The sequence below is a fragment of the Ostrinia furnacalis genome, unplaced genomic scaffold (assembly GCF_004193835.3).
Source record: "Ostrinia furnacalis isolate ACB-3 unplaced genomic scaffold, ASM419383v2 OfSCF4882, whole genome shotgun sequence".
Taxonomy (NCBI): domain Eukaryota; kingdom Metazoa; phylum Arthropoda; class Insecta; order Lepidoptera; family Crambidae; genus Ostrinia; species Ostrinia furnacalis.
Genome location: NW_021135121.1, coordinates 41,150 through 113,238, shown reverse-complemented (window position 1 = coordinate 113,238; position 72,089 = coordinate 41,150). Strand labels below are relative to the sequence as shown.

General features: G+C 37.3%; 5 protein-coding genes across 6 annotated transcripts; 3 read left to right on the top strand and 2 right to left on the bottom strand.

Moving 5' to 3' along the window:
- Nucleotides 1-15,102: 15,102 nt before the first annotated feature.
- LOC114360084 (pre-mRNA processing factor 31) lies at nucleotides 15,103-19,175 on the bottom strand (the record flags this gene model as incomplete). The annotated part of the gene is made up of 7 exons (XM_028314648.1): nucleotides 18,857-19,175; nucleotides 18,557-18,692; nucleotides 16,811-17,015; nucleotides 16,514-16,656; nucleotides 16,099-16,283; nucleotides 15,645-15,785; nucleotides 15,103-15,252 (listed from the first exon to the last, which is right to left on the bottom strand). Coding segments are annotated over exons 1-7 (1,161 nt in total), but the record flags the coding sequence as incomplete, so codon positions are not given.
- A 1,687-nt stretch (nucleotides 19,176-20,862) lies between these two features.
- Ntf-2 (nuclear transport factor-2) lies at nucleotides 20,863-25,022 on the top strand. Of its 2 annotated transcripts, XM_028314647.1 has the most exons (5): nucleotides 20,863-21,107; nucleotides 21,637-21,708; nucleotides 21,817-21,915; nucleotides 22,002-22,144; nucleotides 24,588-24,712. In XM_028314647.1, exons 1-4 carry the CDS (start codon nucleotides 21,000-21,002, stop codon nucleotides 22,110-22,112), a joined length of 390 nt encoding a protein of 129 aa, XP_028170448.1. In that variant the 5' UTR covers nucleotides 20,863-20,999; the 3' UTR covers nucleotides 22,113-22,144; nucleotides 24,588-24,712. The 2 variants fall into 2 exon arrangements, with proteins under 2 accessions (XP_028170448.1, XP_028170446.1); XM_028314645.1 differs by lacking the exon at nucleotides 22,002-22,144 and having other exon boundaries at nucleotides 20,866-21,107; nucleotides 24,588-25,022.
- Nucleotides 25,023-25,067: 45 nt separating this feature from the next.
- Nucleotides 25,068-33,367, bottom strand: LOC114360082 (uncharacterized). The gene is made up of 7 exons (XM_028314644.1): nucleotides 33,145-33,367; nucleotides 32,787-32,926; nucleotides 32,322-32,481; nucleotides 31,647-31,865; nucleotides 30,662-30,820; nucleotides 28,497-28,631; nucleotides 25,068-28,023 (listed from the first exon to the last, which is right to left on the bottom strand). Exons 1-7 carry the CDS (start codon nucleotides 33,283-33,285, stop codon nucleotides 27,865-27,867), a joined length of 1,113 nt encoding a protein of 370 aa, XP_028170445.1. The 5' UTR covers nucleotides 33,286-33,367; the 3' UTR covers nucleotides 25,068-27,864.
- Nucleotides 33,368-34,809: 1,442 nt separating this feature from the next.
- Nucleotides 34,810-52,919, top strand: Taf2 (TATA-box binding protein associated factor 2). Its single transcript, XM_028314643.1, is given in 17 exon segments — nucleotides 34,810-35,051; nucleotides 35,129-35,183; nucleotides 35,259-35,422; nucleotides 35,743-35,959; nucleotides 37,612-37,752; nucleotides 38,236-38,516; nucleotides 38,886-39,125; nucleotides 40,514-40,763; nucleotides 41,549-41,711; nucleotides 42,079-42,248; nucleotides 42,671-42,884; nucleotides 43,250-43,457; nucleotides 43,459-43,623; nucleotides 44,531-44,786; nucleotides 46,078-46,242; nucleotides 50,321-50,449; nucleotides 52,600-52,919. Coding segments are annotated over 17 exon segments (3,108 nt in total). The 5' UTR covers nucleotides 34,810-35,007; the 3' UTR covers nucleotides 52,846-52,919.
- A 2,295-nt stretch (nucleotides 52,920-55,214) lies between these two features.
- Nucleotides 55,215-66,593, top strand: LOC114360085 (kynurenine 3-monooxygenase-like). The gene is made up of 7 exons (XM_028314649.1): nucleotides 55,215-55,428; nucleotides 61,127-61,196; nucleotides 62,856-63,049; nucleotides 63,783-63,831; nucleotides 64,165-64,252; nucleotides 64,379-64,550; nucleotides 66,430-66,593. Exons 1-7 carry the CDS (start codon nucleotides 55,363-55,365, stop codon nucleotides 66,433-66,435), a joined length of 645 nt encoding a protein of 214 aa, XP_028170450.1. The 5' UTR covers nucleotides 55,215-55,362; the 3' UTR covers nucleotides 66,436-66,593.
- The last annotated feature ends 5,496 nt before the right edge of the window (nucleotides 66,594-72,089 follow it).

The following is a 72,089-nucleotide window of genomic DNA, read 5'->3' as shown; positions in this document are numbered from 1 at the left end:
GTATGTAATTTGTGCCCATTTAAGAGCGTCAAGAAGGTAAAGCTTTTGATATCCAGGTATGGTGGGCGCTTATGTACGTTACTTGGTCTAATCACCATTTGACAGTATGTCTCATATAACCTGCTGCAGCAGGTAGGTGTAGGTACCTGAGGCAAAGACTGCCTGAAAATAGAGCGTTTGTTGCAAACCATAAAGTGAGCCCCTGCGTAGATTGAGATAGGTACCTACCTACACAGATAATATAATACTAGTCTACCTATAAGAAAAGGCCGAAGGGAATTCTTGGACTTATAAACCCACAACATAATCTTCTTTGCAATGTTGCTTCTAAATTGCAGTAGCTGACCTCTAATAATGGTGAAGTTATAAAAAGCAAACCCATTTAAAAGTTATTTAAATTACGTCATGTTCAGCCTATCATAAAGCCTAACCACAAAGCTGTTCAGAGTTTAAGCTCATCTGAAAAATTTCACCATTTTTAACACAAAGCAATACAATATTTTAGATATTTATGTACTTTAATATTCAATAATGATTTCATCCACCGCATTTAGAGACCACTCGAATCGAAAATAAATGAGTTTCAAGAGACTGCGCGGCGGCAGTCATTCTATGGAGATTAAGTCTCTGACGCACAAGCTTGAGTGCTGCAGACATGTGGTTTAAATATCACAAGGACTTTCAGTTTTAAGTTCTTCATCATCTGTGAGTTTGATTTTGTTGAAGTTTGCTTGTTCTTGATAAAAATCTCGCCTGAAAGGTGCAGATGCGATCTTTGATAGAGCTATGCATGCCTCGAAAGCCATAATTACGTTGAACTACGTTATTCTACCACTTTGAATAAGAATATTCTGTAGCGTAGAAGGCATGCAGTACATTTAACTGAGCCATTCGGGATTGCTTAACCAAGAAACAAAAAAGTACCTAAGTACTTCCCCTGTTTGTACCAAATGACGTCCACTGCTGGACAAAGGCCTCCCCCAAGGTTTTCCACAATGAACGGTCCTGCGCTGCCCGCATCCAGGCTCTTCCCGCGACCTTTACCAGATCGTCGGTCCACCTAGTAGGAGGCCTGCCCACGCTACGTCTTCCAGCCCGCGTAACCTAAGTAAGTACTACTTACTGTTAAAATTGGGTCCAATGACAGTGGGTGAACATACAGCATACAGCAGCTATGGGATCAGAGGTGGGAATATTCCCTAAGCTGTCCTATTGATGTTACGTATCTACTATGAAATTAAACGCATTTTTTTTATGCTATAGCATAATTTTTTTTAAAACTATAGTTCTATGTAATATGTAACCAGACATTTTCGAAAAAGTTTTTTATCATTTAAGCTACAAAATAAAGAGCAAAAGGTTAAGATACCAGTTTAAGCTATCTATTAACATTAATAAAGCATAGGTTACTACCATACTATTAATATTATGATGGAGAAATGTCAGCAACTACTGACCTTTACCTAAGTCTAGTTTAGACAGTGTCTGGGTACCCAAAGGCGAATAATGTCATAGACCAAGAGCTAGTGAACGCCAGACTCACGTTATTTTATAAAGCTGAAAGTGTGTCAGCGCTTGCTCCCAATATAGGTATGAAAGTTAGTACATCATGAAGTTCGGCTCATCGAGGCTTTGGCAGCTACCCTAAAATGATAGTTAGCAGGGATTTGGAACGGTCAAAACTCTCTGGCTGATGAGGAAACTTCTAATTTATTGTCCAAAATAAAAATCTGCTTTTATGGTATAAGGAAGTAAATAGAATTACTGCTGACAACTTTCAGTTTTTATTAAGTAATGTAGGTATTCACTAGCTCTTAGTCTATCGGTTTCTTCATAGTTTATTTCATGCAAATTGATAAATAGGTACAGGTGTTTTAGAAGTGCCAAGGTGACATTTTAAAAACATGTAAATGTCTTCTTTATTTTAACACACATTAGTATTTTTTAATACTCGTAAAACGTGAGTAATATAAATGTAAATAAATACAACTTTTTTTCTACAATTCTAATTTAAATATTAAAATAATATCTCTACTTATTTAAATTAAATCGCAACCAAAAAGTTTAATCGATAGTAGGACACATTTTTTTTTTCTTAAGCTAAATGAGTGGTTTGTTGCCATCTAAGTTTGCCATTTATGTAGGCTTCCTATTATTATTTTATTTCATATTTGCAAAAATTTTCGATCAAAGTTGATCAAGTGCCTAGTTTACCTGTAAAGTAGATTCAAAAGAATTACTCTTATTGATATCTGCTTCAAATCACACACAAACAATATATTGGAACTTTAAAACCTTTACTAACTTTTTGTCCTGTTTCTTATCTGTTACACCTATCCTACCTTTGCACTTAATTAAAAATGTTTATCAAAAAGTAATTAAAACAATATGGCGCCTTGTAATCGAGCTAAACTTACTTACGCAAAGCCTTATCACTCAAAACACGCACTAAACAGCGTTATTTATTATGCATAACATGTTCCACAAAAGATAAGTGTTGAAAATATACGAACATAAAAACGAATTTTCACTTGGCAACTGGGCAGACGTGTTGTAAACATAAAACTTTATCAAATGGCAAACACTGCACGAAAATATGAATATATAAAATAGTTCAGACTGTTTTTCTGTCCCACTTCGCCCGTGTTATGAAAATTGAAGTAGACAGAGCGAGGAAAATGTGATTCAAGCCTGCCTCAGATTTATCTTTTCAGTACATTTGCAAAAAAGGTGAAAAAATGAAAATTCTGCAATTAATCCTACATAGCTCATTGAATTACTTACCCTATTAGTTATTAAAAAAAAGTTAAAAGTTACACGAATGTTGAACACCATTTTAAATTTTGAGGAAAACACGATTTCCGAACGAAGTCGCGCGTAAGGCCTCAGCCTCGAACTTAGCGGGCAGCGGGGCGGCGGCGGCGGCGGCGCGGGAGCGGCAGGATCTTATGCGTAAAATCAAATAGACCGGTTCTCGAAAACAGCGGCGCGGCAGCGGCGCTGGAGCGGGCAACGAGCGGGCAGCGGCGAGGGAGCGGGCAACGAGCGGGCAGCGCACTCCTTCTTTTGCCCACAAGCGTAAGGAATAAATTTGAATCGAAATAAAATTGTCGCCGTTGTTCAGACATTTCGTTCGCGAATAAAAACAAATATCTCGACAACACAACCCCGAACACAACACTTCGCCGCTAAAGCGCCGCGCGAGCTGCCCGCTGGTTTCGAGAACGGGTCTGCGCTGCCCGCCCCGCTCCCGCGCCGCCGCCGCCGCCGCCCCGCTGCCCGCTAAGTTCGAGGCTGAGGCCTAACGGAGAGCACAGATACAGAAAAAAATAAAAATAGGCGCCAAAATTTTTCCTCTCAAATTATGTCACATGATGCAACGCGAATCGCGGGAATTGTGTTTTTGGGTCATGTTTAACAAGTTCTTCTCCCGACGAGGAAAATGTGATGAAATCCACATACCTGGGATGATTGTAAATTAGGCACAGGGAAACAGTTAGTATCATAAAGTCCTCGATATACACTCGTGCGCAGCTGACCTCGTTTCGTTTCCATTTCATTTACGTGTCCTGTAAGGTTGGCTTGCAAAATTAAATTCTGATATTGATGAAAGTCAGTATTTATCGATATTTATTTAGATATTTGTTGATTGATGAGTTTTATGCAAAATCATGATATTGCAATATCTCCTATCAACTTTTATTCTGCACAACTTTAAAAAAATAGAGCTGGTCTGGAAATGGTATAAAATTCGAAATAGTTTAAAAATAAGAAAGTAATTTCTCTTCTCTGAACATTTCTTGAGAAAACATTGTTAACACTGTTTGTCAGTACATAAAGTACAGTCGCGGAATGAAAAGGTTCGTCACCTTAGTGTCGGTTTTCGCTTGCACTAGGTATTGTAAGAGTCAAACCTGCCAACATAACAGTGCAAGAAACAGTGCTGCTAACATTTAAATAAATATGACGTTTGCTAACGAATAAGGTTTTGCTTGTTTAATTTTCTATCCCATCAGTGCAATGCAATGATGACATTGACCAATTGACAATAGTTTTTTTTATTTAATAGAAATAATAATGGCAGGTTGAACCAACAAGAAGGTTTTAGTTTATCAATCATAATAATCTTCTTGACAAGATACATCGTCAAACAACTTTGATCTGAATAATTTTGAACTTTACTGACGAACAGTTAAAGATTATTTTCTCTAACTCGAGATTATTCTGTAACATAGTTTCAAAAGGTAATATATGCTCGCGATTCGTTGAAGGAATCAATTTGAAAACTGACGAACCTTTTCATTCCGTGACTGTACCTACTTGTTTTTTCCAATAATCGCATTGTTATTAAATTGCTTATAAGATAATCTGCCATTTACCTTGTAGTCTGTTTATTGAATGCACTGACACAATAACACAATAAACACTGTACATAAATAAAATAAAGCATTACTATATTTACGTTTAAGGAAGGAAAATCGTTTATATTGTCACTGAAACATTTCTAAGACCAGGAGGGTAAATAAACAATTAAAATAGCTACACATAATATGCTGAGTAAAAATGATCTTCGACTTCAAAAAAGGAACCCCTCCTGTTTAGAAGTCTGTTAAAAAAGATCTCAACTGTATTTTTATTTTTATTAAATACAAGTTGATTGATTTTTTTTTATTAGAGCAGGGGTCTCCAAACTACGACTGCCATCAAGCCGGCCCGCGACATCTATGTTTGCAAAGGTGAGCAGAAAAAATAAAATTATTAATAAAAAAGCCCTTGCAACATACCGAAAAAAATTATTATGGCCCCAAGGCGTCAAAGATTGGACACTCCTGGATTAGACCAATAACATTTTGTATGTAACTGGTAAAGATACTTATCAATGATTAAGCTACATTAAGTAAAGTACCTACTTATTATCAGTTCTTCCATCTAATAATAACTTTTATCAATTGTCTTCTGTTTGCAAAAACAATGATAAAAGAGAAAACGTGAACGTTTGTGTACTTAAAAAATCTGAAATGTTCTTACTTAAATTGTTTCCATTCGTGAGGATTTTCTTTTACGTAATTTACACACGTGATACTAAAATATTTTTATGGACTTTGTGTATTTTACATAACTGTAACATAAATAAAGATTTTTAATGTCATAGAGATAAAGTATTTGTGCACCTTTTATATTTGCGAAGTTTTAAACGTTTTAAATACGAGTAACTTAGAAACAACCTCTATTATCGTCTAAAAGTAAAGAATAAAAGGCCGAGACAAACTAGCTGAAGAAGGATCTTTTAACCCTGATTTAAAGACTTGCTATGGTGTCTGAAGTGGGACAGAGGATGGGATGATGGTGACACTCCTAATTCACCAGGACCTGAATCACCACATTGTCGACATTCCACCAGCTCGCACTAAGCGTTTCGACGACTCGTTTATCATGCGAACAGCTAGGGACTGGAATTTGCTGCCTGCTGCTGTATTTCCTGAACATTATAATTCAAGGCGAGAGTGAATAGGCACTTACAGGGCAGATATTATGTACCATCCTAGACTGCATCTTACTTAACACCAGGTGCGATTGCAGTCAAGTACCTGCCTTGTCTAGCATAAAAAAAATCTATAAAATCAACTGGAGGAAGGTAATGGTGGGCCCCTAAAAGACGGAGAGCTATGGCTCTCCGTTTCTCAGGCTATGGCCTGAGACGGAGCTGTGGACGAATGTCCAAGCTAGGACAATAATAACTCGCGTCTCCGTTTCATTGGGCTCCGGTGGACACCGTCGGGTTACATACATTTTCCGACATAAAAAAGGATGATGGTGACACAGAGACTCAGAAAATTAATAGAGCTATACGATTATAAGTACGGGACTATTCCCACCTCTCATTCCCACCGCTGCAACTCCTGTGTAGCCAGGATCTACAGCTTGACCGCCAATAAAAACCCAACCAGTGAAGGTCAAGTTTGTCCCGGGGGAAAGTTAAACTGTCATTGAACCCGCAACGAAAATGGTGATAAATAAACAAGTAATACATAAATAAGCAGAAAATTTATAGAGCTAATACGATTATAACTAGTTGATGCTATACAAGCGAGAATGTTGTTGCAGTATCAGATTACTTGCTGCAGTGTTTCATAACAAAGATTTTTCCCAGGGAAAACCGCACCTATCGATACGAGCCAGTAGGCATAATATTGTATTAATTAATTAATTATTATAATTACTTATAGTTCAAGCCCTCAGAATACAGAACAATGCAAGCCGTATCAAGTTATTTTCTGCGCAGTGCACGGGAAAATCAAGGTTTTATTTAATGGAATTAACCCCAGAGTATAAATAAAGCAGTTGTTAAATTATTTTTTATAAAAATAAAGCAGTTGTTAAATTAATTCTTATAAACATATTATAAATAAACAGATAAAATTATGTCAACAAAAATTTTGAATTTGTTATTTTTGCGGGATTTTTCTAAACTCTAGCATAATTTGGTCCGAACCGCAACCAGATGTTGTTTTTCCACAAAACAGTGATAAGAAGTTATCGATAAACATGCATAACTTTTATTTGTGTGTTATTTCATAACGTTACTTACTTACATAACAGTGTTTTGTATAATAAAATATTATATTTTATTGTGTATCAATACAGTTACGTCTATGACTCGGGGCATGATGGAAATGCCAGTGGAATTGAACATTGTATTCAAGTAAATAATTAAAAATTAAAACCTAAACCATAGTGTAACTACACAAAATCAATTCTTCACCACCATTGCATCAGCTCGGCCTTAGTTTGACTACAATGATTTACTTTAACTAGTATTGATTGCCTATAACCATTAACCATGTCGCCGCCGCGAGCCAATCACGATCACGCCGCGTCTGCCGAGTTGATCACAAGAATGTGATTGTAACAACGAAGCGCATGATTTCAGTTTATACAATTGGTTTGTAACCTTAATGTTGCGAGTCATTGTGAACCTACCTATGTTTTATTGGCGATCAGTCTTCTGTCTACTGATTGAGCTAGGTATGTTGTTAGATCTTGCAGTGCGTATAAGTGACAGGTATGTAGTTTACTTTTGAAAATTGTGTCTACTGCCGACATTTTCCCTAATGCTGATCTTCTTCTTCTTATTCGTTTCGCTCTTGGCAGAGCGGTCGTGGTCACGTTGAGGCATTGTTCAAATCGGTTGTAGAGGCGGATACAACTTCCGCACGATCTCCCGCCATCTCTCTCTGTTGGCAGACTGTCTGGCACAGTCACATACGCCGATAATGCTGATACTTACGTAGTAAACTGTAGACTCTGACTCTACAGGAGTTGTAGTGGTGACATTAGTTCCTTACTGTTTACGTCAAAATGAAACAAATAATGCCTGAAACTACTTGCACAGTTAAGAGAAATTAATGACTTATTATGGATGGATATGGCTGTTATCGTATAGAGTGTATGGTGCCTAATTAGTAATACCTACTCTTGAAAAACCACCCAGCACGTTTTAAGACTTGATACTGATCCCTGATCCCCGATCTACTGTGGCGTGACCTCCTGTTAAACTTGATGAGGAAAGACTCAGTCTTGAGCTTGTCCCGGAGGAAAATAAAACAATATTTACTAAGATATGAAGCATAGCAGGGGATTTAGTAGATACGTACCTTCACTGTTGAATGTGATGTTATTATTTGCAATGATACAATGAACACCACAGGGAATACCTATCCCTACCCTATTTAGAAGTCGTACAATCGTCTGTGTGACTCACATTATAATTGTCATTATGTTATTGGTTTAACACGTGACAAAGTAAATAGAAAAACCGTTATCAAAACATCATACATTAGTAACTACCACAACATTAAACTTGGTGATCTAATCATGTCATCAAGCTTTATTTAATATCTCTAAATCTCCCAGTCAATAAACACATTAATTGTGATGAATCATCACTATCATCATCACTGATGATACATTAACTTTCAACCTTTGTTTTATTAGTTACTTTTTTAATACTTAATGGAGTGACTTTCAATTCTTGATTCTCTTTTGTAGGACTTTTGTTTAAGTATGTAGTTATGTTCTTTTTATTCTTATCACGTGTTACATGGATGAGCATTACATAACAAATGTTATTATGATTATAATCTTAGCATATTATCTATTGTTCCATAATCTTATATGCTATAGGTAAATTACATAATTTATCGGACCACAAGTTAAGAAAACTTAAGATTTCACTTTTTTCGGGATTCAATTCTCTGAAACATAGTAACTACATCCATATCCATAAATCAACCAAACTCAATTAAGGAAGTGAATCTAGTTGATCTAATTAAAGCAATAAACGCGACGCAGTTGATGGGGACGAGACGTTGGATAAATATTTGAAGTCTACAGTTTTCGCGAAACTTCTGAGACGGATTTTCTTAGCAGCTCGTTATTAAAGGTAAGGTAATTATTTAAAAGGTAATTATTATTTCAGTCGTCTGTGGTAAGGCGACACCACACTAAATAGTCTGGTGTCACTTCTTCAAAGTGTGTAAACAATATCTATAGTGTCTCTATAGATGCGTGATTGTTACTATAGATTAGCAAATATCAAGAGGTTTGAACAGGCACGTGTGTACAAGTCATGGTAATTGTATGAACTGAATAATGAAAGGAATTATGAATGTCAAGGCTTGAAAAAGGGTTAAAGTTGAAATTGATGTTTTTTTATCCATTTAAGGCTACCGAAGCTGGCAAACTAACGAAAAATCTAATATTTAGTTATAATTAGACGACCAATCTGTCTTGATGAGGTATACCTTATGTTTGCTAAGGATCGCTGCCAAACGGCGTCAAAACACGCCGTGATCTTTTGACACCAGCGAAACCGCAGGCAAAATCTAGTTTTACTAACGAAAAATCTAGTAATTAGTTCTAATAAGACGGCCAATCTGTCTTGATGAGGTATACCTTATGTTTGCTAAGGATCGCTGCCAAACGGCGTCAAAACACGCCGTGATCTTTTGACACCAGCGAAACCGCAGGCAAAATCTAGTTTTACTAACGAAAAATCTAGTAATTAGTTCTAATAAGACGGCCAATTTGTCTTGATGAGGTATACCTTATGTTTGCTAAGGATCGCTGCCAAACGGCGCCGCGGCGTCAAAACACGCCGTGATCTTGCGCAGGCGCGGCCTCGCGATTGTTTGACATCCCGATTCGGAATTGTTTACTGAAACAGCAAGATACATGTTTTGTTTTATCTGTGTCAAGATCACTTTTTGTCTATGATTCGTCCGTGACCTATTTCTTATTTTGAGCAAGTAAACAGTCAGGTTTATTTGCAATTTGCAAAAAAATATACGTAGACGTAAAATGTCGGCTTTTTATTCTTCATATCTATTAGGGTTACAAGTAATTCCACCATGAATCAAATGTCAGTTGTCCACCAAAATTCTGGAACTATTGTCCGTAGTTGAGTTTGTCACTTATTTCTAATCTTGGTAAGTACCAATATTTTGATTAAGTTAGGTAGTTATTTTCACCTATTCGATGGACCGACGACTTCAAGAACATAGCTGGGAGCGGCTGGATGAGAAAAGCTGGAGATCGTGTTATGTGGTGTTCCTTGATGGCGTTCCTACGTCACAGCAGCGTGGACTGCTTATGCTGGAATGATGATGATGACGTAAACAATTTAGAAACATAAACCTTACCAGCTTTACTGACAAACAATATAATCACATCATCGTAGTTTTGACCATAAATTCACGGAACAGGCCTATTATTCGGCTAAGGATATTTTGGATCCACTCCTGCGCAATGCGCATGCCAACTACGCATCTCGTGCCATTAGCAACATGGCCAGACTTGAACCAGAGATTAATAAAGTCGATTTGTTATTGAAGATGGTTTGTTGGTGAATATTAGTAGGTACACACACATTATACTCATACAGGCACTTCAGCCTTAGAGGTAGGTAGAGTTATGAAAGTTCGGGGAAATTCATTCAATTATCTTAAAAATGAGCTTGTAATGTTACCTATGTAGGTAATTAAACTTTCCTTTGCGAGAAACTTGACCTTTACTGGTTGGGTTTTTATTGGCCGTCAAACTGTAGATCCTGGCTGCACAGGAGTTGCAGTGGTGGGAAAGAGAGGTGGGAATAGTCCCGTATGTAGGTAATTACAAGCTCATTTTTACTTGCTTTATACAAGGAATGTTCCTTGTATAATAGAAAGTCGATATTATTTTGGTAATTAGTCATAGTCATACGAGTAAATAGTAATAGGTTTTGTACAATGCCAAATCTTATACTTATTTGTTTGTATAGTCGTTTTTTTGTGCATTTTCGCCATCTTAACGCCATATTCTACCAAATCGCTGTCAATCCAAGTCCAGCCCAGTCTCCATAACTCGTGGAAGACACACCCTTGCCGGTGTGGGTCAATGCCGGCTTCCTGCGGCCAGAAATAGCGCTGTGTTCTCCCACGGGTGCGCGCGCGCAGCTATTATGGCTAGGGCTGCCACAAAAGGCCTTACCTTTTAACTGGTATTGAAACGTGGCCACTGTATGCCAAATGAAGAGATCCATGAACGAACTAATGTCGTTGATTTAGCCCGACGAATAAGAAAGTTGAAGTGACAATGTGCAGGGCATATAGCACACAGAACTAGCGGCCAATGGGCAGCAAGGTTCTGGAATGGAGGGTAGCCTCCATCCTCCTCTAGTGCAACGAGGACATCCATCTGCATAGTTATAAAGGCTAGGGGAAGGTGCTGGAAGCAATTTGCTTTCAACTAGCTTCTGTCTGAAAATCAATGCAGGAGGCATGTTCAGCAACTGGGGTCTGAACGGTGCTCTTGGCCTGCATCTCACCTGGTGGGGTTCATTTACCACAGAGGAACTGCCTATTTTTTCCCCCAACTGCACAAACGCAACCGTGCTGTATTATTGTTAGTATGGGGACAGGCTTAAGTTTATTTATGTATATGTTACGGTTAATGTGATAAATTGAAAATTATTAATAATAACCGGTTATTATGAATAATTCCCGACAGTCACGGTGAAAGTGATAAATTAATCACATTTAACAGTGATTATTTAATAATTCAACCTTAGTACTAACAAATTTCATAAAAGAGAACAACATCTTGTGTACGTGTTCGTGAACTGCCAAACTTTTGAACGTTTTGATATCATATATTAATATAATTTGGCATAATGAATTTGGAATGTTTCTTGTATTTAGTTTTATACACACATAAATGACCTCATATTAATCACATTTACCAAATCATGCGGTAATTATTCATAATAACCGGCGATTATTCATAATTTTCACATTTATCACTTTGACCGTAACATATAAAAATCCTACAAAATTTTTCTTTTACTTACCTACTTGCAAGTAAGTGGATTACCTAGGGCTCTTCTTAAAGGATTTTTTGTAGGTTTAACTAGTTATCAAATGTAAAAAAAGAAACTGGCACTAAAGTCTAAATTTAGAGTTTTGGATTCTATTAACCTACAAACACCATAAGATAAAGTTTCAAAACAACATTTCATTTGTAACCCATGATATTAAGGATGAAAGATAAAACGCTTCGACAAAGTAACATTTGTTAACCGAAATAAATGTAATCCTTTGTAACACCCAGTAACGTGAGTCAGTGTAAAGTTATACTTATTTCTCTTATTGTGAGTAGAACAACGACCCCAGAGTATTAATAGTGTTTTAGTCACCTCGTTGCACAACAAAACTAACCCATTCATTTGAATTAAACTAAATATAAACTTATCCATTTGTCGAAGATCCCACTTTTGATCCATCATTTTCGAGGGAAATCTAGCAGACGACTGAGGGCCATACGTGGGGCGTATGTGAGGAGGAAGCGGCGAACGTATGCGAACGAATGCGAATTGATGATCGGGAATTTTTACTCCTTCAATAACTCTTCAATAGTATAGTGTTTTTTAAGTAAAAAGATGGACTGTTTTGGCCCTAGGATAATATTTTCATGCAGGACATGCGACATTTAAAATATCCTACTAATATTATAAAATGCGAAAGTTTGGATGTCTGGATGCTTGTTACTCTTTCACGCAAAAACTAAACGGATTTTGTTTTTACAGTATTATTATTAACCCATATTAACATATAGGGTAGGCTATAATGTATGCCGATCTGTGACACTAAATTTCACGCGAGTGAAGCCGCGGGCAAAAGCTAGTTTTTTCCATAATTGGCAAAAATGACAGTAGGGAATTTAGTGCAAGAACCCCTCCACTTTGGTATAGAAGGCTCATTTTTGCAACAGTGGTTCTTTGGGTGCTCCTGAGTGGATTTCCGTCGGTAGACATCGGGAGCCCCCCCTGTGATAGCAGGGGGAGGGGGGGCAAGATTCCTTCCGCCGCGCTTCACTTTAAGGCCCATATCTTCAAAACTATGGGTATTAGGGCAAGTGTGGTATCATTTTCGGATAATTGAAGGATGGCGAATTCATTTCTAGAACAAACTTTTTGCCTTTTCATAAAAAAAATAGAAATATTGAGTAAAATTCACAAAAACCAAAAAGTATTTTTTTAAATAAACGTCGTTTACTTTTAAACCACTGGAGATAATCTAATTAAAAAAATATGACCTGAAAGCTACATTTATCAGGATTATAAAAATATAACATTGTATGGTACTTTTTTCGCAAAAAGTAGGTGAAAAAAATTTTTTCTTCAGGACACAGCGGGCGAATTTTATTGCGCATCGGAAAAAAATTTTTATTTTATCCATGAATTCATACTATTTGGTTCATAAGCAAGCAAGGATTATTATTTTAGAATTTATTTAGAGTTGCTGGCACATTAATCTACCATGATTTGTATTTTTTCGTCAATTGATTTTGAACTCTATGTGTAAGACATAAGGTTGAAAATAGTTTAAATACATTTTAATATTGAAAATATTATAAGAAGAAAGCACTAAATAAAGAACTTTAATTTGTGTAAACGTCTTAATGATTATTATTATTTTAATTAACACTTATTTCAACATACTTACTATCTTACCAGTGATTTAACGGAAAGGTAAGTGTGAGGAAAATGAGGTTTCACAATCATAGTACGGGAGATATTTTTAGCACAAAGGTTACGGTTGTGACCTTTTTAGTGTTTTTTTTCAGACAGCACCAGCTACTGCACTACTTCTTGCACCTACATCTCACCATTTCCAGGCAAGCCTCGGCAGCTACGGGCAAACCGGTCCATGTAGGCTCCATCTTGCTATCGGCTCTGGTCCACCCCTAACCAGTCGGGTAAAGGGAAGACTGAGTCGGTTGCTTGCAACTAATCCTATACGCGAACCCCTTGGATTGATCTAATAAGTAAGTGGATAGGTCTTGAACAAGAGACGACTAGAAAAGAGCATCTGCATAGCAAGTCTGCGGTCTATGTCATTGTCTTTCAATCTTGGAATCGGTAGGTAACCCCAAAGTTGTGGGGGTTACCAGGGGGTGCCTTAGGACTTACGCCGCCACTGCAAAGATGGCCTTGGGAACGGGAACGGGCGTCTACTGTAAACACTTCGAACATAGTGAACGCTTAAGGAGGTTTGCTACAGTGTTTCAAGCTGAATTCTACGCTATAATATGTGTGCACTAAAGAACAGGGGTGTAAAAAACGCAATATTTACATCCTGATCCACAGCACTCAAAGAAAAAGCCATCGCCTCAGTGAAGGTTGAGTCTAGAATTATTCTAGATGCAATCTTAAAGATGAACAAACTCGGAAGGCATGAAAGTGTCCCTGATGTGGGATACCTGGACATACACGGATCAAATTCAATGGGAGAGCCGACAGTCTAGCGAAACTAGGGTCAGAGGCAATACCTATTGGGTNGGACTGAACAGTTATTGCAGTCGTAAATTGCGGAATATCGCGAGTTTGTCTTACGAATGTTGCTTGTTAACGCTGATCTCTCGTACAAAACAGTCAATTACAACTATTTCAATCGCGAGCGAGCAGGAACTTTCATTAAAGAGATCCGAACATCTATAATCGAGTAGTAATTACAAGCAATAACTCGCCGAGTTAGTGGTTAAATAAACAAACGTTAATATGTAACGAATTTTTGCGCTTTTTGTTTGGATGGGAGATTATTTTGCAGTTAAGTCAGCAATGTATTTTTAATAGTTCTTTTTATGAACGGCTTAATTCAAAACCTACTTTACTTTCGTCGTTATGTAAACTGATTATATTAAGTTTTATATGAGTTAATTCTAACAATTAACAAATAAATAAAATTGAATTGATTAATTTTATGATTAAATTGAAATAAAAAAGTTATAATAATAAAAAATTATTCGATAATGGTACGTTACTACAATCCGTTCCCGTTTGTTTTTTTGCTTATTTCTAATTAAATTAAACTCCGGTTAAAATAAAACTCGTTAATTCTACGACACAGTAAAGGTTAGTTAAGATGGTCCATGGATACCATGGACGCCGTAAAAGGCGACTAAGGGAAATAGGAAAATAAGCTAATAATAAACTAAGGAAAATAAGCTAATACATAATCAAGCCTACCCCACCCATCTGGCGTGGTGAATGTAGGTCAAATCCTCAATATCAGTTCTGTTCCTGCAGCGGAGACCAAATGACCTGATCATGATGATGATGAAGTCTAAAGGCTGATTTACACGTGTTAAGTAGATAAGTAGGTAACTAAATTTTTACTTGATTTTTCTGCCATGTTGGTGGGCGGGACTTGTCACTTGACAAAATCAAAATCAAAATTATTTATTCAGTTTAGACCACAAGTGGCACTTATGAACGTCAAAATGTAAATAATAAAAAAAGAAAAGGTAGCCCTTATGGGGCATTTTACATGTCTCCTTATCTTTTAGGCCCTACCAGCGCTTCGAGACAAACATAACAGACTTCGAGACACGTTTTGACAAGCAGTTTCATAGTAAACAAGAGCTTGACGTTTGGAATTAAGTTAAAATTTAGTTACCTACTTAACTTATTAATACGTGTAAACTGTAAACCAGCCAAAAGGTAAAAGGAGCTAAGATCAAAGGTAAATAAAATATAAATATGATGGTGTTCAACGTTACACTCACGTCAGCGAAGTTCAGTCTGTTCGCGTTCTTCCTAAACTCGGTCATGGCGTATCGCTCCTTCATCTTGCGCACGCGCTTCCCGCCTCGCTTCTTGCGGCTTTGCTCGATTGGCTTCGGTAGGGGCTTGACGAATTTTACTGGCGGAGGCTCCTGTGAGGATAAGGAATTTTAGAATTAAGAGTTCGTAAGATGTCTTGATGAATTGACGGCCGATGTCAATGAGCCTCTGATGAGTCATTAACCCAACATTGGTTCTATGATCATTGTGAATCGCAAAAGAAATGTTATTGGAAGTGATTATTTTTCTAAAAAAATTGGTGGAACTTGAACCAACCTTTCACTTGCCTGCTAACTGCTGAGTATCCTGGCTTATGTACTCTAGATAGCATAAAATTCACTTATTTCGATAGCTTAAATGTCTCTCAACTCAATAACTATCACGACATGCGAACACGCACACCAATGTAGGTATGGGCGACGCATGGCGAAACTGCAATGCGCGTTTACTTGCGTCTTAACTAATAATAACAATGACAAATGACCTGCAACTTGTCCAGTTTCTTCTCAATGCCCTCTCGCAGTTGCCGGCCGATGCGTCCGTCCGTCGAGTCGTGGCACGCGTCCACCCGAGCAGCGAGAGTCAACTTGGTGGACACCAGCTTGGCGGCTTTGTAACGCAGTTCCTAAAACAGTTTGGGAGTTATTTGGTGCCTTTACATTGTGTGCGATTATGCACGCACGTAATTTATACATCATGCATGTCACAGCATCAATAGACAATGGTGACTAAGTTTCTTCAGACACTTCTTTATCACCAGCCGATATTTAGACTTGAAATAGTGGTAGGCGGGCGCCCGCGCCTGTTTTGGCGGAGGTCCTTAGAATTCTCAACTTAAAACTTTTTTTAATTGATAATTATGTTGTCTAAAACACAGAATTTTATTTATTCATGGATACTATTTCATGCAGGGTGCATAAGTTCTTCATGATACTTACTGGTGGAGTGTCCTGTACAATTTGTGAAAAGTAAATGAAGCCAGTGTGAGGCAGGGAAGCCGCTTGTGAGAACCCAGACAGTGTCTTCTTCTGCTGGCCAAGAGGCAACACATTGCATGCTGGCATTTTGGACAGCTTTGAAAGTCCACCAGCCACACCAAGGATTTTTGCAGCAGTTGAAGCCCCTGTTATAAAGGAAAAAAAAAATGAAGTTTAGATAAATTAGTTTTAGTAAGTTACATTTCTTAACCAAGCAGTGTGATACAGTGACTTTTTTTATGCTTTAATTTTTCACAGATTTTTGAGTGTATAGAGTCAAATTGAGAAAATGTACAATCATTTTGTTAATTTTTGAATAAAGGTCATTATGCTTACTTTATACAATATTTTTCTCAATATCAACAAAAATACTTACCAACAATAGCAGTTATATTTGGTGCAATAAATGTCATTCTGCTTTCAACATATTCATAGATTTTCGACTTGAAATGATTCAGCTCTGCTGCCATGTCACATGCCTCATATATTTCAGCTAATTCATGTTCTGTTAACAGTTTTCTGAAACAAAATTAAATAACAAACTATTTTTTCTCATGTGTACAAAGAGGGTTAATTGGAAGGGCTAAAGAAACTAATGCCGAAATGTCATATTAGTTTAGTTCTTCACCCAGACAAATATTTTGTATCTAATTTGGAAATAGAGGTTACTTACCCTTGAGTTGTTGATGCAGTAACTGACACAATCATAATAGTAGCTTGTGTCAAGAAGCTCTGTAATATCTCATTGTTTTTAGCCTTGTCCAAGTCGTTGCCAAGTTCTTTCACAGTACGGATGTACTCAAGTGGGGTGATGATAAGGGAATCAAGCTCTGGGAATCTCTTCTGATATTTGTCTCGAACGAATCTGTGGATAATAGCTGGAAAGTGATAATTAAAGTATATGTTTACAACTTACCTATCTGCTTGAATCTCAAACTCATAGAATAAACTTCTATAAACTATTAGGAAAACTACTAAAACATATTAGATCCCTTTCAACCAGTGACTAAAGTGATATTATGTGATAAGGAATTTAAGCTATGATCTGAAGCTTCCATGTTGTGGTCCATTATTTTAAGTTTATTACTTCAAATTTTTATACAGAGGGGTATCTCAGCTGGTTCTATATTGGCTCACATAAAATTCTAAATCCTATTCTTTGTCTTACTACCGATTTGTGTTCATAATAATCTCTCTTCATAATTTTATTTTTCATACTTTTTTTATTCATACATTTTTATTACTACCATCGGAGCTCATAACAGTTAGTAATCATAATTTTTTTATCAATACTGTTACTACCAAGAACCATTTAAAATACATAATTTTTATTTTCAGATCTTTTTTCTTCATAACATTCATTGATCATATTGTTTTAATTAATAATGTTGTTACTAAGAACATACTTCAACTCATAATGTTGTTGTTCAGAATAATTTACTTTATAACAGACATACTCGTATCTTTAAAAAAATCATATATAATTTAATAGAGTAGATAAGCATGCAGAGCATGCAGCATGAAAGCAAGCATGCAGCATGCATTGGTATCTCCTCGTCTCCGGCGCTGCGGGATGTGCAGCCCTTCCGCCCTTGCGTAACGAGGCTCAGGCACCCACGCTTGCTTCCGCAGCTTCGGCTTTTTGGATCGCCATCGGCGCCTTCGGCGCCTCGGCGACCAGCCTCAGCCGCTCCAGCTCACCCGGGCGCCTGAGCCTCGTTACAGCGGGCGAGGGCTGCCCTCCCTCCGCGCCTCCGGCTTTTAAATTACACTCTAGGGGTAGGGCAGACAAGACTACGTGGAGTCGGTTTTGCAGCGATTCGTTTCTGTCACGTTAGTTTTGTGGCACAAAATATTATTGCCTGTTGCCACAAAATATTTTGAAATGGTCCAACCATTTCAAAATAATTTAATGTTAAAATACGATTTAATACGAATATAGACATCATGATTTTCAATAATATGGATAAATACACTTATGAGTAATAAATTTATGAAAACAAATATTAGGATACATCACATTTATGAATGTTTTAGTTATTTATTCGAATGATTATGAGTTTCGATCATTAGTATAGAAAAATATATGAAAACAAATATTAGTAAAAACAAAGTGTATGATTAATGATATTATGAATATCAATGATTATGTTTTTAAATATGTAGGTTTTAAATTTTTTATGAAGAATGATCATTATGGTATTAAATTGTATGAGAAATATTTTCGGACCTCCAATGATAGGAATTGAAAAGTTATGTAAGAAAATGCGCTACCATCTCAGCTATATTTTTGACAACAATAGTTCGTAGTCTATAAGTCAATTGAGATAAGTGTTATCTTCTGCATTATTAAAACAGCCCTAACACTTATTACTTTAAAACCAGAGTTCATTTACTGAAAACAAGATCAGAAACTTACCAATTTCTCCATCGACTTCAGCAGCAATGTTGTTGGCTTCAACAATAAGTTGGTACTCAGGGTCTGACTCCATGAGTCCAGTAACTTCAATTTTCTTTCTGTTATTTCCAACATTTTGTTCCACTTCAATCATCACCTATAAAATATGTTTCATATAAAAAAATAAACAAAGTATGTAGTTTAGTTGATTAGGTTCTTAGGGTTTTATAAGCTATACAATTTTCATCACAAAATGCAATATTTTGCAAGAGATTGAAGACTAAACTTAACCTACAAATATAATTTTTCTACTTTACTTACCCGCTTCAATCGCTCAGAATCCCTTAATTTCGCTAGCTCTCGAATAGAAACGTTCTTAATTTCTTCTTCTTTAGGAATTACAGGGAATGGAACCGCAAAATCATTGGCTACATCATTCGATGTTTTACTTTCAATCGCAGCTTCAAGCTCACCATCATCGTTTTCCTCTAAATCAGCCAACAGTTCGTCGGCAAGAGACATTGTTTTGTGTAACTATTTCTACCACGCGTAATAATTTGATAAAAAATCCAGTAATTTCATCAACAAAGATCACAAAGATGGACACAGGAGAAAGAACACAAAAAATTGGGGGCCTGACAGCAGCGACAAGTGACAACAATCAATCAAATTCAATCAATCAAACGAACAAGAATCTTGTTGCATGCGAATATTTTAGAAAGAGTTATCTAGTCACAGTGACCACAAATATCACATGATTTTTGTTTAAAAAGTGGTAGCTCTAGATAAAAATACTTCATCAATTTGGCAATGAATGGCATGGCAACATTCATTTTTGTATAGTGTTGTCCGTTGAGTGACAGTTAGTTCGATCGAATAATGCAAATAATAATATCGATGTATTTGAATAGTTCACTTGTATTTGAAAGAATGCTACGACACATTTTACAGAAGAATTGGGAAAATCATGAGCTTAGTCAACCATACCAGTCTAATCCATTTTTAACGTCAGAAAATGCTCTGCGAACTCCCACTGGGCCACTGGTCAATGGGGACAGCTAGTGGGTTATGTCACATAAGTATGTAGAGGACTCTCCCCGCTTACGCACTAGGTGGGGCCTACCTTACCTACTAAAATCTGACGGTGTCCACCGGGGCCCAATAAAACAGAGCCGCGAGTTATTGTCCTAACTTGGACATTCGTCCCACGGGGGGGCGCGAAATTTTTTGTATGGTCGAAAGGGGGCGCATCTCATCGAACCAATGCCCTAGGCTATTGTTTTTATAGAATGGGCCCAGGCAAACATGCCCTACATCGCGGCCCAGGAAAATGTCACGACAACCCCCGGGCCCACTCAATTGTGGGTTACGGGTGTCGGGTTGCCCGACAGGCTTGGCGAGACTCGGTAGCCGAGTTATAGAACGCCCAGGAGTATGCCGAAGGAATTAACGAAATAAGCTAAAGTCCGAAAGACTCGGGAACCAGTTGAAGACTGAGATTATTTAGCTATTTTCTTCTTTAGTAAATGTCGGCTGTTTGGTGTAGTGGTTTAGAACGGACTACTATGCCGAGAGGCCCCGGGTTCGATTCCCGGTCGGGCAGAAATTGAAATGATGAATTTTAATTTCTGTGATGGGTCCGAGACCTGAGTGTTACTATGTGTATGTTTATATCCGTTGTCTAGTACCCATAAGTACAAGCTTTGTTTAGTTTGGGACTAGAGGCGCAGTGTAAAATGTCCAAGGATGTTTAATATTATTATTTATTTATTTATAATCTGCTTGAAGGCTCACAGAAAGTCCAATGCGCCAACAAGTTATACAATACAGATAATTTATAATATCAATGTCAATATGTAAAATTGACAAATATAATCAAAACGATAAAATTAAATAAAAGTTATTTATTAATGCAGTTTGAGTTGGGGAACAAAAGCCTGTCTTCAACAAAATTGCCTACAAAAAATGTTGAATGTTGAGATGTTTTTGTTGATTTTGTAAGGCAAAACACGCGTGGTGAGTTTTTAAATCAGTCTTTCCCAAAGTGGGCGATAACGCCCCCTTGTGGGCGCTGCAGGATTAAAGGAGGGCGGTAAGAGACCCAGAAAAAAAAAACGGGACGTTGTGTGGAGGCTTGGGAGGCGTAATCTACTAGGAGGATTCTTAGACCGACTGAGCTCGACCCTTGATTACAAAAATGGGGGGCGCTGAAAAATAATTTATTCTCAAAGTGGGCAGTAGACTAAATAAGTTTGGGAACCACTGTTTTAAATCAATAGCTCTTATATCGATCTGATTCGATTATTTGATTGCTAATTTCCTTGCTGTCATTTTAACAACGCACAACACTAGCTTGCCATTATTCACCGTGAATGGTTTTACAGGGGCCCGAAAAGGCCAAATTATTTTGTAATATCAGTGTTTTCTGGTCATTTTAGTGATATTTCAGACTTTAATTGTCTAAATGGCGCTTAATCCCCAGTACGATGCTATCGGGAAGGGTTTTGTTCAACAATATTACACATTGTTCGACGATCCGGCACAACGAGCAACACTCGCTAATATGTATAATGTGAGTGCTTTATAGTTTTTAAGTGGTTTGGGAGAACATGGGGGCCCGTAAAACTCGACCACTGTAAATTTCTTTTGACTACCGTTATATATTTTATAGGTTAGCTTTTCAGTTTCCCCCCCTTTACAAAATGTTGACCATTTCCCATCATCCATGGGCTTATGGGCCATTCATTGTCACCACATGTCTATTTCATACCTCTAGGTGCTATTCAAATGCAGGTACTTGTAAGAGTATCATAATTGGTCACATCCAGTCACATCATTAATCCTTGTAAACAATGGTTTTGTTTTATCTATTGTAGGTTGTTACTTTGCACCAAACCTAAAGTTGTAGAGACTAGAGATGCGACTATCCTTAAAGTTCATTATTATGTATGTGTATTGTGAAGAAATTCCCATCTGAAGAATAATGTGTCATATAAATCTATTACTAGTCTAGTCTACAATGTTCATATTTTATCTATCCATTCATCTATAACAATAGCATTATAACATGCTTTCAATGAAACATAACTTACTTATTCCAGGTCGAAACATCATTTATGACTTTCGAAGGAGTTCAAATCCAGGGTGCTGTTAAAATTATGGAAAAATTAAATGTAAGTCTATGCAAAAGCTTAAAATTCGGCAGTGCTGACTCAACTTTGCGATTATATGATGCAATTCATCTGTTTGTCTGGTAAAATTTTATTAATCTTTTGTTTCAGAGCTTGACATTTCAAAAAATTGGTAGACTAATAACATCAGTCGACTCACAACCAATGTTCGATGGTGGAGTTCTAATAAATGTTCTTGGAAGATTGCAGGTACGTTTTTTACTCTTCCTCACAAATTCGATAAACATTTGAGCAAATTTTACTTGATTAATTATTTATTGTTACGTTTGTAACAGACGGACGATGATCAACCACACGCATACCTCCAAACGTTTGTGTTGAAGCCAATAGGGAACTCATTCTATGTAGAACACGACATATTCAGGCTGGCACTTCATGACGTTTAAGAGTTATTTTATCTACTATCTACAAAGACAGAGTAAGAAAGCATTAGACATGTGTACTTATGCACTGTAAATAATCATGCTTTCACTTTGGGTTGCTAATATCCCTTTATTTTTGTTGGGTTTAGCATCTAATCCTTAGTTGAGAATGATTTGATAAAGCAATAGACTTAGAATGACTGTTTTTTTGTTGACTAGGAAGAAAAGTTATTAGACAACCCTTTCCTTCAAGTTTTTACAGATATTTTCTGTTCTTTTTACCCCTACACATTTCTTTAACTCAATTTCTCTATGTATTCAGGTTATGACTAATACCTTAACTTCTAATCTTACTAAACAGGCACTAGTTCATGTTGATACATGACCTCTGTTCACTGCATGAGCAAATGAATAATGTTAAACTGATATAGAAAGAAAAGTTTGTGTTTTCATAAAACCAAACAAAGTGATAGATAAGAACGTTATTGACCTGTTCATTGTCTTACATTATTATTATTTGCATCAAAAAATATATAAAATTAGTTTATCCAAGTGCATGATAGTTAGATACCCCTTTCAATGTGTTAACTGGAAATTGTATTATAGCTTTTTTGTATTCTTTTTCTTTGCCAGAATACATTATGTGTTAACTGAAGTACCAATAGTGCTTGCAAACTGAAAACCTAACTTGTAATGAATGTACATTGATATACCAATTAATTTTAATAAACTTAATAACATTTTAAAGTGGAAAGAACAATATTACTCATTTAAAAAAAATGAATAATTTCATGAATGAATGTAATATAGGGAAAAATAATAGTCAATGACATACCATGTTTTGATGACATAACAAAGCATTGCCCATGTCAGCCGAGTGATACAAAAGTTACATATTGCAACATAGCTTGTGACATTTGTAAGCGACGGACTTATCACAGGTCTTACATCTTGTATAAGTCTTTACACATCAGCCTATGGTAAATATCAATAAGCGTCACACAGCCGCAAATCGCGTCCCCCACCATAAACTCATTGGTCACCTCTTTTATTGTTCTTTACACTTATTTTAAATCAGCCTGGCTAAGATGCGCGCCGTGATATACTCTTATCGATATTAGTCACCTCTTTTATTGTTCTTTAGACTTATTTCAAATCAGCCGGACTAAGATGCGCGCCGTGATATACTGTTATCGATGATTTTAGACGTCGAAATCGTCATATAAAGTCGATAAAAAGCGCGATTGCCGTTTTTCTCGGCGTGCATCCTAGGCCTAATTGCAATAAAAATTATGTTTTCTCGAATGTATACTTAAAGGGTTATGCCCACTTAGTATGGGACCTTTGGCCTGAGGTGGACAGACATTACAGCATGTAATTTGTTATTTATTAAATAGTCTATACCAGTAAGAAACAGAATATAAATATCATTTTGTATCCAAGTCATTAAAAAAATTTTTTTTTGCTTAAGACTAGAAAGGTTAGAAGCAAAACAAAACACCATTTTTTTATTATTATTATTTTTTTTTGTATGAAAAGGCAAAAAGTTTGTTCTAGAAATGAATTCGCCATCCTTTAATTATCCGAAAATGATACCACACTTGCCATAATACTCATAGTTTTGAAGATATGGGCCTTAAAGTGAAGCGCGGCGGAAGGAAACTTGCCCCCCCTCCCCCTGCTACCACAGGGGGGGCTCCCGATGTCTACCGACGGAAATCCACTCAGGAGCACCCAAAGAACCACTGTTGTAAAAATGAGCCTTCTATACCAAAGTGGAGGGGTTCTTGCACTAAATTCCCTACTAGAGTGAGATTTGTAGTTCGAGAGTATGCCAGGGTCATCGGGAAGCGAAGCATCGAGGACCATGGTCAAAAAAATAAAGACGTCAAAAGGGAAACTTATACAACACTCTTCTGCTTTTATTTTGGCAAAGACTTGGTTTTGAGAACTAAACAACACTCACGATGAAAAATACAAAACAAAGCGAATGACAGATAACAGCTGTGACAATATTTTCAGTGTTGCCATGCTAATAATGTGGTGATGAATAAAAATAATCGATATAAAAATCGATTGTATTTTTTGATGACTCGAAATAAGATGTATAATAAGGTGTGTGTGAAATAAGGTTTCATTTAGTTATTGAAACATTTTTGGTAGTGTTATTAGAATATTTAAAAGGTTTTATATATATCATTTTAATGAATACGTATTTAAAAAAATAATAATTGTCATAGTCGAACAACAATCGATATGAATCGATTCTTACCGATAAGATTCATTTTGGCAACACTGAAATGAGTGTTAAAGACAGGAAGTTGTAATTATCACATAAAGTACTATTTAAATTGGATTTTTATAAAGGCAAATTGATACAAAGTTACACTACGTGAATACTTTAAAAATTAATTAAAAAAATTTGGCAAATTCATATTTTCATTAGCAGCTTGTCCACGCCAGGCCAGAAATGAACATTGTCCTTTTTTGTATTTCCAGTGCGACGACGACCCTCCACACCCGTACATGCAGACCTTCGTCCTGAAGCCGCTCGCAGACACATTCTTTGTTCAGCACGACATATTCCGCCTCGGTATCCATGATTCAGCTTAAATCCCAAGTAACTTAACTTCGAGACAATCGAACAAGATCATAATAATTGCTACCGCAGTCAGTTAACACACTGTATCACGTTTTGGTTATCTAGGTATAAGTTATCAATGCAATCTATTGTCTATTTGAAAATTCAAAAATAAATTAATATTAAGGAGCCTGGCACAATGAGGATAGATTAGCAGTCATAAGTTTTGCTAGATTAATTTTGAAATGAAATAATCTTTAATAATTACCTGTTAACGAACTAATATGTTGTGCTAGGGATCCAAATATTGGCATCGTGTTTGGCTTAGTCAAGTATGGAAGGCTTTAGTCAAAGTAACAGCAGACTTTTCAGTTACATGTATACATTTTATAAATAAATACATATAATTTTTTAAATACTTGTTTTGTCACTGATTTATCATCCAACCATAAACGCTAAGCTTGTATGAAAAAGGGAAAAAAATACACAAAAATAGATGCTAAGACAATCATGTATTAAGTTATAAATAGTCAAAAATTAACAAAAGAACCACTGAAAACAGGTACATTTTTTACCAATCTCGAAATTTAAGACTTGCCTCCCTTTAAATCCTTAGACGCTACGAACACTTAACAAGTTTACTGCATGCACTACAATACGAAATACACACCGGGCCTTACCGGCCCACTTGTCGAAGTGAATGACTAGGTTGCAAAAGTTACTGCGAGGCTGGCACGTAACCGACTCGAGTCTTCCCTGACAGGCTTTGTGTCCACCTCCCTTACATTTAGCAGCTTTAAGGCATGTTCAAGCTATACTGCTTCCCGGCTTGTCTTGGATAGATGTAATTAAAGTTGATTTTTGTGGAGTGAAATATGTTATTTAATATTTTAAACATTTATTAACGGTGCTCAGATAACTTGGAAACTACAGTTAATGTTCATTAGGATGTTAAAGTCATGGGACACAGCATAGCTTGAGTATACCTTACATTCCTAATCCACATTTAAAATTGTAAATTGATTCGAGCTCATTTATTCATTGACTTAACACTACCATAGTAAAATAATAATAGTAAAATGCATTTAAGTCGCGAGGTTAACTTGACTACCATCAAAAGGTGGCGTAAGAGAGAGGCCGAAGACCAGGATTAGAGTGCATTATGAGACCGCGATACAATATGTCTTTGTTTCGGTTAGTGGTGTGGCTCGAAACCTTTTTTCTCAGATAACCACTCGCACCATTATTTCGAGTCAAACGCATGGTGGTTCGGGCGGTAACTCCCGTCTCGGCCTCCTATGACTCTGGCGCGAACTGCCATTTAATGTAGCGATGTACGCAGAAGTAATATTCAATATTGATGATTTATTTGTCTCAAACGGCTTTTAGCATAGTACCATTATATTTTTACTATGACACTACCGACATACGTAGTATTAATCTCTGTGTTTCCCTTCTAATTTCTTAAGAAGCACTTTCAGTTAAAATTAGATAAATCTTATATTAACTACGAATACACAAAACAGGAACGGAATGAATTACTTTTATTGTAGATCATTTTTAAAATTGTAAATATATTTGAAAGCCTTTTTTTAATTTCTCAACTGCTAAAGGAACCACATACATTTACGACTATCACGATTGAGGTGAAGAAGACTACAAAGCGGAGATCAAATAAGACATGGCAAGACCGAATGTGGTCACTTTTACACAAACAATATTTGTACATTAGCCTCATATAGGTGGTACCGTTCCGATATTTTTGAATTTTCCAACACAACCGTCTAGACAAGTGGCACTTTTTGATGCGATCGAAAATCGAATCCATTCACGGAGCGATGTAACTTCATACAAACAAGCGCCGGAGCTGAGACCTTTCGACATTACAACTGTCACGTTTTGCCACTTGTCAAGGGGGGCAAGATTTGTCCATAGCTTGGAAATGTCAAAAGAAAAAGGATTGAGCACATTTGACATTACTCCCTAATCAGGCAAATCTTTAAACAAAGGACGGAATAATTAATAACTAGCGGTGTCTGGCTGCTTCGCCCGCATAGATAAAACTTGACTATTTTAAAATGTATCAGTAAAAAGTTTAAAAGCACATAGGTACACACATTTCACAAACAATACGAGTATAGTTTTACGGAAGGTTGATAAACATTTTTATTCATGAAAGCCACAGCTCAATACAAAATACATTCAAAGCGAATGTGACAGGTATTAATGCGTTTGTGAAGTGGCACACGGATGTGAATCAATAATTCTATTCAAGGTACTACAAAAACCAACATGATTGCGTCATAATCGGTTATAGGCATGCTGCAATATGCGATGTTTTTAAGAAGTGGAGAAGAATTCATACTACAGCTTGAATCAAAAGTTATGTAGGTATAAAAGTTGACAGTTTGTGTTTTCTTATCTGTGTTAATTTTGACAGCTGTCAAAAATCCAAAATTTGGCATTAAGCTACTCACTGCAATAACAACTGAATTAATATAAAGTTTGAGTTAAAATAAAAAATATCGGAATAGTACCACAACTTAATCCACAGGCATCAATAGCGAATACACGAAAACCTTTAGATGTATTTGGTACGCGTAATTTGCATTTTCAAGCGATAAAGTTTGTTGTTCATATCTATCGTGCCTGAGTTTAAAATCTCTTACGATAAACAATAATGTTTACGTTAACATCTTATAAATAAACAAAATAAGTTTTAATAAAAACAAACCTGAGTCATTGTTAGCGCCTAGATTTACGTTAAAGTACACTCGAAGAAAATCATGTTTTAAGTGAAACTGCTTGAATGGTGAACGAATTTCTTGCAATCAATTAAAAAAAAAATCGGTAGGTTAAATTAGAAATGAAAATATTTGATATGACAAAAAATGCTAAACACTCAAACCATAGCGACTGTCCTGAGAAGAATCCAAGGTTTTAAAAACTGATGAAAAAATAGGTGATTGTGCGTTCAAGTAGGTCCACTCCTGATTTTTGTGAGTTTGGCCAAATCGAAATGAATAGAAAAAAAAAAACAAATTACAACGCAACACCCTACTCAATTTCGAAAAAATACTAAAATGGCCAGTTTGAAAACATTCGACAGTCGCATTCCCATTCAAGCGTTCCCGTTTCGAATTTAGAACAGTTTAGGTACTTGCAGAGATCGAAAACTCAGGCGGCTTGGAGCGTTCAGTTGCCGCCTTTCTTGCGGCCGCGGGATCCAGGCAACGCGACGCCTCGCAGCGACCGCATCGCCATCGCACGGTTGAAGTGGCGTTGCGTTTTGTGTTCCTCGACATCGCTGTTGTTGTCGACTGACGATAGGATGACTAGGAGTACTCCCATCACCTGTTCATGTCGGGATCGAACGTTAATGATGATAGCGTTAGTAAATAATAGGCTCTAAACGGCGTTCCGTTGGGCCCAGATTTGATTCCTAGCCATGTTGATAGCTCGCAATGCCGAAAGAAGAACGATTTGATAGTACATTTTCATTTAGATTAGTTTTGTAAGTAAAATTGGCGACGAAAATTTCAAAGGCTCCCCTTTTCGGGGAGATGGAGGACTGTTGTGGACGCCCTCTGCCCCATCTAGGGGACATAGGACCATAAGTCAAGTAAGTCAAGTCTTTTTTGGGGCTTATCATAGATCAGAAATCTCATAGAAATATTTTCAATCCAACCACAGGTATTCTTTATAAATGCTGAGGGAAGTTGATGTTTCCATATGGATTGTCTTATTTTATGTATCTCATTCAGTCGCATAAGAAAACTGTTTTAGTAACGTTTGCAATCACAGAAGAAATACACAAGTTTCCTTACCAAACAGACGATGATAAGCAGCGTGTAAACATGCACCGTCGCCTCCGGTATGTTCTCGATGTCTTTCAGCGCGGCGAGCGCTGGCTCGAAGTCTGGCCTCAAGTCCAACGCGTGCCGCAAGTGTACTGCTGCTTCCTGAAATATTAGAGATATCTATACATATATATAAAAGAAAGTCGTGTTAGTTACACCACTTATAACTCAAGAACGGCTGAACCGATTTAGCTGAAAATTGTCAGGGAGGTAGTTTAGAGCCAGGAGAAGGACATAGGATACTTTTTATCCCGTTCGAAATAAAAAAAGTCTGCTTATTTATTGCCATTAGGGCGGAACAAAGTTCGCCGGGTCAGCTAGTAATAAATAAATATAAGATTCTGAAGCGCACGTACGTGCTATAATCTCCGAGATCATTAGGAGATACATATTGGGTGGAAACATTATGATTCTGAAGCGCACGTTCGTGCTATAATCGCATAGTCGTCAAAAGGAGACATCACCAACATTGACTGCGTACGCCCGTAACGCACGTAGGTAATACGTACGTGAGACATGAAAAGGGTGCGAGAATTCTCCTCACGCCTCGTAGCAATTTAGTTAATTACTTATTCTAATTTAGTGACGGATAGACATTTTAGAACATTTTTTGTATCATAACCCAGAGAAGAACCGAACCTGGGACTCGACGAAAGCGATAATCGCAGCATATAGAGGAAATAATACGAAAACGGCTATTGCAGTTTCGCTAAAACATTTATTTTTTCTTTCAGGATATCTACAGGCAGACGCACAATGTTGATTTCTGTTACCTATCAGATGTTATAATTAGATATCATAACAAATTATGCAATCCATAAAACGAGAGACTGAATAGCGGTAATATCAATATCAAATGACGATAATTCAAATGATATTAATTACGGTAGTCGGCCTCGATGGTTGTCATTCAATGTAAATGACGATTGTTTTTCTTTTGCTTACGACGATATGAATAAGGTTGAAAATATTTCAAATATTTTCGCCGTATTCGTTTGCGTAAACAAACCGCATGTGGGTGTGGTGTTATTGTTATCGATTGTGATTTGTGACAATCGATACTGAATGTCTGGATGCGGTTAAACTTATACAAAAATAATATCATACGACATGTTTATTGTTGTAAAACTATTGTTCGATTGCATCATCTTGACCTTTATTTAAAAATACTATAAATTCTTCTATGAATGTAGAATATGTAATAAAATTGATAGTGGAGCAAATCAAACTTTTTACAGATACTCTTTAAGTGTTTTGTATTATAGGTATTCAGTTTCTGGTCTAATTTAACTTCAAATAAGTTCATATTTTTTTTGTTTTTTATAGATAATATTAGATTCCTTGATGATGTTTTGCTTGGTCGTAACTAACCTTTCACACTAATTATTAGATCACCTGTGGTGCTAACTAGTGAACGAAAATGCGGTTACCTTCATAATTTCTATTACTATCAATAAAACTACGTAACATACCTGATAGTGTCCATCCATATGCCTTAAATATCTCCCCAAGCGTGAAGTACTGTTGCCACGCGCTGCGGTCCGGCGGCTGGACCTCCAAGGAACGGCGCGTCAGGTAGATATCATCATCCAAGTACTGCAGGGTGAACTATCGACGAGTTAGCCACTATAACTCACCTGATAGTGTCCATATGCCTTGAATATCTCCCCAAGCGTGAAGTACTGTTGCCACGCGCTGCGATCCGGCGGCTGGACCTCCAAGGAACGGCGCGTCAAGTAGATAGTATCGTCTAAGTACTGCCATGTGAACTATCGACGAGTTAGCTACTATAACTCACCTGCTAGTGTCCATATGCCTTGAATATCTCCCCAAGCGTGAAGTACTGTTGCCACGCGCTGCGGTCCGGCGGCTGGACTTCCAAGGAACGGCGCGTCAGGTAGATAGTATCATCTAAGTACTGCAGGGTGAACTATCGACGAGTTAGCCACTATATCTCACCTGATAGACTGATAGTGTCCATATGCCTTGAATATCTCCCCAAACGTGAAGTACCTACTGTTGCCACGCGCTGCGGTCCGGCGGCTGGACCTCCAAGGAACGGCGCGTCAAGTAGATAGTATCATCTAAGTACTGCAGGGTGAACTACCGACGAGTTAGCCACTATATCTCACCTGATAGTGCCCATATGCCTTGAATATCTCCCCAAGCGTGAAGTACTGTTGCCACGCGCTGCGATCTGGCGGCTGGACCTCCAAGGAACGGCGCGTTAGGTAGATCGCGTCGTCTAAGTACTGCAGGGTGAAGAGTACCCGCGCCAGGTTTAGGAGAACCTGCAAGTTTTTGGGTATGAGTCTATAGAAAATGCTCTGTTAGGATTTAGCTGTAGAGGTTTAGCCCCTCAGTACCAGTGAATCGAAACACAATAAACATCAATTGTTACTGCGGTCTCATGGGCCACAGGGTTCCACAAGCTAAATAAAACTGTTTTAAAGCCATTACAATTCATAAAGTGCTTGCTACTAGAATACTAAAAACATTTTATGTACAGTCAGAAAATCAGACAGGGTTAGGCAAAAGATTAATGACAGTTATTATTTTTAATTAATACCCACCAACTAAAAAGTGTATTCCATTCCATGGCAGTTATCCCAACTAATATTATAAATGCGAAAGTAACTCTGTCTGTCTGTCTGTCTGTTACGCTTTCCCGCTTAAACCTCGCAACCGATTTTGATGAAATTTGGCATAGAGATAGTTTGAGTCCCGGGAAAGAACATAGGATAGTTTTTATCCCGGTTTTTGAAACAGGGACGCGCGCGATAAAGTTTTTCTGTGACAGACAAAATTCCACGCGGGAGAAGCCGCGGGCGGAAAGCTAGTCAGCAATAATTTATCCTTTTATCAATCATTTTGCTATTTAGCACACAATGAGCTACAACTTACCATTCAAGGAAAAAACAAGGAAACAATAGAAAATAGGTCTATGCAAGAGTTTTTGTAAAATGTACAAATTGACACTGACATGATTGATTAGTTTTTTATTATGCTGTAGTGTCTTTGTATTGTACTCGTACTAATGAGCGTCGAAGCATAATATCCATAAAAATAAGTGGCACTGGGGAATGAGTAAATTACCATGATAATAGTGATAATTACCTCGGCATTGTATGGGGAGACAGCTAACGCGCGTCTGAAGCACTCTATAGATTGTCTGGTGTCCCCTTTGATTCTCCAGAAGTTACCAATCTGGTTGTAAAGCTGAACTGACTTTGGTTTCTCTCTTTTCGCTTTCTTCAAGCGTTTCTCCAACGCATTTATGTCTAGTTCTGTTACACCATTTTTGTATGACTTTTTCTTAGTAAATATAAGCGCAACCTGTAATAGTAAACAGTGGTAAGAATACAATTAATTAAAACATGATAACATACTATAAAACTATTTGCTGACTCAATCAGAAAATGGAGAACAGGTAAGTAAGTAAATAGGTCATCTAAAAATAGGTAATGGTAATTTGATGCATGATGTCTGATTAAAACACCTGCAGCTAACATTATAAGATTTTTTTTGGCTAGACCTTATGGGACTTATTACAAAAAGTTAAATGCATGAAATGAAATAGTTATTCAGTACATAGGCCCTTTCCAGGGCACTTATACTCATAACAAATATAGCTTGCCCTACCACCACTTCGGGACAACATAATATGGGCTGGTGTGAGAAGTAGCATAAGAAACTCAGTCACTTTTGTCAGCCTCTTTTTCAACATGTTGAACATTACTTTAATTTAAAATGTAATTTATTTGTAATAAGGCTCTGTCAGTTTTCACTTACTTGTGGCTCAGGTACATTAGGATGTCTGTGGCGTCTTGCCACTCCGACTAAGTTATCATAGTAAGTGAAGTTTACAGCTTTCCCGCAGTCTAAATATTCATCGTCCAAGTCACCATTTGTCTCAGTGGGGGTGCTTTCTTCATTGTTCTCACTTCCAGCTCTATAAAAGGATTATATTTTTAAAAACATACTCCCTCTCCTATATTTTTTTTTAAACCTAGCAGTCAAATCTGAGTCAATGGAAGTAATAAAATATGAAAATGTATGTGTTGTTATTTTTTTCTTTCCACGTAAATAAATATTAAAGCCATATTTATGATTAAAGAAACATTATATACACTTTAAAGACAATATTATCATGCAGGTCATAAAATATTGTTTCACTATATCTGAGTACAGCCATAAAGATAGCAATTCACACATAAATAGTAGTAGATAAGTTTTGTTTAAAATGTATGAAGGTACCTTTGTTGTTCGTACATCTGACAGTCTGTGCAGAACATATCAAAGCCATGCCTAGTCCAAGTATTCCCATAGTAAACAGTTGATGTTATGATATTGAAAATAGAGTCTTCTTCAGTCATTTTAGACTTGTCAGAGTCATCCTAAAATAAAAATGGTAATTAGATACTCTAAATAAATAATAGTAGTTTCTTGTATAATAAATCACAATTAAGTCAGAAATCAACTTGATTTTTAATGCCAAATCAAGGCAATCATGGTTAAAACATGTCAGAATAAAATAGAAAGGAAAGTATAACAATATGTATAGTGTCCTGATTATATAAATGTTTAGAAAGAGCAATAACGAATATCGACTAACCTGTGGTAAGCCGGATCCATCAACAATTAAATCTTCATCGGCATTTAGTTTCCAAATATTGGAAGTACGAGAATTTGTAACAATAATTTGGAAAGAAAATATATACAGAATCAAACAAGTCAAGTAAGGAGAGTCCCTCATTTTGAACAGTTAAAGTAAGATTAAACATGAAAACAGTTTTTTCATAAATTTTGCTTCAAAGTTTCACACAAATATTATTGAAACACCGATCCAGCAGCAAGAAATTTACAATAAAATAATCGCAATGGATGTGTCGCAGTCAGATTGTATAATCCGCCGTTTTACATTACAGCTAGGCATTTTGCATTACAGCTCTGTTTTGTAATACGGCGGATTAACGTTTAGCCGGATTTAATACGGCTGCATGAAAATCCGCCGGAATGTATTCGGCGCTAAACGTTCTTCAATACGGCTAGCCGTAATGTAAAACAGCGTGTCATTACCCGCCGCTTTGACAGTTTTTAGTTCCTATTTTCAATACCGTGGCGCTGCCGGACAAAGTGGCTATGGATTCTGGTGTTCGGTGGAATCCTACGCAATATTATTAGTGTAAAAATATGAAATCATGGCTGTGGCCGGTGAAGATAATTTTATCTTAAAGAAAAATAACCCAGAAAAAATAACTAAAACTTTATTGTTTTGAGTTACCTGTTCCCTTTGATCATTTTTAATGTCTAAAAAAAAAGACTAAAGCCAAATATCTAATTAATTCTTAAAATGTTTAGAAAAGTCTAATTGTTTTGAGTTACTTTTTTTTAGATGGCTATCCCTTGTGATTTATAAATAAGTAAAAAAAATACTGAAGCCAAATATATTATTTAGTATACAGTGACGAAGGTAATAATTCTTAAATCTGTCTTATTAAAATTTATTTTCATTAAACATTGTTTTATTTTGTAAGTATGGTCACCCTACAATCTATAGTAATATAGTTCCAAAATACTGGACTGTCCTGTCGATGACATTGACAGTGGGGCGCCACCGTCAATACCGGATCGCTGGTTCAGATTTTTGCCATGTTGGAAACCATATAGTTGAACGATGGTAGCGCCCCTCTGTCATTGAGTTTGGCGGGACAGTTCAGCGTGGGTCATCTATACGATGCGGCTAAACGTGGGCCGCCGTATTGAAGAACGTATCGCAATGACAATCCGCCTAAACGTTGAACCGCCGTATTACAAAACAGAGCTGTAATGTAAAATGCCTAGTGGTAATGTAAAACGGCGGATAATACAATCCGACTGCGACAGATGTTTCTTTGCTCTTCTTTACTTCCCTTTCCCTTTCGTACGTACGACTTGACATAAATAGTGTAGTGTAGTGATCTTGTGATTTTTATATCATGTGTTATTTTAGATACTACGTAAAATATTAGAAAAAAAATGTTTTATTTAAGTTAAATGGACTTATAATTAAGAAAAAGAAATATTGAACTTAAATTAATAAAGGTTAAATAAAGTTTTAATCGACTAGTTAATTAATTGTTTTAATTTAAAGTTTAGTTAAAACAAAGTAGTATTCTCAAAGCTGTAACAAAATTAAAAATGTAGATTAAAAAACAAAATGTCACTGCTTGACGCGCTTATGCAACGAGTGTTGTCTTGCCTACGGATATTTTAGAAGCTGGCTAGAGAACCAATAAAAACTACTGTATTGTTATTTCAACCAATGAAATGAGAGAAACAGTGATACATTTTTAAAATCCGTAGGCACATACAAACTGTTTTCAACCAAAATCTCAAAGTGACTGCAATATTTTTGTTTATGTTGCTTTTCTGATAAAATAATTAAATATGGGTCGCTGAGAAGCTTGGGAATAAATACAATAAATCATTCGACACAATGAAGAAAGAACGGACTGGCGACAATTGTCGTCCCTTTAAATTATAAGTATTTTGTTAGAACATGTCTTACAAGTTTTGGAAAGTGAAATAATTTTATAACTTTAATTTTATTTCTTTACAGCCCATCAAATTCTTAGCTTGACTGGTATCAGCTTTGAAAGAAGGAGTATTATAGTAAGTCGGCAAGACCTAATGGTACTGCTTTTTATTTTTGTGGTTACTGTTGTTTAACTGGTGTTATGTTGGCAGGGTTTCGTGGAGCTGACGATAGTGCCGCTGAAAGACAACTTGCGGTACATCAGACTCAACGCCAAACAATGCCGTATCTACCGTGTTTGCCTGAACGACCAATATGAGGCTAATTTTCAGTATTGTGATCCATTTTTAGACATTTGCCAGGCTGACCCAAATACGTGAGTAAAATTGTGTACATAACAACAAATTATATACTATTATTGCGACTAATTATGATAAACAAATGTTATAATAATTCACAATCTAATGATAGCAGTAGATTTTCTAGAGGCCTTTGTCCAGCAGTGGACGTCATTTGGCTGAAACGAACAAACGAAGGAACTGCCAAACAAAATTGTCCATTAATGGTGCTAATGACTGTAATACAGTCTTTAACTACTGCAGTCATTAACACTTCAATCTTTATGTAAAATTATCATTGGCCTAATAAAAATTTCTTCTTATCATTATTTAATTTTAAATCCTATCAAAATTCCAGGAGATCTCTGGAAGTATTTTCCCAGTATCACTTGGCGGCTGCTCAGAAGATTGACCCTGACCACAACTCCGGAGAGCTCCACATACAAGTGCCAGAGGATGCCACCCACCTGGTCGGGGAAGGCCGAGGCCTCCGCATCGGCATTGAGTTCTCGTTGGAGTCCCCGCAAGGGGGCTTGCACTTTGTTGTGCCTGAGGGAGAGGGTAGTTTGGTTGAGGTAATTATTTAGCTGTATGAATAATAAGAATAAGTTCAACAGTCAGCCAATTGATTTAAATTTTTAATTTTGGTCTTTTGTTCTGAGTCTTTGATGACTTTGATTATAATTTGCATATTGTTGGTTAAGTTCAAACATTAAGTACTAAAAATAAAATTTTTTTTTTTTTTTTTTTTCCCCTTTTTATATCTGCAATCGACTTAGGTCATAATCAGATGTTTTGTCTTGCTTTTTTGTTTGTGTTCATGAGGAGGGGTATTCCAGTAAATTCTCTCCCTCGGTTTTTACTAATTCACGTAGCAATCTAGTCCAGCCTTCCAATATTCAGTCCAAGCCACTAGCATCTTTGGTCCAACTGTAATATTTGCCATCTTTTCAGTCTTGTGGTGGTCTTGTGGGTTTGTTCCACAATTTCTCTAGCAAGTTGGTTTGTGTGATGTTTTAGCCTTNTAAATGTAGGTACATAGATATCAGATTATGTTGTGTGAAATATCTAACTTACATTGAAATGATCTTCACAAAAATACATCCTTGATTTTGTTGATAAACAATGGGCATTATATTTTCTTGCGAGTGTCAGCCACTTTTTACGCATCTGCTGATTGTTTGGTACGTATATAAATAACTTGTTTGGCGTTTTTATACTTGTGCTTGTACATTGGGGCACTATACAGTACTTGTAATACGATGGATCCATTAGTAATTAAAATAACTTTAAGATTTCCGTACTATAGTCCATTTAGCGTATTGATTATGACAGTTCTGTTTAGTGAGGCGCTTCTTTTAAACCTAATCGATATTTTTTAGAATCGAGAATATTTTCTTAAGAAATTTAATCGATTTTTTATTTGTTTGATTTTTAATTTTATCTACGAAAAATCAAAATTACATCTTCGAATTTTAATTATCTGGATATGGAATAAACGTTGTTACACAATAAATCACAAAAAAATAAATATTATGCATTTTATTCTATTAGAACAACAAATAACAATAACAAACAACTCGTGGAGAAATCTCATAAAACATAACCGGCCATACAAGGCAAACGCACACGTACTGACTAATATTTGACCTGCCTGAGAGATTAATTGTGATTCGATGGTGAGATGACCACCATATCGATTATTGATTGGACGCGATTGTTCATGTCCATCCCTATGTGAGCAAAAGTTCCGATTAACGCATTAAGCATTTCATGTAATATTTTTTCACAAATTTTAATAAATAATAAACTAATAAGTATTTGAAATTCTTGTTTAGGTTAATTGAGAAAGATTATTAATGTTATTTTGGAAGGATGAAAGCACAAAAACGTGATTGATTTTTACACCTCAATATTTTTATTCTTAAGAAGTTGGATTCATGAAACGAAATGTTTCAACTGTCTAAATCACCATCTTAAGCTGAATGAACTACCTATAAAACAGCTGTGTTTTGCAAGGAGTGACGTCACTCAAGACGCCATGACGGTCGTGAGCGTTTTTGAGGGCTTTATGTCAAATATTATTTAAAATGCAAAATAATCCTTGAAGATGAGCTTTTTTTTTCAAAATAAGAGCGCATTTGTATTAAATAGGCATCAAGGTATATTATTAACTAATTATTGAAATTTAGGCGAAAAGCCTATTCGGTCGGTATTTTTTTTGTAGGTGGTAAGCTATGAAGAGCAGTACGGTGGGATGGTGCTAGATCCTTGGCAGCCACCAGCCAGCGGCGCGAGAGTCGAACCCAAAGACATGTTCTACTTTCCCGTACGCAACGTTCACACCATGTCGCCGAGATACATCGAGGTAAAAGCGCAGTCTTTGAATTATTTACATTATTTTATTTGTAGCAAATACAATTCTGATGTAAAGCATTGTAGTCTTTCAAAATCCTTCTATAGTTGTTTGGAGAAGTAACAACCATTTCTCCATCCTCCCTTAAGGTAGCCTTTCGAACTAAGCGTCACAGACGCAGCGTCTTTAGCTTTGGTCTTAAAGGTAGCTTTTCGAACTAAGCGTCACAGACGCAGCGTCTTTAGCTTTGGTCTTAAAGGTAGCTTTTCGAACTAAGCGTCACAGACGCAGCGTCTTTAGCTTTGGTCTTGTGCAACGCCGCGTCACTAACTCGCTTCCAAAGGCTACCTTTAAGACCAAAGCTAAAGACGCTGCGTCTGTGACGCTTAGTTCGAAAGGCTACCTTAAGACCAAAGCTAAAGACACTGCGTCTGTGACGCTTAGTTCGTAAGACTACCTTAAAGGTCACCCAAAAAAAAATTATGTCACCCACAGATCATGCGCAAGAAATCCCACCTAGTCCTCCGAATGTTGGAGCAACGCATCGGCCAAGAGTTGCTTCTCCAGGTCTTCAACAAACAACTCTCATTGGCCACAACAGCCGCCAACACCAAAATCGGCAGCGGCCTGTGGGGCCAACTGCTTCTGTCCACTAATTCGTTTGTGAAGGCCATATTCACTGTGACTGGGAAGCATATGGCGGTTTTCGTTGACCAGTGGGTGCGGACTGGTGGTCACGCTAAGTTTCAACTCACGTCCGTGTTTAATAGGAAGAGGTAAGTAATTTTGTGTTGATAAAATTTATTCTAGAATATTTAGATACTTATGCATTTTTTACTGGTTTATTAACAAGTACAATAATCTAAAGGTATATTATTATGTTAGTTTTACGCTAAAATCCGCTAAATGGAAAGAAAATCCAGTATAATCAACGCTCAGTGACATATTCATATTCTGGCTATTCTCTATGCTTAAGTTCGAATGGAGTTTTGAATGCCATTTTACACTATTTGCCTGAATTTCCCTCTCAAGTGAACTTTACCTTGAATCAGGGAACAGACACCAAAAACACTGGTAATAGGGTAACAAATCCTTTCATTTACATATCCAATGAAACAAAAACTTATCACACTTCATCCTTCCAGAAACACAGTGGAGCTAGAAATCCGTCAAGACTGCGTCCACGACCGTGGCATTCGCAAATACGTCGGTCCACTCCTAGTCCAGCTCCAGGAGTTAGATGGCACCTTCAAGCACACCCTCCAAATAGAGAATACGGTCGTGAAAGCGGACATCACCTGCCACAGCAAGAGCAGAAGGAACAAGAAGAAAAAAATTCCGCTGTGCACCGGCGAGGAGGTCGACATGGATCTGTCGGCTATGGAGTGAGTCTTTGAACAATCTTTGTCTATGGTACAGTAAGATAGAACACGGTCGTGAAGCGGACATCACCTGCCACAGCAAGAGCAGAAGGAACAAGAAGAAAAAAATTCCGCTGTGCACCGGCGAGGAGGTCGACATGGATCTGTCGGCTATGGAGTGAGTCTTTGAACAATCTTTGTCTATGGTACAGTAAGATAGAACACGGTCGTGAAGCGGACATCACCTGCCACAGCAAGAGCAGAAGGAACAAGAAGAAAAAAATTCCGCTGTGCACCGGCGAGGAGGTCGACATGGATCTGTCGGCTATGGAGTGAGTCTTTGAACAATCTTTGTCTATGGTACAGTAAGATAGAACACGGTCGTGAAGCGGACATCACCTGCCACAGCAAGAGCAGAAGGAACAAGAAGAAAAAAATTCCGCTGTGCACCGGCGAGGAGGTCGACATGGATCTGTCGGCTATGGAGTGAGTCTTTGAACAATCTTTGTCTATGGTACAGTAAGATAGAACACGGTCGTGAAGCGGACATCACCTGCCACAGCAAGAGCAGAAGGAACAAGAAGAAAAAAATTCCGCTGTGCACCGGCGAGGAGGTCGACATGGATCTGTCGGCTATGGAGTGAGTCTTTGAACAATCTTTGTCTATGGTACAGTAAGATAGAACACGGTCGTGAAGCGGACATCACCTGCCACAGCAAGAGCAGAAGGAACAAGAAGAAAAAAATTCCGCTGTGCACCGGCGAGGAGGTCGACATGGATCTGTCGGCTATGGAGTGAGTCTTTGAACAGTCTTGTCTATGGTACAGTAAGATAGAACACGGTCGTGAAGCGGACATCACCTGCCACAGCAAGAGCAGAAGGAACAAGACGAAGAAGATCCGGCTGTGCACCGGCGAGGAGGTCGACATGGATCTGTCGGCTATGGAGTGAGTCTTTGAATAGTCTCTAAGTATACAGCACCGTTCCACTCCTTTTAGACTACGAAACTACGATATATTGGTATACCCCTAGTCCGAATCTAGGAGTGGGACGGCACTCATTGCATGTAAAGGTGAGTCTACGCTAGACGACACAAATGTTTGTGTAATGTGTAATGTGGACCGACTTACCAGCATCGAACGAGCGCGCTTCTAGCGTTTGGCTCGTGCTCGACTGTGCTCCGTCTATTGTCGGTTTTTTGACGAACACGATTTGCATGAGACGTGGAATTCACCGAAAACTAACGAAAATCTTTATGTATCTTTGTCTGAGCTTACGATGTCGAATGTATCGAGTAACAAAGATCCTATAGTATATTCTGTGCCTCAAGAGGTTAGACCTGAGATCTTCCTGAAGTAAACTGTAAATAAATAATTTTCGTAATATTTACCACTCTCAATTTTCCAACACAGCGACTCACCCGTCCTATGGATTCGTCTAGACCCAGAGATGTCTCTCTTGCGGAGCACGGTGATATCCCAGCCTGACTACCAGTGGCAGTACCAGCTGCGTCACGAGCGTGACGTCACCGCGCAGAGCGAGGCCATTGACGCGTTGCACAACTACCCCGAAGTGGCGACGAGGAAAGCGCTGACGGATACCATAGAGAATGAGCAGGCGTTTTACAAGATAAGGTGTAGAGCTGCGCATTGTTTGACGAAGGTAAGTTGGCATATTAATTTTTAGTTATTGCCGATTTGTGATTTGAAAACAAACACCATTTCAGCAAATGAATTTCAAAAATGTATTTCATCATAATAAAATCTAGATTTAAAATCAACTGTTCATGTCCATTATTAAGTTGTTTAGTTGATCAACAAATCCGCTTGAACTCGATTCATAGAAATCTGAGATTGTTGACGTCGGTTTAAGGTTTAGTGGTTTACCGATAGATGTCACCGCGCGCTAGATGACAGGTAATTCACGTAATTTGGCCAATAGATGGCACCTCTTAGATTAAGGCAAAATATTAGCGCGCGGTGTCCGAATTCAGTTGACCTCAAGACGGTGTTTGATTCACTAGTTAGTAGTACCCCTAGTCAGTGTAGGAGTGAGTGATAGGAGTGATAACGGCTAGGAGTGCTCAGGGTGAGGGAATTCCACCCTCTCACTACGGGAGGGTTAAACAGAGATTATGACACTAAGGCTGAGCTGCACCACCTAACTTTAACGGTAACTATGACGATAACCGGTGCTTTTTGTATGGAGTTTGACAGATTTTTGTCAAATTAACGTAAGATGGTGCAACCCACCCTAAGGTGTTTTCGTTTTTACAATGTTAAACAATCCATTTTTTTTTAGAAAATTTGAGTTTTGAAATTACTGTAATATGTTAATCTTTTTGATTCCGGTCGTTGTTGTTTACGGAGTATCCGTTCGTCATAGTTTTCTTTTTTTGAAGGTAGACTTATTCTTTCCCTGTATCTGTTAATAAAGCCTCTTTTCAGGTGGCAAACGCGATGATAAGCACGTGGGCAGGCCCGCCGGCCATGTTGACGATCTTTCGCAAAATGTTCGGGTCATTCTCGGCGCCGCACATCATAAAGCAGAACAACTTCGACAATCTACAGCATTACTTCCTGCAGAAGACCATACCGGTTGCGATGGCAGGTCAGTGGTTAAATCAGTATTATTAATTTATCAAACTGAGTAGAAAATTTTGAACCCGCTGGGAGTCAAACACGCGATACCTGCTCGATCTGAGACAGGTGGTCTAACTACTACTAATAGCTAATAGAGGGGTTGTGGTAACTTTAAAAAATTATCTGTATTATGTACTGATTCTGAGAAAGTTCTTAAGGCTGGGTTGGACCACCTTATTTTACAATAACAATAATAATAACCGGCTGTTAATGTAATGCTTTTCGTATGGAGTTTGACAAATTTTTGACGTTTGTCAAAATTAAAGTAAGATGGTGCAACTCAGGTTCTTTTTTTGTAGGTTGACGAAACATTCTAACTTATACCTCTATTTCAGGCCTCCGAAACATCCACGGCATCTGCCCACCAGAGGTAGTCAGATTCCTCTTAGATCTCTTCAAGTATAACGACAACTCCAAAAACCATTTCTCCGACAACTATTACAAGGCGGCGCTAGTGGACGCCCTGGCGGCGACTATTACGCCGGTTATATCTGTGTTGCAACCGGTAAGTAACTACTGTATTTATTTACTTTGGCTGAACAATAGTTACCGGATCTGAGGTTACATAAGCAATAGAGTACTTTTGCTATAAAGCAATAAAGTTCAAACTTGCTTGTATCTTGTATTTAAATTATAATTTCATTGAGTTTTAACAGAGTAAATACAAATGGGTAGGTCATCTTCATAGAAACGCACCGAGCGCGGTTTGTATGTGAGCGCGCCAATATACATATGCGGCGCGCACGCACACACTGACAAAATTCGGCGCAACCAGAACTTGCTCTCGCTAATCCCCGCAAATTTTTGTCAGTGTGTGCGTGCGCGCCGCATACGTGTTGGCGCGCTCACATACAAACCGCGCCCGTGCGTTTCTATGAAGATGACCTACTCATTTGTATTTACTCTGGTTTTAATGTATTGATGCAGGGAGCACCAATAACCGTCGACTCGCTCTCAGCGGATACAAAATTAGTTCTCGAAGAAATCACCAGGGTGTTAAACTTAGAAAAAGTGTTGCCATGTTACAAAAACACGGTGACAGTGAGTTGCCTACGCGCAATACGGAGGCTGCAGCAATGTGGACATTTGCCCAGCACACCTACGATATTCAGAGCGTATGCGCAGTATGGACAGTATATTGGTAAGTTATGAGAAAATTAGTATTTAACATGTTCTGTTTACAGCTCCACCCACAATAATAGAACAAAAACTGTCTTGCCCATTAAAGTTAGATCACAAAAAAAGAACTAAACACTGCTAACTTTAAAGTAACATTATTCTGTCCAATATCTTGATCATCTTTTTTTATTTTATGAATTACAACTTTTTGTGGTTTTTAAAGCTCATAATCTTGTTCATATAATATGAATCTGAAGAGAATTTGACACACAGTATGAAACATTATGAACTTTACATGTGTCATACTGTGTGTCAAATTCCCTTTTTTGATATGACGGACTTCGTATAGGCGTATTTTAGTGTATTTACGAAGTTTTTTTATCACAGACGTGCGACTCGCCGCATTCGAGTGCCTAGTGGACTTCGTTCGAGTGGACGGCAAGCCTGAAGACTTGTCTTCACTTCTGACTGCAGTGGAAAACGACCCTGACCCTTGCGTGAAGCATGGGCTCGCTAGACTGATGATCAGCAATCCGCCCTTCGAGCGAGCGCAGAGACATCGCTTGGACACAGACGCGGTGGTCCACAGGTGACATTTGACATATTTGTGCAGCTAGAGTAGACTTGTCATCGATTCTGACAGCAGTGGAGAACGACCCCGACCCTTGCGTCAAACACGGGCTCGCTAGACTGATGATCAGCAACCCGCCCTTCGAGCGAGCGCAAAGACATCGCTTGGACACAGACGCGGTGGTCCACAGGTGACATTTGACATATTTGTGCAGTTAGAGTAGACTTGTCATCGGTTCTGATAGCAGTGGAGAACGACCCGGACCCTTGCGTGAAGCACGAGCTCGCTAGACTGATGATCAGCAATCCGCCCTTCGAGCGAGCGCAGAGACATCGTTTGGACACAGACGCGGTGGTCCACAGGTGACATTTGACATATTTGTGCAGTTAGAGTAGACTTGTCATCAGTTCTGACAGCAGTGGAGAACGACCCCGACCCTTGCGTGAAGCACGGGCTCGCTAGACTGATGATCAGCAACCCGCCCTTCGAGCGAGCGCAGAGACATCGTTTGGACACAGACGCGGTGGTTCATAGGTACGACTAGACTTTTCTTTACTCTTAACAGCAGTGAAGAAAGGTCTCGGCCTTTGTGTGGCACAGAATATTTGACCAGTTTGAGACTCGTATTTATATTCCAAGATATGAGTTAAGACACCGTGCAATTTACTTTCGAGTCTATTGCTACCTAATGCATGTATAACGAATCTGTGAAAACATGTTCAGGGTCACATTTTAGTCTATATCTACATTTAAGTATTGTTTAAACCATGTAAAGAATGTAATCTGTTTTGTTTTCCAAATAAATAAAATAAAATAAATAAACACAGGCTTAGCGCATAACTGAGGCAAGGCCTGAGGTGTTTCTGTAACGTCAAATATCAGCGAGACTACAGAATCTGTAGTCATATCTTATATGCTTCAGACTTATAAATGATCTGTCATGTCATAATATTATGTCAGTTTCATCCTTCCCGTGCCGCTCCCATAACACTCCATTCATATTTTAACCAAATTATGTAAAACATACTTTGGCCCTTTTGGAATATGAAATTTTTTAACAATAGCACAATTTTATTTAACAAGGAGTCCATTTCCAGGTTATGGAACAACATAAACAGCCATCTATCAAACGACGCTCGACTCCGATGCGACCTAGTTGACCTTTACTACACACTGTACGGGCCAAAACGGCCGATATGTGTGCCCTTACCCGAAATACAGGCTATGATGAAACAAATGCACCATAAAGAACGTGAGAGGCTAGAACGGGAGAGGGAGAGGGAAAATAGGGAGAAAGAGAGACAGAAGGAGTTGGAATTGAAGCCCGTTATCAAACAGGAGGTGGTTGAAGATGTGAGTATATGTAATTTGTATTTTATTTTATCTTTAAATATACATAATACAAAGCTTGTACAAACTAGCAGCATTGTAAATTTTGTTGTATAATAACACTATTTACAAGTTAGTAAGAGTAAGTTCGTAAGATATTTGGCTTTATGTATCCTCGCGTGTATATTACTCTGAAGTCTGAAGTCCGAGCCGAGTCTTTGAATGTTTTTTGTATTCACTCCATGTTTCTAATATCTAGCAAAAATACCGCAACAATAATACCGCGATGTAGGTATAACGAGATTGATCACCTTTCGAACTAACCTGTCATCACACAAAATCTTCTGTTAGCATGACTCGACCCAATGTGCGTTACTATACTACTTGAATGATATTCTAGTAATTGAAGCGGTGAGTGGACAAAGGTTTTAACTAACAAAATGAGTTATGAGTGTTTGAAAATGTTAATCTGCTCATACTACATTTGAATCCTGAAATGTATGAATGCTTGTCACATAACACCTTTGTCCACTCACCCCTTCAATTATAGCCTGACCAGGAACATAAAAACCCTCGCCATGTTGCGGAAAACTAATGGTACTAATTTCTTTTAATGGCAACAGTAACTGAAAACTTCATTGACATGTCACCTTGCATGTCAGTCTATTGCTGTCAAAGTGTAAACAAACTTTATTTTAAATGTGCGCAATTGATTTTGTGAATGAAATTGCTAAAATATTTTTATAGTCGTGAAAGAAAAGTGGTTCACAATGTGTTAAAGTATTTGTCGAAGAGAAATACCAAGGGTTCGGACAATATTTTCATTGAATAATGTTTCCAACAAAGGTTGTCAAATTGACTGACATGTTTATCGTATAGTACAGTCCACTATGAAAATTAGCTGTGGTTTGTTTCAACTACCTATTTTAAAGTTTTTTGTCACTTTCTAAGTGTTGAATTTTATGGAATTGGGAAAGAAGTACCGAGTTTGAAGCGTTCATGAGCAGACATTGCAGTTGAATATTCAAGTTCTGAATTTGATTATTGATGAATAATAAAATAAATCCTACTAGCTCGATTGATGGTTTCATTTAATTTATTTAAACCAGGTTACCTATAATAATATTTTTTCGTTAATTTATGAAAATATCAAATTAGCCCGTAATCCTGAATCCTGATACATAAAGTTAGCCTATTAATTTAACACAGGTACGACTGTACTCAGTGTTGCACTATCAAATGCAATTGACGCGCCACTATGCCAGGGTTTTTATGTTCCTGGTCAGGCTATATTTGTGTTATTTTTTATTGCCAGTTAAAAATCGAGACGGACATTCCTATGCTTGAATCTTCATCTCTACTGCCGCCGCTGGAGCCGGTCAAAACAGATGAACTGCTGCCGGTGCCGCTGTCAGCCATCAAGGAGGAGGACGTCAAGCTCGACGTGACCACCGTGCACGACACGCCCATGGACTTCCATGTGAGTGTGAGACCAATACCCGCAGCTAGAAGCTCCTGAACATTGCAGCACTGTCTCTAAGGCCGTATACAGAAAGAAAGCTGGAAACTTATAAGCGCTTACCGCTGGTAACCCGCGCAGAAAAATATATGAACGCGCGCCAATAAGCACTGAAGGGCGCCGACAAGTTCCAACACGCGCTGGTCAGCGCTGGACGCTGCCATATAAAATGCCGTTCAACTTGCTTCCTTTGTGAACTAACGGACCAGCGCTGACAAGCGCTGGAAAGCGCTTATAAGTTTCCAGCTTTCTTTCTGTATACGGCCTTAGTCTCTAGTGTAATGATGTCAAGCTCGACGTGACTACTGTTCTTGACGCAGCCGCGGGATTCCTGTGAGTGCCTACTAAAGCTTGGTTCGTGAGCTCGTAGAATCCCGTCCAATGACCCCAAGCTGCCCATCCTTGTCGTTCGCACAGAATTATGTTGCTGTCGCGCTCGCACACTCACTGCGGGCGCGCGTCGCACAGTCGCGACAGCAATATAATTACGCGCGAGCGATAAGGATGGGTAGCTTGGGGTCATTGGACGGGATTCTACGTGCTCACGGACCAGGCTTTACCTAGGAATAGCTTATAGGTGCTCCTAAACATTGCTTCATTGTTTCTTAGGAGTTTCTAGTGTCTAGACGTGATTACTGTTCAGAACGCAGCCGTCAACTCTTAAGTGAGTACTATTTCACTACCATGGAGTATACCTTATAGATACTCCTCAACACTTCTGCACTGTCTCTCTCTGGTGACTATGACGTCATGCTCCATACAGACATCCTAGATACTTCTCTTTAAAAGTTGCTACCACCTCGCTAAAATGCGAATTCCTCGCACTCACCCGCACATCTGCCCGAGTGCCCCGTCCGTACCAGAGCGTCGATATGACGTCACGGCTGCTAGTGCGCAGTTAAGGCTGGTTTTAGAATCACGCTGACGCACGCTGACCGTCAGCGCTGAGAGCCGAAATGTATGAAGCGTCGGCGCCGAACGATCAGCGTCACTCAGGAACGTTCCCTTCAATTATATACATATTGATCTGTCAACGCCGACGATCAGCGACCGATCAGCGCGATTCTAAAACCAGCCTATCTCGACTGGGTTGTATATGAAACGCGCGCATGTGCTACTGTGGACACTTGAAAGATTTCAGTTGTTTGAGTACAACACCGCGCGCTCGCTCCCGCTAGCAACCTGGCCTAAGCTAAAGACTCATCATGACAGCCATGACATGTGATTTCTAACGTCCTAGGAACCTAGGAATTTTCCATGTCAGTACCACCACCATTTCGAACCGAAATTCTATCTACAACTTTTCATTATATCGGTGCCAACTAACAAAATTTTTTTTTATAGTTATTAAAATTATAGTCTATATCATAACAGTCGTATTTTCAGCTTACAGGTCTCTTACTCTTATCAATAGGCGATATAAATTATGTGTGTGTGATTAAATTAAATACTTGAACCAATTAAGTCGCCCACATTGCATCATTCGCAATGTTTCCGTCTAGTTTCATCATCTTCAATCTCTTCAAAGTAATCAATGCAAATAATGGCATTTGATGAGGATTTTATCTACACTAATATTATAAAGAGGAAAACTTTGTTTGTTTGTTTGTTTGTTTGTTTGTTTGTTTAGTTGTAATGGATAGGCTCAAAAACTACTGGACCGATTTTAAAAATTCTTTCACCATTCGAAAGCTACATTACTCACGAGTAACATAGGCTAAATTTTATTTTGGAAAAAAATAGGGTCCTGTAAAATATTTGGGATTTTCATAAGACGTTGAAAAGCGCCATCTATCGTCATTGGTTAAAATCTTCTCGCGCCTGACAAAAAATTTTGAGGTTCGTAAATATTCATGAAGGCAAAGCTGTCAAACGCCATCTATCGACATCATTAGTAAATTAGTAACTAAATATTACATGTACTATGAATAGCGCTGTTCGTAAATAATATTGAAATTTATTAAATAAAGATATTTTATGTAATTGAACCATTCACTGTATGTACCTATTTGAATCATTCACTGTGTCTAAACAAGTAAACCATGACCACTGAGGGCAACTGAGTCACTGGACTCCACCCTACCCATGACAAAGAACAGTGCAAACGGACACAGGAGTGGATTATTGTAGTTCCCTATAGATTGCCGCTGGAACCACGAATATAAGAGAGAAAAAAAACTGTGTTTAAACGAGCAAGTCAAAGTGTTAATTAGTGACTTTTTACAAACTTCCTTGCAAATTCTTACTATGTGCCGCCATCTACCGAGATGAATATTAGGGTACGGTTCAGCGGCGGACAAATGGGATGGGCGCGTGGGCGATTGTAGTTAAATAGGATAAGAATTACTTCGTTTTTATTTTCTGTATGTAATTTGTTAGTTTTTTGGTAGGGTCTTTATTTTAATTACTTAGGTTGGTAGGTAGGTACTTACTTATTTGATTTTAATGATAATTACTATAGGTACGTATAATTTTAGTAGAAAGAAAGGTAATTGAATGACTAAGTGACTCACTCACTCACCACGAAGTCTCAGAAACTACAAGTCTCACTGGCTGATCAAAGCCAGGTGATCAAAGTGGAATACACCTCCTTTTAGAACGTAGGTAGTCACTAAGACGAAATTTTGCAAAATTCAACCCTTAAGGGAGTTAAAAAGGGGGTTGGAAGTCTGTATATTATTGCAGTCCTCGGTTTTTAAAGTAAGAGACTTGAAAGTTAAAATGTACGCTCACTATGATCTCTAGATATTGTGGAGGTGTACATAATATACTGTTCGGTACACTGTGGTACTGTGTACACATCGGTTTGCTGACGATATTGTGGTCATGGCAGAATCGTTGGAAGATCTTGGAACAATGCTCGAAGACCTTAATCGATTTTCCCAACAGGTAGGCGTGAGGGCGAACATGGACAAAACGAAGCTTATGTCGAATGTCCATGTTGCGCCCTACCCAGTTTCAGTTGGGAGCTCAATTCTCGAGATTTTCGACAAGTAGGTTTGTCTACCTGGGACAAACGATCCAGGTAGGTCCAATTTCGAGAAAGAGGTCAGTCGTCGAATCCAACTAGGCTGGGCAGCGTTCGGGAAACTACGCAACATCTTTTCGTCCAAAATACCTCAATGCCTGAAGACTAGAGTGTATAACCAATGTGTGTTACCAGTGATAACTTACGGCTCGGAAACGTGGCCTCTCACTATAGGCCGTATACAGAAGCTCAGTTGCACAGCGTGCTATGGAGAGGGCTATACTTGGTGTTTCTTTGCGAGATCGAATCAGAAATGAGGAGATCCGTAAACGAACCAAAGTCGCTGACATAGCCCAACGGATTAGCAAGCTGAAGTGGCAATGGGCAGGGCACATAGTACGCAGAACTGATGGCCGATGGGACAGAATGGTTCTGGAATGGAGGCCGCTTACCGGAAAACGTAGCGTGGGACTTCCATCAACAAGGTGGACCGCCGACATCGTAAAGGTAGCAGGGAAGCGCTGGACGCAGGCCGCTTCCAATCGATCAACATGGAAAGCATTGGGGGAGGCCTATGTTCAGCAGTGGACGTCCTATGGCTGAAATGGTGGTGGTGGTACATATACTGAAAATGTATCATTAGAAATCAACCACGGGGGCTAAGGAGATAAAAGGAGGGTTGGAAGTTTATATTATGAAAGTCCTATGTGTTTAAAAAGTAAGAGAGTTGAAATTTAAAATGTATGCGCTATAAATGCTAAGAGCTGATTTTACGAAACTCCACCCCTAATGGAGTAAAACGAGGTCCACGCGTACGAAGTCGCGGGCGGCCGCTAGTGTGAAAATAATTCTAATAATGCCTTATCAATAAAATGTAGTGATAATGTTTATTTTTAGCAGCGTAGAACGTCCATCCACAAGTTGGTCCGACGACCTCATAAAGGTAGCAGGAAGGCGCTGGATGCAGGCTGCTACCAAGCGCTCATTATGAAACTTAATTGGGGGAAGCCTACGTTCAGCAATGGACGTCATATGGGTGATATGATGATGAATGTTTATTTTTTCTCTCAGGATGAAACAAAACGCGAGTTTTCGGACAACGCGGTGCCGTTGCCCGGTATACCCGGCACGTCGGGCCCCATCGGGTTCGAGCCGGGAATGTTCCGTCATGACATTAAAGACGACATGGGCGCTCCTAAGGTAAGTCCTTTTGGGACTACGGGACTTATCCCACCACTGCAACTCCTTTATACCGAGGAAACTCTGTGCAGATTCTGCCATACAGAAGAAGAAACGGCCATGCATGTTCTTTGCTCATGCGGCCCGCTTATGAGCAAAAGAAGTATCCATCTCGGGCGACGCATCATGCACCCGGATGAGATAGCAGATATCACGCTCCAAAGAATCTGGAAATTTATAGACTCAACGGGACTAAGCAGTGAACTCTAAACGAAAGGGCTGCCACAATAGATCAAACCTGGTCGAGCTGGCTCAAATGAAGGCCCAAAAACCAATAATAATAAACTCCTTTATAGTCGCGATCTACATCTTTCCCGCCTCTCGTTCCCACTGCTGCAACTTCTGTATAGTCGGTATCTGTAGCTTGGCCTCCAACGAAACCCAACTAGTGAAGTTTGAGTGGTCCCAGGGATAGCCATTGTCGAAGTCTATGAGAATTTAATCATGAGAACCTTTTACCTTTAGGGACTAGCCATAATAGGCGTTTGCGCGCCTAGAACGCTACACGTTCAGGAAGTCGAGCAATAGACGATCAATTGGAACTTTATGCTGCCACAAAATATTTATTCTAAACTTGGATAAGACGCTTCTCATTGTTAAGTTAAAAGTAAGAAAATTCTTGCTATGTTAAAAAATTGTTGCGTGCCGCGTAGAAAAAACGAGCTACTTATATTACTTACTAAACCAGGAACCGTCACTAATTATGTTATCTTAGAATGAACCAATAAATAAAAATACTTTTGTTTTCTTAAATAGTACGTCACTCCGTATCAGTAAGTCAAATCAGCTATAAAACAGTGTATTTGATATTAAAATTCTAGACAAAACATTATAAACTATAGGTAACAAGTTTATATCCGTAAAATACAGAGTGTAGTTGAGTAGTAGAGGATAGTTAAAATATGTTTTGACATACAATAATTTTAAAAATCGTGGCAAAAAAAGGGGTTAGTCCCAACGGCCCCGGTGGATCTGCCCCGTCAACGGGGTGGGAAATCTTCTCTTTTTTCCTCACGACGTTTTCAATAAAGTCTATCCATAACTTTGTACATTTAGAAGAGAATAAAAAGAGTTCGTATTTTATTCCGCAAAAACGATATTATATTCAGGACTATGATCAAAAATTTTCCAAACTGTCAGTTACACCCTGTATACATACTATTTCACAACTTTTGAAACGATCAGATAATGCATTGATTGTATACATTAATTAACTTTGTTATTATAATCGGTTCACGATCCAGTTCTCGAACTAGTTTCCATTTTATTTACATAAAAGATATTGGCGTGCTTATATTCTCATTCTTTTTTATGATAATGGATGAAACCATTAAATACTTTTTACTATTGTTTTTAATCATCACGTTTATCACGTGGAGTTTAGCGCGTGCTTAAAACGTGTGTTAAGGGTTTGACTACTGAATTGATTTTAGTTATTAAAACACACAATTTACACAATAAAACTGTGAAAAATATAAAAATAAGTTACTTATGATTTATAAATGTAAAGCTAAATATAATGTTTGTGTTAGTAGTGATACTTAGCTTAACTTAGATCGGCAATCTGACATTAAAACCGTAGTGCGAAGGCCTTTTTGTGGCGTAAATAAAAAATTTTTTTTTAACATAGTTACATAATTCGCATTCCAACTCATGTACCCATGACATTAGTAAACCACGGCGTCTTTTTTAACGCACAAAAAAGCACGGCTTACGATACGAAAAAAAAGATTAACAAATGATTAAAATAACTTACCGTACCTATTACGATGTCAGAGTATTCGACGTGATATCTCATTGATCCTGATCTAGCTGTAAAGGAAGGGTCCATTTATTTTATTAATTCCGGTTACGTAATGTATTTCCAAAATTTTTATTTTTTATTTATTTATACTTCCTCGACTCGACCTCTTCAACTCTGGACAAATCTTCGGTCGTTAGTCTCTAGGCCTTCGGTACTCTTACAACAAAATAACAACTAAACTTGAATTAATATAAACTTAAGGTTTAAATTTAAGTTATGGTTTTAACGCGATACGCTGCTAGGTAATAATTAATTCAATTCTGCAACGCGAAAGTTTCAAATTAATTAACAACTAAACTTGTTTTAGGCCAAGAAGAAGAAGAAAGATAAAAAGAAGCACAAACACAAGCATAAGCACAAGCACAGCAGCAAAGACAAGTCGTCCAAAGACAAGGAGCACAAAGACAAGGATCGGCCGATGTTGCCCCGCCCTCCTTCCAGCACAGAACACCTCAAGATCAAAGAGGAGACGAGGGAGACGCTTAGTTCATTCAGCTCCAGCCAGAGCCCTTCAGAAGATATCTCGACTATGCCAAGCAATATGAGCTTCTAAACTCCACTCAGACTGTATAAATTAGATCGTAAGCAAAGTTATCAAAGTTCTTAATTAAATCTTAATATAACAAACTACGTCTTTGATTTCATTCTAATTAATATTCATTGAAGATAACAGACTATTGAACGTCGAACTTGTTACGAAATAATGTTATTATAAGTACTTGTCTATTTCGTAACACATCTTTAAATAATAAAAAAACAGAGTATCGATTTAGGAAGTCTATTTAGTAGACGGTATTGGAAATTGATATCGTATTTGTGAGTACAGTCATAAACTAAAGAGTAAACTGCACTTTCTAAAATTTCGCCTGGTTCTAATGCTATTAATTGAAGAAATGATACAGCTCTATGGTCACCCATACCATACCACGTCTATGCAAATAACATATTTTTATAATTATTTTTACGTAGTCGGCATTTATAGTCGTTTCTATCCGAATTGTTCAGCCATTGATATTCTAAATTAATGCTATTGGCTAATCATATTAAATTAATATAGCTCTTGGATTTTGGTTTATGGTTTCAACTAATCTATTGATGGTTGCTATTCACTGCTTCTAATAAGTTACTTTGAATGGAAAATCCAAATTATTTTCGACTCTTATTAATCTCATAGCTTTTTACCTTGACTGTACTTGACACGACCGTAACCCGACACTGCGGCTTTGGCTCAAATGGCGAGTAGAGATCGAATTACTATTGTCCCGAATAATCGATACTATAATAGTATATCTGCGACCTATGATAATGTTGCGTCCGTGAAGATGACAGTTATCTAAATAGGCAGAGGTCTAAACAACTGACTTATGATCTTAAATTGTTTATTATAAGTATTGTTGATGAAAATTTAAGTTTTTATCGATTTTCTAGGTGTCCGAGTTCACTAAAAAAATATTCTACAATGTAAAGCTTGATTATGATAATCATGGTTTGTACAAGTTCTGTTTAGTTGGAGCCAGATAAATTATAAAAGGTAATTTTGAATATTTGGTATAATTTATCAAATTATAATTTGATGGCCTTTTACGACACCTCCACAGTTAAATTGTCTTTGATGATTGTTTTTAATTTATGAGTTGACTTGCCCCATTTATTTCATAGACCGGTTTAGTTTTTTTTTACTGTGCCTATAATAAATGTACATTTAGTTATGTTTTTTATAATAAATCGGTATAATTTATCAAATCATAATTTTATGTTTTGATTAAGATTACATAAATAGGCAAAAAAAATCTATAAACCGGTGAATAAAATAAATGCTGCCAACCAACTTGTGTTACTTATGAACAATCATAAAAAATAATTTAGCTGTGGAAAGAAATATCGTAAATAGCTACCAAATGATAAATCTATAAATTATATCAACTATCTTATATTGCCCATTATTAGACAATATTACGCAACCGATTGACCACACGCCGACCAGACGTGTTTGGGTTGTGGCTTATTGATCTATTTATAGATGATTTTGGCTACTTTAATTGGTAATAACCATAAAATTACGGACAGGTAATTTATAACTGTTTTTGGAGATAGATTTTTTTAACTAAGTATTTATTGATCTGACTCATTTTCCAAAATTAGAAAACAAAACAAACTTAATTATTTATACAGGGTGTTAGGTAAATGAGTATATGAGCCGACACTAGCCTATGTTAACATGGGCATATAAATGGTATGGTGAAGTCAGAAAATTAATATCTTCCTTTTAATTATTTTAATTTTCATACAAATCAGATTTTATAAAATTTATTTTGTATGAAAATTAAAAAAAATAAAATGATGATATCAAATTTCTGACTTCACCATACCATTTATATGCACATGTTAACATGGGCTAGTGTCGGCTCATATACCCATTTACCTAACACCCTGTATAAAAAATAAATAACATTAAAACCACCTTTACCTTTTGTTTACTTACGGGACTCCTCGCACCTCTCGTTCCCACCGCTGCAACTCCTGTGTAGCCAGGATCTACAGCTTGACCGTCAATAAAAACCCAACCAGTGAAGGTCAAGTCTGTCCCGGGAAAAAGTTAAACTGTCATTGGGTCCCCAATGAAATAAAAATATGTTTAGTTAGATTAATCGAGGTACTTAATACTAAAACGTCAAAAGCTCTAATCTGATCTGATATTTAAAATCAAATGTTTTAATTTGACCCGTAAAAAACCATTGATAAAGGAAATGACGTATTCTTAAAGAACTTAAGTACACAAATGTTTAAGCTCTATCATTCGCAAAAAATAAATTACAAAGTATGTTTTCCTAACGAGGTATAGATCAAGTTACCTACTTAACATCGCTCGTAGTACGCTCTCGTAGCTCGTAGTACACCATTCAGTTTTGTTTGAGAGGAAGCCCAAGCTAGGCGGTCGTGGACGAATATAGTCCGATATAGTGACGAATTTTTTTAAGAAAAAATATTGACCAATTTTTTTTTAATTTAAAATATTTAATAAGTTTTTAGAGAATACAAGCTTTTCAGTTAAAATAAATTAGTTCAGAAAATGACGACTCTACAGAATGGACACTCGAAGAAGCCATTGAACGTCGCCATCGTTGGAGGTGGATTGGTAAGTTATGTTTTTTTTATTCGAAAAGGATTTTTTTTATTAATTGTAACAAAGCCGAATATTCTATTTTTAATTTGTGGTACTCAGTAATACTGGGTGGTTCTCACTGGCGAGGCACTGGGACGGTAGGTAATGCGGTTACGGGTTGTTGCAAATTTATGAAAACTGCCCAGCTACCTCGCGATTTTCGCAGTACGAACGGCCTCAGAGGGACATTAGACTTAAAAAAATTGAAACGTCCAAATTAAACTTACCATAATAATAGCTATTTCTTTTTTAGGGTTCCGTAGTCCTGACAAGGAACCCTTATAGTTTCGATATGTCTGTTTGTCTGTCTGTCTGTCTGTCTGTCCGAGGTTTTGCTTGGAAACTATTGGCACTACTAGAGAGCTGTAATTTTGTGGAGGTACGTATATCACGCCGACAAAACGGTAAAATAAAATTTTGAAAAAAAAAATTTGGGTTATCTCCCCTACATGTAAAGTGGGGATGATATTTTTTTCATCTTCTACCCTATCGAGTCGTGTATCGTTGGATAGGTCTTTTAAAATGGCTTAGGGGTTTCGAAGACTATTTTTCTATTTAGGGATCTGTTTGCAAATTATATTATTAATGTTTAAAGTGCCAATTTTTGTTCGAGTAGGGCGTCCCCAACCCTCTAAAAATTAAACTGTTAGCTTGAAAAATCTGGAAAAATTCGTAATAATACTGCTTTTCATGAACTTTCAAGGAAAACTATAGCGGTTAACATACATCAGTTAGTTTAAGAGTAATAGTCATTTAACTCATGTATTATACAATTTCTTAACTAGTAAAAATATTAAAAGTTACTTTAGATGAAGTAATTGCTTGCTTCTGAAATAAATTGTGTTAACGACGGACAACTACGGAACCCTACTGCGGCACGACACGCACTTGGCCAATTTTTTATAAGTCTGCGGACTGTCGTTCATGATGCCAGCATTGTTCACGACCACGTCTAGGCCTCCTTGCGAGTCCACCACCAATTTTTACATGCTGAAGAGCTGGTCCTCATCCGTGACGTCAGTACATTTGTAGAGTTTAGCCTTGTTAGCGCCATATTTGGAATTCAACTCGTCTTGCAACTCAACATCGTTGACATATAGGATGGCTACGTGCTAAACTGCGTATTTCAAAAATATATATTTTTTTAATCTAGGTGTCCTTTTGATTATGTTCATTACACCGGTCAACAAAAATATTTTTTTTTTGCGCACGGGTTTTACTTATTATATTCTAACTATACTATAAGCAAAATATAAAAAAAGTGCAATTACAAATCGAAAATATTTGCTTTTTAAGAAGTTATAGCGATTATAATTTTCCATCTTCATAGTAGAATGTCTTTAAAGATGCACGTCAAATTCTCATTGGGATACATTTATAAATAATTATGGGGGCTTATTCGCAAGAACAAGGGGCACGCTTCCATAAAAATATAGTGGGATTTGAGAGGCGATGTTAGTGTTACCAAGGCTAGTATACTGAAAGCATGATAGGGTTAGGTTTTTATGGGAAAGTAGAACATTTCATCTATACCTACTTATAATAAATCTGTAGAGAGGTCAATTCTGTACATGAAATATGTTTTCAAAATAACTATCAGGGAACGGGAATTAGCGGGAAAACCGCTTAAGTTAGATGCTTGAAATTTGGCATGCAGGTATCTTAGTAAACTTAAAGCTTAGTTACAACAGGATATTGCAAAATTCCCACGGAGTTAGCGGGAAAAAACATTTGTATGAAAAAATCTAAACCGCGTAAGATAGATAGATGAAGGGGGTAAAACGGGATCCACGCGTACGAAGTCGCGGGCGGCCGCTAGTTTTAAATAAATATTTGGACTCTATTTTAAAACTTTTCATGTGAGTATGAATCTTAAATGGATGTTTGGTATATTTTAATAATTAGAAAAAAAGGAAGAAAAAAATATATTTGGCAACAAATTAAATCATCTCTACGTCCATGTTTCATACATTCATTGATATGAATTTTTCAATTTTTTACACATAAAAGCAAATTCAGAACAATTTTTTGTTGTTATTCTTATTTCTAGGTATTAAAGCGATAAAAATAAGCTATGCATAACCCGTGCGCAAAAATACTGTAGACAGTTTTATCAGTTACGTGATTATGTAGTGGTAAAATAGGTATAGAAGTCCAGGATAGATGCCCCACTTTTTGAAACAGCTCTATAACTCAGTCAGTAAGTTTTTATCAACAATTTGATCTAAGTATCTGTAAACTTTGGTCTTTCGTCTATGATATTACCATAATTATTTTAGTTTAAGTTATACCGATTCTGAGTAAATACCATTTTAATTGACCTCTTAAAAGTGGGATAGACGCCTAATGTGGGGGATAGAAGACTCACTGTATGATTTCTTCAAAGGATAGATGCCTGATGCAGGGATAGATGACTCATTAATACAGTTTTTGAATTCTAAGGATCAAAAATTCATTTTTTAATCAAACAAGCCAAGTATTATTACTTAAGACTTTTAATTAAAAATTAAATTTAATATTTTTTTATTAAAAATAATACATACATCCACCTGAAAAACATAACCCTCCTTCTAGCGCAGTCGGGTAAAAAGGTTATTCGATCAGAAGGGCACCCTATTTATTACTTTCCTAAGGTTAACCGTACTACATTCTTTTTTTCCGTACTACATTCTTTTTTTCTTCTTACTTGCTACCTGTGACAAAAAGAGCAGGTTAGGATAGATGCCCCTAGGTGCATGGGACATGGCCCTAAGGGCATCTATACCCAAAAAAAATTAGGCAACTATCCTTTTAGCACAGGATAGTTGCCTTTTTAATAAAAAATATAATAACACTAAAAATCGAATTAAACATAGCTATCCCGTATAATTCATAAGATAGTCTATCAAATTATATAAAAATCTGCTTCATTTTACAACTGACAAAAAAATTATCCATTATAAGATACTTACCAATATTATTTCGACGCTCGATAAGGTCTGGCCGCGGAAGATTTTTGCTCTCACTGGCTAAACGAACCCACTCTTTGATGGTTTGCGAGGCTCAAAGTGGTACGGGGAGGTCCCTTTCTATTATACGTACAATAACTTTAGGCTAAGTTGGTTGCAACATAGTGAACTTAAAATCGCGGCACCTATCCCACTGGGGCATGTATCCTGGAATTACCCTACTTAGAAAAATTTTATCTGCGCACGAAACCACCTTAGGTATTTAGGTACTTAATATAAAAATTTTATGTTTCACGATTGTACAACTTAGGTACCTAGTCTTCTTTAGGTTTTCGTGATATTGTATGAGCCAATTAATAAAAAAAATAATTAATTGGTACATATTATTTTTTTAGATAAGCTAAGTACGCATACCTACTTATCACTATCTGCAGATTGTAAAATCACGTTCCAGAAAAACCAAATCTCGCGATCCGCTATCGTGTTATAGATGGGTAGTGGGTAAAAACCCATTCCACCCGATTTCGTTAAAACTGGATGATTTGGGAAAACCCGGTTTTTTTCCATTATCCCATTTTAGTGGGTGAAAATAAAAATTATTTTTTTTAATAATGAGAAGTTGTATTCGTTGCTAAGGGGGCGTTCTAGTGTTACGTAACGCAATTTGGGGGGAGGGGGGGTCTTGTAAAACGTTACGATGCATTACAGGGGGAAAGGGGGGTTCGATTCCAAGTGTTTACGCAGAAGTACATTGTAGTCAGTGTTGTTAATTGTTGTACCTTTATACCGTAATGTCCATAAAGAGGGAGATTTACCCCCCCCCCCTTTACCTTCTAGTATGAAGTCTCCTGCACCTCCCCAACATGCAAACCCGCTAATTTTGCAACCATCCCCAAACTGCGACTCCAAGTCCTCCCTCATCATGTCCATGCCATAATCACAAATTGTGTTGCTACTAAATTTCTTCTAAATCGGTTCAGCCTTGGTGGAAACCGGGCCTAAAGGTTCAGCCAAACCAAAGCGATCACACGCGATCAACTTTAAATGATTGTAGAGACTTGAGACAACGTTATAATAAATGAAATCAATTAAAAAAATGGTTCAGTAGAAAGAACGCTAATTTTTATTTTGAAAAATTTGGAACAATAATATTTCTTTTTTTGTTTGAGTTTTTAATAAATAATTAGAACACAACAGTGATGTACTTTGTCGTCTAAAAGTATTACACTCGCGAGCAAAAGTATGGAATCACTTACATGAAGTTGTTTCCACACGATGTTGTGTACTAACGAATTTGTGAGGAACAAAAAAAGTGGCACCATTTTAAAGATTAAACTTTTATGTTTAAATTGATACCAAATTCATTTAAATCACACCAGTATTTAAGGCCGGGTAACAGAGAAAATGGCGAAAATGAGGTTTTCATTTTTCATTTTTGAGGTACTAAACAGTAAAATAAAAGGCTAAGATTTTTTTTGGGCATAGTTGAGGATATTTTCTAGGGCTATTAACGGATGGAAACACGATTTGATGAAGTTGACTCGATAGAATAAATTCCCAAAGTTACCTCTATTCGTTTTCTAATTATGGTTTTATTTTTAAAATAAGCGATTTGAGATTCTGAATCTTTTACTAAACTAAAGTTCAGAAATAACTTGAGGGCTTTTAACGGATGAAATTTTTATATTGCGTCTTATTTAGTTACTATGTTAAAAAATGTGGAAAAAATCGCCCATGACGGCTTGGACAATCTCAATCAGTCGCGCGGTGGCGCTTACGGAGGACGGACGCGTGCCAGTTTTTTGGCCGTGACAGTTCTCGATTTGTCAATATTTTTGACAATGATGACTTTGATGAGTCACAGTATAATAATACCAGTGTTACTGGAGAAAGCTAAAATTTTTGATAATGCTTATCGGTGACCTGCCGTCAGTTTCGAGCCTGTGGCAGGCCTTTTTGGAGTCAAATTCTATTGCTTATATCTTAGACGAACTGTCCACTTGCTAACAGCTATCTTACGAACATTTCTGAGCTCTTGATGGACATCGATTCCAGTCAAATGACGATTTCATAGAGAGGTTGACATGAAAAAACGGTCTTCCCTCTGCGATGTGCACCGGCGCTGTTCAGAACTTGGTCTCGAGATAAAGCCACTAGTCTCCCGAAAGCGTCTTGAAACTTTCGAAACCCAGGACTGGCTTATGTGGCGCTGACGTGCGACAGCCCGCTGGCTGAGCCCTTCTTGCAATAGTGCAACGATTTGTGCTGCTTCTGAAGGTGTAGAATCCCAGGTAAAGTGTCAAAAGAAGCGGAGATGTGTATGAATCAACGTATGAAAGCAAAAATCTAAAAACGCGTGCTTTTATAGTGGGTAAATAGGCCGCAACTCGCGACGTATCAAACAGTTCATACATGTCTTTTTCGTTACTTCTTCACATCAGCCGCGATATCTTTTTAAATACTGGTGTGATTTAAATGAATTTGGCATCAATTTTAAGATAAAAGTTTAATCTTTAAAATGGTGCTACTTTTTTTGTTACTAACAAATTCGTTAGTACACAAGTTCGCGTGGAAACAACTTCATGTAACTGATTCCATAGTTTTGCTCGCGAGTGTAGATAAGTACCTACAATAGGTACTAAAAATAAAATAGCGTAGAAAGATTAGTTACTATACTATGCGTTTCTTTTAATTCTAATTTAATTATTTGTTATTGATTTTAGGTAGGTTCGTTAGAAGCCTTGTATCTAGCCAAAAGGGGACACCATGTCACAGTCTACGAGTATCGTGAAGGTGAGCGAGTTATTTATAGAATACTAGTTTTATTTAGCGATAAAATTAGATTCTCATTTACATATCCCACCAAAAACATTCTGTAAAAAACTAGCCAAGTCTCGATGGAGCTGCTTGTTTATCTCTAAAAAGTAATGAAATCTAGACAAAGTCGTGCCAAGTCTATGGTTCCTTACTGCGATTTCTTTATTAATATAGTTAATGTTGTGTGACTTAGCCGTTGAAATATCTTTATTAAGATAATCATACATAAGTATTATTGAAATACGCAGCTTTATTAAGCCTACAATTGACTGGTCATTGAATCAACGTTTTCCAAGTGGCAATTTTCCATTGTCAATGGGTAGCGGTTCTGGCGATAGATTGGTGCAATGGTGTCATGGAGTACCTGGTTTTGTACCCTTCAACGGCCAAGTCACACAACATTAACTATATTAATAAAGAAATCGCAGTAAGGAACCATAGACTTGGCACGACTTTGTCTAGATTTCATTACTTTTTAGAGATAAACAAGCAGCTCCATCGAGACTTGGCTAGTTTTTTACAGAATGTTTTTGGTGGGATTCTCATTTACATAAGTTCATAGCACCCACTTCTGGTATGATTGACACTTTGACCAACGGAAAAAAGCACGTCCGGGTTCATTTTGTAATAATGAGCAATATTTCGGGACTATTCCCACCTCTCGTTTCTACCGCTGCGACTCCTGTGTAGCCAGGATCTACAGCTTGACCGCTAATGAAAACCCTACCAGTGAAGGTCAAGTTTGTCTCGGAGGGAAAGTTAACTGTCATTGACCCGCAACGAAATTAATCAGAAGAACATAGGAGGAGTTCGAAGTTAAGGTTCGACTTCCCTCCATTGCAAAGCGTATGACAATTGACGCTGAACTCTTGGCAGAGTGGTCGTGGTCGTCACACCTGGTTTGGTGGCAAGCTTCACAATCCGTCGCCATTCCTCCCGCATTGCAGCCTTTCTTGGACACTCGTGGAGTGGACCATTGATCGTTATACTCACTAGTGAAAGTACTCATTATTGTAGATAAATAATCCAGTAGGTCTTAATGTACGTAGAGATGATAGAGTATGCTCTAGTCACGTCCACATTTTTGGACGCTTCTTTAAAATTATGGAAAAAAGATTAGAATCATTCCAATTTTAGTGATGTTTACTTAAAAAAAATGTACCTACATTTGTGATCTTGAAGCTTAAGTAATTGGAAGTCAGACATTAATCAGATGTCGAACAATAGGCTTTATTGGATTGATTGGAATCTATTAATGTAGATTGAGTACCCAATTGCCCATACTGTTGCTTTGATCAATTCCGTTGTTTTTCGCACAGTCGCTTAATCTGCTGTTCATTTATTTAAATTGGTAAATAAGAAGACCTTCAACTTATCACCATTCCTAAAAATAATTCTCTTTGCCAAATTTTTGGCAATGGTTTAAAAGAATAAATTGATTGATTAGACGACGATAACTTACCTATATCAAGAGCCCGACAGTTTCACCTTAGGTTTCGCAGGGCCACTTTGTAAAGCCACTCTAACAACTCTTAACATATTAGCATAATAGCTTACCTTGAGGGTTCTACTATAAACACAGATAACATGCTACTATAAATTATTTGTATTGCACAAAAAACCTGTGATTTTCAGATATAAGAAAAACTCCTCAAATAAGAGGCAGATCGATCAATCTGGCCCTCTCTATCAGAGGCAGGAGGGCTTTGAAGGATGTAGGCCTTGAAGAACACATGATCAAGGAACATGGGATACCCATGGCGGCTAGGATGATCCACCGGCTTGATGGCTCTACCTATAGCATACCTTACGATGCTAGGACTAATCAGGTGAGTTAACCCATTCGTTTGTTTTAGCCAAATGACGTCCACTGCTGGACAAAGGCCTCCCCCAAAGATTTCCACAACAAAACAAACGATACTTACCATAATTATTATGGAAATTACGCCGGTAACTTACTATATGCAATAGTTCTGAAGTATTTGTATTCCAGATTGAGGAGAGTTTGTGGTACCTAAATGTATTTGTTATGTACCATTTGTGTACCTATCTAAATATTTGTGAACATGTTTTCACATAGGTATAAGTAGGTACCTACCTACTATTTATATTGAAACTATGAATACCAACCGAATAGTTTTAGACTGTCGTAATTGCTAAATAATACGAAATACGTAATAAATTAGTCGTTTATTTATAATATGTGATCATTATTATTCTTAATTAAGATATAAATAACTAATTGAAAATTAACATAATCTCGGATATACGAGTACTTTGCTTACATTTATTATTTGTTTACCTCTTACGCTACTTTATAAGTTTGTTTCTTTGATTATTTAAGTTTTTATAATTTAGTTATTTTACAGACTGCTATTGATTTAATCGTACACTTTCTTGTTGCGAAAAAATGTTTTAGTTCGCAAAGTGAAATAATATTCACAGAAAGCGTAATGTAAAATGTTTGAAAACTCTATCCCGTAATGAAAGAAACGTAGATAATTTATTAATAGGATCATATCTCATTTTATGTGCTAAATATTCCTAAATTATATTTTACAGTGCATCTACTCAGTGGGACGTAACTATCTGAACAGTTTACTACTAAAAGGTAAGTTAACACTTACAAAACTTGATTTATAACTATGATTTAACTTAGTTTTCGTAATCTAGTGCTATTTAGTATTCCAATGTTACCCTAGTTCCCTACTTGCGTTATCTCTAGGGTCGAACTTAAGACCGTCTATTATCAATTATCCTTAGCATATTAATAAATAAGATCTATAAAACAGTTGATTAATAATAATTATGATTTCCTTTGCACTTTTCTAAGGGCACGGGAAATTCTGTGTCAATGTTACTCGGCCTTAATTGCTAAAGCAACTTCATTAAATGCACTCAAGTTACGGTCACTATGTTACTAACTATTTAAATAATTTTACAGAATCAGAGAGTTATCAAAACGTTGAAAGGAACTTCAATCATAAACTAATCGAAGCAAACCTTAAAAAGGGTTCTCTAACTTTTCTCAAGTAAGTTACAAATATTTTTTCTTACAAAAATAACAATTAGAAAATTACAGAATTGAAATGTTTCAATGATAGAGCAAAAACAAAACACTATCGAAACTTATTAACTAACTGAGTCGTACATTTCAGCACTTCAACTAAAGAAGAAGTTAGCATAAACGCAGATTTGGTCATTGGGGCTGATGGTGCGTTCTCAGCAGTCCGCAAAGCGATGATGAAGCAGCCACTCTTCGATTATAGCCAGAAGTATATAGAGCACGGATATTTGGAGCTTTGCATACCAGCTGACGAAAATGGTGGCGTAAGTATAATAATATAAGCACAAAATGGCTAATGTGCCCATCTCAAATTTTTCTTTCCCATGATTTGATTTTGTGTACGACCACGGTAACGTATTGGCTTATTTGGTTCTTTAAAGTTTTTTGATTCCTTGGGAATATTTCTTCTAGTTCTAAAATGTTTGTGTCTCTCCAAGCATAGCTCTATGCAAAAACAAATCCCAGAAACGACATAACCTATGATCAAAACAAGGAAATGATTCTCAAAATCCGCTATCCTAAACTTTTTAAAGGTTTTGGGTATTTTCAAAACAGCAGCTCGTGTCTTGAATTCTATAGTGTTTTTATGATACTGCAACATACCACTTTCAAATATATGCTGAGCCACTATTTGGAATTCTCTTGTCATAGGGTAACCTCTAGGAAGGTACATCGTGATTATGGTATCTGCAGAGAAACGCCAGAAATCGAGTTCCCTGTTCCCTTCATCATCAATATATTTGTCTTCGTCCATTTCGTATCTGTATGTCATTTCAATGGAATATAAATCTTCTCTAGTTCTGATTATATCTAGTGGCGAATCATCATTACATTTAGGCAATGGATAATTTTGTGGCAAGTCATGTTGGAAAGCATATTTGTAGTAAGTACGAATCTCATCGCTGATACATGGTTGTAACGGACTTAGGGAATGCAAATCTTCGGGTGTGAGATAATCTATTGAATTTTTTACTTGAGCAGTTACCAAACTGTACAAGGCAGTTGTGTAAAAATTGCTCACAAAAAATGTAAACCAAATCCAGCATGTCAGAATTAACCTTAACCGTTTAACCTTTAATAAATGTTCATTGGTGTTTCCCAAATAGAAAAATCCCCAAAGCTTCAGTATCAAACCCGAAAGGCTATGATACAATTTTGGCGTCAATCTGAGGACAATGGTGGATATTATTGAGATCACTGTAAAGTACAGGATTACCAGTATCCATGTTTCCGTGTCAAATTCTTCGTATAGTTTCTTCCAAACGGCATGTTCTGCATCAGGGGTATATACATCCAAAGTTGCGAAGTTATAGCCATATACACAATCAAAAATATCATACCGATTTTTAATCAAGATGAATCCACCCGCTACAATGTCTGCTTCATTATTCTGTAAGAATTTTAATAATCCTGTTGCTGTACGATTTGGTAAAACAATCCCTAAAGCTATGGTAGTTGGTTTGAATTCTAAAGTCATTCCTGTAACTTCCGCTAGAGTTTTTAATAGATATTGTTCCAAACCAATGTGTTTCTCATCTTTGATAATGATGTTAGGAGCGTCTTCTCGTATCAAAACTTTAGCATTACAATTTCTTAACCGGTTTTTAGGTTTTTCGGGGAAATATTTTTCTACACTTTCATAATCATTGCAATTTGTTACTAAAATGGCATCGTTAAACTTCCTTCCACAACATCCGTCTTCGAAAGGGTGATATGTAAATATTTTTGCATTATCATGATCATTGTCCGCTTTGGTTATCAGAATCACGTCGTGTGTTTTGTATTTTAGGAATGTATTGAAAACTTCATTAATTTCATAGATTGTTAAATTATTTATATGAACAATAATTTTCGCTCTTGGGTCCCAAAATGAATCGAAAGTTATCTGCGACATTCCAAATTGCAACTGCCGTAGATTTTCAGTTACCATGACGTAAATATCTGTATCTATCATCAAGTTGATATTGCTGAATGACCTTACTGCAATGCTGTAGTATTCTAAGTTGTTAATCATTTCTATGAGGTAGTCAACGTCATCATGGGAATGCACGAACGATACAACAGCTGAATGTAGCAATAGTTTATATTCCATGATGTTCGAAATACATTTTGCTGCTGTAGCGTTATTTTCATTTTTTTCAGTTATAGCCGAAAAGTATCCAGCATCGGAAAAACTGTCACATGAATGGAAAAACAGAGCAAGATAGAAAACAACCATTTCTTTTACCTTCTTCATAGTCGAACTCACTGAAACTGTAAACAAATACGTATTTTTTAAGTTTTAAATAAAAAATTGAAACGGGTCANATCTATCCAAAATACCCGTATACATGGAGTTACATTGTGCTCCGCCAGTATAGTGGCCGCTAGGCGTGCGGCCAGCAGAGCACCCTGCAGCTCCAGACGCGGCATCGAGACTGGCCTGAGTGGAGTGACCCGTGACTTCGCTGCAATGAAGGATAATTTGACTTTACCGTTTGAATCCAAAATACGCCAGTACGCGACACTCGCGTAAGCTAACTCGCTGGCATCAGCAAAGACGTGTAGCTCCAGCTCAGATTGGTCTAAGTCCGCGTTGCAATGAGACGCATAGCAACCTGGAATATTCATATTTTCCAATCACGCGATATTTTCTAACCATGAACCCCATTATTTTTGTTGGTCCATTGGTAAGGGTTCATCCCAAGATACTCCTGTTCGCCAACATTTTGAAGGAGTATCCTGCTATGAACTGTCAGTGACGAAAGAATTCCTATTTGTCTTTAACCATTTTACGCTCTAGAGTATTGAAACGAGAACGAGCGAGAGCGTAACTACCAGGGACATGCGGGTTATCCTCGCGCCAGAGCAAACCGACTTTAAACCTACCGCTTGGTAACCTTTCAGCAGTCTTGTCGAGAGTTTGTAATGCGCGCTCATGTAAAGGTCCGCAGGATGTGGAACGTTTAGTAATTCCTAAAGCTTCTAATTTAAATTGTTCCTTGACCAAATTATCTAGTTCCGATAAATCGATATTTTCCACATTGGTTTTATTTATAAAATCAAATCCTTTAAAATTCCTACTATTGTTAGAAAGACCATGAAGTACCCAGCCTAGACTAGTACGAGTGGCGATTGGTTGTGAACGCAAGCCTGACCTTAACTCTTGTGGTACTGTCAAAAACCAATCCGAGGCGCCAATAAGAACTGTAGGCTTGGCATCTTCATATGTGAGCTCAGAAACAATGTCACTCAGGTGTGAGTATTGAATGTCTTGAACCGAAACCGTTTGCCGAGACAGATCAATATTAGAAATAGTTCGAGTATTATTTATTGTATAAAATTTATTACTGTATTTTCCTCTTATTTTAAATGAAACATACTGTATATCTTGCTCACAAACCATACCTCCTACGCCTTGTATACGTATGCGTCCATCTCTGCCCTGGGTACCTATTTGACGCGCGATGGTGGAATCTATTAAGCTCGCTGTAGATCCATCGTCCAGCAACGCGAAGGTTTCAACATCACCTTGGGGTCCCCTTACTACAACAGGAATCACCTTTAGTAAAACTTTCCGTGAGGGATGTGAAGGGGCTAATGAACACGAAAGGGCAGTATCATTAGACAACGGATGCTCAACAGGACTAGATGGTTGAACTATCGGTTGGATATTGCTGTCATTAGTCTCCTGTTCGACGGAAACGTAGGTGAAGATGTTGGGCACGGACGGTTGACAAAAGGTAGGTGCAGTAGCATTTTTAGAAGAACTGGTTGACGTACGATGTAACAGTTGATGATGATTGAGTCTACATTGATTTATGCCACACATTTTTCCTTTGGAACATGAACGCCATTGATGTTTCTTTTGAGATAAGCATTTATAACAAATTTTATTATCACGAAGGAATTGTACTCTTTGGTCAACATTGATAGATTTAAAACCTCCACAGTCTATGATACTATGAGATTTATGACAAAAAAGACAAGTGTCAGTTACGTCTGTCACATGGACGTGACACTTCCTTATTGNGGTCAACACATCGTCTTTTGACTGTTGAAACAAGTGTATATTTTGTTTTACAAATTTTCCCATTTCTAATATATAGATACACGGAAGTGGCTCATAGCGGTAAACTCATGGTAAGCACACTGGTTCTTGCGCTGTCGCGCTATCGTGTGTTACAACCTCCTTAGAAAGTATAACACGTGACGGTTTTTATTTCCAAATCGATTCTGCATGACTTTGTCTAGAGCCTGGAATAATGAACTCGAATAATTAAATGAAAAATCTAGATAATATGGGTTATTCAGCTAAATTATATTGTAGCGCAATCTCAGTCTACCTTAAATACTGGTTTAAAATGTCATTTCCATACTAAAACTCTACATCTTTGGAATGCATTGCGAAAACCAATATCATCAAAATATTTACTTTAAAAATAGATTTTCATAATTATTCTTAGTGTCAAATATAGTTTTTTTATGTAACTTTGAACTTTGTAAATATTTTTTACATAATTTCAGCTTCAATCCATACTAATATTATAAATACGAAAGTAACGCTGTCTGTCTGTGTCGCTTTCACTCCTAAACTACTGAACCAATTTTGATGTAAGGCATAGAGATAGTTTGAGTCCCAGGAAAGAACATAGGATAGTTTTTATTCCGGTTTTTGAAACAGGGACGCGTCGATAAAGTTTTTCTGTGACAGTCAAAATTACACGCGGGCGAAGCCGCGGGTGGAAAGCTAGTATTTATATAAAGCTATACCACGAAATAGATATTACTATATTTATGTGCTTAGCCACATAACTTTGCAGTTATGGTCTCGAATATCTGTTCGGTACCGGTATAGGATACGCGTTTTCGGTTTAAACTAGGGTTTTATTCAAAATAGTTATTCGATAACGGAATACGACTCGATACTCGAACTCACTCGTGGTTAGGGTCACCATTCGGGAAGCGATTTGAGGTTGAAAGTTCTCATCACAAGTAATTTTTGAAAGAGTGAACAAATCAGTTTGTAGAATAATATCGTTGTGTTCGTTTATTTCTTTAAGTGTTTATAACTTATAAGTACTATAACAAGAACGTTGGAAAAAGTCTCACTTTATCCGTGTGGTTACCCTACTAATTGCTGTAGAGCTCCGCAAGTTCCTGAAGGTGACAATTCGCATGTGGAAGATAGCGTGTTTTGTGCTCAATTTACTCTTTAGGATGTTTTAGAAAGAGTGTAAAAAATAGCATATGAAATAAATAATACCGTGACCACGTGAGCCACATAATGTTTATTTGACAGTAAAGAGTCCGGAAAAGGTTGGAAATATTAGGGCGATTGGTTACCCTACTTGACATCCGCGGTTGTGCTAGATCGCGTGTTTTGTGCCACTCAATTTACTCCTTAGGATGCACGGAATCATACCGACTTCCTTCCGGTGATTTTCTAACATAAATACATGAATATTACAAGACTTGAGATCGAATGAGTGTAAAGCTGCTAGAAAATAATCAAATCAAATAATTTATTCAGTATTTTCTGAAAACATTGAATTTTCGGATAGATTAGTTTATTCTATAACCTTTTATTGATACCGTTCGAAAGAGCTCGTGAAGTACTTTCAGGATCAGTAACCACCAGTTTTTCGATATCTTGTATAGTTTAGGAATAATCCAGTGAGATCACTTATCGTTATCACCCTGTATTACCTACGCTAGTGCTGAGAAGAAGAAAGAAGGCGGAAGAAACTCAATCACCTCTCTCAGCTTCTTTTTCGATAGTAGAAAAGAGAGAATAGGTACTTAGAAGACTAATACTACAGAATACATTGCTAATTTAATACCTATGTAGTTGTGTTATCCTCGTAAGACCGAAGAGTAAATTTTGTCGACTTCTAAGTATCGCCGAATGTGCTTTCAGAAGAACGAATAATTTGAAGTAGTAAACGCCGAGCACTTCGAGTAAAAAAAATTCTATGTTAGAGATTTTCTTTTGCATTCATATTTTCAGGGGCCCTATATAATAGTGCATAGAGCTTATTTTAGGTGAAAAATAATAAAAAAATGTTTTCTCTTAAAAGAACATTCGGTATTACAGACTTTAAAAAGGAAAAGTAAATAAATTGTATTTTATACTTTAAAGTAAAACATAAATGTAACCTTCTTAATAAATTAATACTACATAAAGATACAATAATGATATTAATAAATGTAACTGAAAAGGTACAACGGTTTTAATTTTATTTAATGTTTCATAATTAGTACTTTTAAAAGTACTATCGGTTTTATAACATACACTAATGATAGGTTAGAATGTATAAGAAGTAAAGTGAATATTCATGTTAATTATAATATTTACTAAACTAAAAATCAGAACGTTCTCATGGTAAATTTTCTCAATCATATCATAATTTTAAAAGTCCAATAGTCAATCCCATCTCAATAGAAAAAATATACAAAAATAAAACTTTCACCATCAAGACCGAATGTTCCTTGCAAAGAACTATTATTTTCAAACGAAAAAAAATCTTACAAAAATAGTTCAAATTGGGAAAAATAATTTTTTTGCTTGTTTAGCAGTGTCTTAACTTAAATTATACTGGTCAGTTTTGCAATTAAACTAAGTTTACGTGAAGAAAAAAAATTAATCGCACATCACGTCTTCTCGGACGAACCACCTTGTCAAAGAAAAATGATAATTTGACAGTGACATTTTGTTTTTTTTATTTTAATTAGTTCGGATACCTGATTTTGAATACTTTAAGCCATAGACTATCACTCTTTTTTTTCGATAGGCGCGAATTTTTGAACTTAAATTTATCGCTAAAGTTTTAGTTCCTCTGAAGGCACATCCGGCGATACTTCGAAATCACCTCCGAAAATGTCTCGGCGTTACTGACTACAAAGTTTTAGTTCCTTCTGTGGCACATCCGGGCTTACGAGGTTATACCATAGTGACTAGAATAAGATAGAGTAAGTCTAGAATATAAAATTGTCTTGCGGTCTGGCCTTGTGGTTCGCGTACAACACACCAGGAATAGTTGCGGGAGAAGAGAAATAATGCGGGGGTCGGCTGGTGACTCCAAACAACTCAAAAATACAGCTGCAATATAAAACGGAAACCACCAACCTGCGGATCACGAGACGGAAACCAGGCTTCGCGGGTCGACCCGTCGATATTTCTTGCGGTTTGAGTATTTAACAAATTAAAATTCAGCGGATTTTTCCACGTCTATTGACAGACGTTCAAAGACAACGAGTGCGGTTTTTCTTCATAACTTTCTATTGAGGTTTCTCGCGTGACACTAAACACTGGCCACTTGGCTCCTGCGAAGGTGCTGGTCCCAAATCTGATAAACAGATTGGTGGGAAACCATCTCATGCAGCTAGATAATTTTAAGAGTTGGAGCCACCGAAGAAAAGGAAGAAAAGATGACGAATGAAAGAAATTTGGGCATAGGCCCAACCAACACCAGTAGCGGTTTTTTGCTCGAATCCTGCTGGGGAAAAAGTTATCCAGAAGTAATAGATTGTTATAGTGACTCATCATCATAATCATCATCATTATTTTAGCCATCGGATGTTTACTGCTGAACATAGACCTTCAAAGATTTACGGATTAGCCGATTGGAAGTACAGTGATTATTTTATACATTTTATCTGTTTCTAACACGAAAATCCCTAAAATAGATTATGCGTTTTAAATTATTAAGATGCCCGTCACTTGACTAAATATAGGTCAGCTATTGATGTGTCAGATTTTGTGTACGTATTTTATATTTTATTAAATGCTATAAAAATGTGTGTTGCAGTACGCTTACCGG

Bases quoted from the DNA above. Each gene is read 5' to 3' on its own strand.
- Ntf-2 (XM_028314645.1), top strand. From the start codon at position 21,000: ATGGCGCTTAATCCCCAGTACGATGCTATCGGGAAGGGTTTTGTTCAA. The intron at 21,108-21,636 runs GTGAGTGCTTTA...TACTTATTCCAG, and splicing joins CACTCGCTAATATGTATAAT to GTCGAAACATCATTTATGAC. The intron at 21,709-21,816 runs GTAAGTCTATGC...CTTTTGTTTCAG, and splicing joins AAATTATGGAAAAATTAAAT to AGCTTGACATTTCAAAAAAT.
- LOC114360085 (XM_028314649.1), top strand. From the start codon at position 55,363: ATGACGACTCTACAGAATGGACACTCGAAGAAGCCATTGAACGTCGCC. The intron at 61,197-62,855 runs GTGAGCGAGTTA...TGTGATTTTCAG, and splicing joins AGTCTACGAGTATCGTGAAG to ATATAAGAAAAACTCCTCAA. The intron at 63,050-63,782 runs GTGAGTTAACCC...TATATTTTACAG, and splicing joins ACGATGCTAGGACTAATCAG to TGCATCTACTCAGTGGGACG.
- LOC114360082 (XM_028314644.1), bottom strand. From the start codon at position 33,285: ATGAGGGACTCTCCTTACTTGACTTGTTTGATTCTGTATATATTTTCT. The intron at 31,866-32,321 runs GTAAGTGAAAAC...TTACTATTACAG, and splicing joins CTAATGTACCTGAGCCACAA to GTTGCGCTTATATTTACTAA. The intron at 28,024-28,496 runs GTAAGGAAACTT...CGACATGAACAG, and splicing joins TGCTTATCATCGTCTGTTTG to GTGATGGGAGTACTCCTAGT.